General features: G+C 43.1%; 2 protein-coding genes across 3 annotated transcripts in view; one reads left to right on the top strand and one right to left on the bottom strand.

The window, feature by feature from the left end:
* Positions 1–4,409: 4,409 nt before the first annotated feature.
* Positions 4,410–33,564, top strand: BCL2L14 (BCL2 like 14). The gene is made up of 6 exons (XM_023226171.1): positions 4,410–4,606; positions 13,143–13,582; positions 20,663–20,881; positions 24,551–24,621; positions 28,762–29,028; positions 32,812–33,564. The coding sequence occupies exons 2-6, from the start codon at positions 13,150–13,152 to the stop codon at positions 32,848–32,850; spliced, it is 1,029 nt and encodes a 342-aa protein (XP_023081939.1). The 5' UTR covers positions 4,410–4,606; positions 13,143–13,149; the 3' UTR covers positions 32,851–33,564.
* A 20,607-nt stretch (positions 33,565–54,171) lies between these two features.
* Positions 54,172–72,089, bottom strand: part of LRP6 (LDL receptor related protein 6) — a 149,616-nt gene continuing 131,698 nt past the window's right edge. Inside the window, exons 17-23 of one of the 2 annotated variants that reach the window (XM_023226169.1) lie at positions 70,496–70,621; positions 67,144–67,380; positions 66,103–66,213; positions 60,555–60,785; positions 59,154–59,290; positions 58,426–58,523; positions 54,172–54,843 (exon numbers count right to left, since the gene is read on the bottom strand). In XM_023226169.1, coding sequence (XP_023081937.1) covers positions 54,549–54,843; positions 58,426–58,523; positions 59,154–59,290; positions 60,555–60,785; positions 66,103–66,213; positions 67,144–67,380; positions 70,496–70,621 — 1,235 coding nt within the window. In that variant the 3' untranslated portion in view covers positions 54,172–54,548. The remainder of the gene's footprint in view (positions 54,844–58,425; positions 58,524–59,153; positions 59,291–60,554; positions 60,786–66,102; positions 66,214–67,143; positions 67,381–70,495; positions 70,622–72,089) is intronic. The other variant, XM_023226170.1, reaches the window with a different exon arrangement.

Genomic DNA, 72,089 nt, shown 5'->3' on the forward strand with positions numbered 1-72,089 from the left:
AAGTGAATTGAAAGCATATATAACAGTTTCAAAAATATTCACACCAAATAATTCCACTCTTAGGCATCATTCCTCAGGAAACAATAGAAAATGTGAGCAAAGATGAAAAGCTATACCCTGCAGCATTATTTGTAACAGTAAGCACCTGAAGACAAACAAAGCATTAATATTATTATTATTATTATTTTGAGATAGAATCTCGCTCTGTTGCCCAGGCTGGAGTACAGTGGCACGATCTCGGCACTGTGAACCTGCCTCCCAGGTTCACACCATTCTCCTGCCTCAGCCTCCCAGGTAGCTGGGACTACAGGCGCCCACCACCACACCCAGTTAATTTTTTGTATTTTTAGTAGAGACAAGGTTTCGCTGTGTTAGCCGGGATGGTCTCAATCTCTTGACCTCGTGATCTGCCTGCCTTGGCCTCCCAAAGTGCTGGGATTACAGGCGTAAGCCACCGCGCCTGGCGACAAACAAAACATTTAAAAATAATTGCCTGGCTGAATTATTTTCTTTTATTTGATTTTGATTTTTATGTTTTGGAGACTGAGTCTCCCTCTGTCACCCAGGCTGGAGTGCAGTGGCACGATCTCAGCTCACTGCAACCTCCGCCTCCTGGGTTCAAGAGATTCTCCACTGGCTGAATATTTTTAATGCTATCATTCACTGGAATGATGCAGCCACTAAAGATTTTTATTTATGAAATAAGTATAATAGAAGTTATGATGGCTGGGCGTGGTGGCTCACACCTGTAATCCCAGCACTTTTGGGAGACCGAGGCCGATGAATATCTTGAGCTCAGGAGTTGGAGACCAGTCTGGCCAAAATAGTGAAACCCCGTCTTTATTAAGAATCCAAAAATGAGCCGGCCGTGGTGGCACATGCCTGTAATTCCAGCTACTCTGGAGGCTGAGGTGGGAGAATAGCTTGGACCTGGGAGGCAGAGGTTGCAGTGAGCTGAGATCGTGCCACTGCACTCCAGCCTGGGGAACAGAGCGAGACTCTGTCTGAAGGAAAAAAGAGCATCATCCTGTCTTTCCTCATAGAGAGGGGGAGGGCAGAGAGTTTGTCCTGTGTCTGCTTTTTCTCAAAGAAAAGAAAAGACATCCACCAAATTTTTAGCAGCAGTTCGCGCTGAATGACTGCATTATGGCAATCCTTATTATGTACCCTGTTTTACAAGTTTTCTACAACAGCATGTCTATGTTTAGAATCGGGAGAAAAGTGGTTTTTGTTTTTGCTGTTTAATATCTAACATGTGTTGTGACGTGTCCGTGGCCAGCTTGTCAGGTGTGGAGATAGCACAGTTGAATGAGATGTGGACAGTTGCTCTCCTCAGCTTCCATGTGGGGTTTGTCTCTTCCCTGTGTTAATCGTTGCCTTGCCAAAACCTTTCAGGATTTTTTTTTTTTTTTTTTTTTTTTTTGAGACAGGGTCTGGCTGTGTCACCCAGGCTGAGTGCAGTGGTGTGATCATGGCTCATTGCAGCCTCAACCCCCTGACCCCCTGCCGGGCTCAAGAAATCCTCCCACCTCAGTCTCCTGAGTAGCTGAGACTACAGGTGTGCTCCATCACGCCCAGCTAACTTTTTATTTTTTTGTAGTGATGGGGTCTCGCCATGTTACCCAGGCTGATTTCAAACTCCGGGACACAGTCAGTCCTCCTGCCTCAGCTTCCCAAAGTGCTGGGATTGCAGGTATGAGCCATTGTGCGTGACCAAGGCTCTTCAGGATTCTAAATGGTTTCTGCAACCAACATTGTTTAGTTGTGTAACTCAGAACTCCAGTAGTCCATACTATGTGATGTGATTTTATTATTGCTTATATGCATTTGTGGGTTTATTGTTTGTTTGTTTTGAGACAGGGTTTTTCTTCTTGTTTTGAGACAGGGTCTTACTCTGTTACCCAGGCTAAACTACAATAGCATGATCCTAGCTCACTGCCTCCTTGAACTCCTGGGCTCAAGCAATCTTCCTGCCTCAGACCACCAAGTAGCTAGGACTACAGGCATGTGCTACCATGCTATGTTGTCTAGCTGGTCTTGAACACCTGGTCTGCAGTGATCCTCCCACCTCAGCCCCCTGAATAGCTAGGACTACATGTATGAGTCATGCCTGGCTAATGAAATAATAATAATAATAATAATAATAAGAGATGGGGTCTCACTATCACAGGGTAAATCCCAAAATTGGGTTTTACCCTGAGGCCACATGGGTTTTTGGCTTCCCACAGGAATTCAAGAGTGAGCCAACAAAGCAAAATGAAAGCAAGTGTACTAAGCAAGTTAAGGAATAAAAGGGGGGTGCCGGGCACCGTGGCTCATGCCTGTAATCCCAGCACTTTGGGAAGCTGAGGCGGGCGGATCACCAGAGGTCGGGAGTTCCAGAACAGCCTGACCAACATGGAGAAACCCCATCTCGCCTAAAAATACAAAATTAGCCAGGCGTGGTGGCACATGCCTATAATCCAAGCTACTCAGGAGGCTGAGGCAGGAGAATTGCTTGAACCTGGAAGGCGGAGGTTGTGGTGAGCCACGATTGCGCCATTGCACTCCAGCCTGGGCAACAAGAGCGAAACTCCATCTCAAAAAGACAAAAAAAAAAAAAAAAAAGTGGGGGGGCTACTCCATAGGCAGAGCAGTGGCATGGGCTGCTTGATTGAGTGTACGGGTATTTCTTGATCATATGCTAAACCAAAAGTGAATTCTTCGTGAATTTTCTGGGAAAACGGTGGCGAGTTCCCAGAACTGAGGGTTTCTCCCATTTCAGACAATATAGGGTAACTTCCAGACATTGCCATAACATTTGTAAACTGCCGTGGGGCTGTAGGAGTGAGTGTCTTCTAGCACACCAGTGTAATGGTGTGTAATCATTGGCGTACAATGAGCAGTGGGGATGACTGGAGGTTGCTTTTCATCGCATCTTGGTTCTGGTAGGTTTGGGCTGCTGCTTTACTACACGTCATTTTATCAGTGGGGTCTTTGTGACCTGTACCTTGCAAACCAGTCCTGAAGAACTCTTATCTCATCACTATGTTGCCCAGGCTGGTCTCAAACTCCTGGCTTCAAGTGGTCCTCTCGCTTCAGCCTCCCAAAATGCTGAGCTTACAGGTTTGAGACACTGAGCCAGGCCCTGTTTATTCTTGAATTGTTTCCAGTGAATACATCTCATCATTCCCCCTCCCCCACAAAAAAAGATGGCAAGTTTTTATAAAAAGAGAAAAATCATTCTTAGTATTTCTTTAATACCCTCTACATTGACCACACTGGTGCCAAAAATATTAGTTAGTGAAAATTCACCTTGAGTTACTAAATCTCTAACTTTCCCATAACTACCATGTTTGTCTCTTGTGGATCTGTTTGCCTAATATTAAAATGACCCATTCTTCCCCACTTTTACGAAAATAGCATTAATTCCCCTTTCACTATTCACACTTCCTTCATCGTCACAGTTTGACCAGCGGTCCAGGGTTTGTGATCTCAAGTGTGGCCATACATATCTATTTCACTTAAGACTCTGGATAGAGCATAAAATCAGAAGTAACTGTTTCCCACTTCATATAATAGGGAATTCCATCTCTAAAATTATGACATTTGACCTTTCAGTGGGTTTTTGTGGTTTTTACTATGGCTGTGGTTAGATTCCATTTTGAACACTTTTCCAGTGGTTCCACTTGAATATAATCTTTGAGTCACGTAGGAGAGGTGACATGATATAGTGTAAAGCCAGAAAGACCACGATTTGGATCTCAGCTCAACTGATAGGGATGCCTAGCAAGATACTTCACCTCTCTGAGCCTCAGTTTCCTCATCTGTGCAATGGGAATCATAACACCTGCCTCTCAGTGTTGTTAAGATTAAATATGTGGGCCGGGCGCAGTGACTCAAGCCTGTAATCCCAGCACTTTGGGAGGCTGAGGAGGGTGGACCACCTGAGGCCAGGAGCTCGAGACCAACATGGCGAAACCCCTGTCTCTACTAAAAATACAAAAATTAGCCAGGCGTGCTTGTGCAAGCCTGTAATCCCAGAAACTCAGGAGGCTGAGACAGGAGAATCGCTTGAACCCAGGAGGCGGAGGGTGCAGTGAGCCAAGATCGCACCACTGCACTCTAGCCTGGGTAACAGAGTGAAACTCTGTCTCCAAAAAAAAAAAAAAAAAAAAAAAAGATTACATATGTGTACAGTACCTGTACCATGTTAGGTGGTCAGTAAACATTTGTTCAACTAACAACAACTGATAAGGAGAGTAAAGAAGTATCAGAACACCCAGGTAGTTATCCCAAAGGGCAGGAAGAGTGCTAGGTAATGGATACAGAATTGCTTTTAGAGTCAAATTACACGGGCAAAGATCAGCCCCTCCTTCAATTAAAGAGCCAGGGGCAGGGCTTAATAAGGAAGTGGTTCTCCTTTAAGCCTCTTTTCAGCCTGAGTCCTAACCCTGAAGAAGCTACAGCCTGGAGCGCTAAACTTCACGAATCTTTCCAAACGACAAGCCAAGAAGACCTGTTGAAAGTTTCCTCTTGAGTTTCGTGGAGAGAATCTCAGGTCTAGAAATATCCTTACTGCCACCTGACCTGAAGCCGAAGAAATCACTGACAGCTTCCAGACCAGGTAACACCAGGAGGCACCAGTCTTCATTCTCAGCCTTCGCAGGAGGACACAGCCCGGTCTTTAGCTGTTTGCCAAATGAGGCGGTCTAATTTGGGGAGCTCTTTACTGGGTTTATGACAAAGTTCTTATCATGTAAGTCTCCAGACACAAAATGACATTGAGAATCTAGTTTATCGGGGTTTCCAGGAAACAGAAAGAAAGGTTATTAGGTTTCTCTTTCATTTCTCCTTTATTACAAAGAGTTTGGGACGACATTCAGTTAAGACCACATTACTGCTTGAGGCATGTGACGTTACTCAGTCCTCTCTGCTTATGTATCTGGGGAGGTATGCAATGATATGACAGCCTTTCCGTGGCCAGGGACAGCATTGCCCAAGCTGGAGACCACGGGGATGCGGGGACTGGAGCCAGCGTGGGAATTCCTGGTTTGAGATCAGAGTCCTGAGTACCTTGTGGGAACTTGGGCACTCATCCGCAGGAGGTCTAGACCCCCAGAGAATTCCTTGAGTCTAAGGCACAGGTAAATGGAAGACTCCTCTCTCCCCTCCGGAAAGCTCCCTCCTCCCTGAGGTCCCTGTCCCGTTCTTTCCACAATCAGAGCCTTGGACCTTCTGTTTGGTGAATAGGACCTGAGGCTCTGTCTAGCGTTCAGCTTCTGTTGTGGGAAGTTAAGGCACTTTCTCTCACTCCTCATTTCACCTTTAGTATTAAAGAACAGTACGGGCCGGGCACGGTGGCTCACGCCTGTAATCCCAACACTTTGGGAGGCCGAGACGGGCGGATCACGAGGTCAGGAGATCGAGACCATCCTGGCCAACAAGGTGAAACCCCATCTCTACTAAAAATACAAAAAACTAGCCGGGCGAGGTAGCGGGCGCCTGTAGTCCCAGCTACTTGGGAGGCTGAGGCAGAAGAATGGCATGAACCCGGGAGGCTGAGGCAGGAGAATGGCGTGAACCCGGGAGGCGGAGCTTGCAGTGAGCTGAGATCCGACCACTGCACTCCAGCCTGGGCGACAGAGCGAGACTCCGTCTCAAAAAAAAAAAAAAAAAAAAGAACAGTCCAGGCAGAAGGACGAAGACCCTGAGAGGTCTGAAGTGAGGGGGAGAGGACAAGGACAGAAGGGGAGGCTCCAGACAACAGAACCCAAGCTGAGCTTAGGATGTGCTATGGGAGGCTCCAGGGGGATGAGTGTCAGCGCCCACGAGATCCACTCAGGGCTCAACGGTGTGTCCTGAGCACATGAAGTCAGCTCTTCTGCTGGGACAGCCGCCAAGGGGTTCTCCACACCCCTCACCACTGGGACAGGCAGAGGCACAGCGAACCAGGTGTGCAGCGTAACTGGGGCACTAGGTGGTGGCCGCCTCTGTGTGTGGAAACACGAGGTGCTTGCTATGGTTTCCTCTGTGTGCTCATCCATTAGCTGCCACCCACTGGGAGGGAAGTGAAATCTGACCTCAACAAGTGAGTCCACAGAGCGAGAACCCTGCGACAGTACATCTGCCAATACCTGGGATGTAGGTGCTTGTTGCAGCGTGGCCTTCTCAGCCGGCCTCTCAGCACATCCGGCCAGGCAGCCAGTGTTCCTAAAGGACATGCTGGTACCAGACGTGGAGGACCCTGGCCACCTCGGGGAGGGAAAGAGGCCAAGAAAAGAACCTCTGTAGCCTTGCTTCTGAGAGTGCAGGTTTGTTATAGATAAGGAGCAGGAAGGTAAACAGGGCAGTGAGGCAGGGTTGTGTGCTCTGCGGCCCTGAATTAGAATAAGCCTTACGGGTTTCACTCAGGAATAGAAATCTCCCCTCCAGGTTCTGACCCAGCACTCAGGGGCCCTACCCAGGGCTTCTACCACCATAAGCATAAAACTTATGGTTTACATTTCCATAAACCCCAAAGTTGGGCTTCTTGGAAAGTACAATTTCTGTAGGAACAGCTGAAACCAGAAGGGATTTAACCTGTGATAATACTGGATCGCTGCTGCTTGAAAGTAAGACTTAGCTGTAAACCGAACGATCAAGTAATTTATAACCAGAATTAGAAGAAACAAAAACTCCATGTTTGTGTGGGTGGGTTTTTTGTTTTTTCTTTATTTTATTTTTTTTTTGTTTTGTTTTTTTTTTTTTTTTGAGGCGGAGTCTCGCTCGGGCCCGAGCTGGAGTGCAGTGGCCGGACCTCAGCTCACTGCAAGCTCCGCCTCCCGGGTCCACGTCATTCTCCTGCCTCAGCCTCCCGAGTAGCTGGGACTACAGGCGCCCGCCACCTTGCCCGGCTAGTTTTTTGTATTTTTTAGTAGAGACGGGGTTTCACTGTGTTAGCCAGGATGGTCTCGATCTCCTGACCTCGTGATCCACCCGTCTCGGCCTCCCAAAGTGCTGGGATTACAGGCTTGAGCCACCGCGCCCGGCCCTATTTTTGTTTTTTAAGAGAGTGTCTTCCTCTGCCACCCAGGCTGGAGCACACTGGGTGTACAGTCCAGGCAGAAGGCACGAGGACCCTGAGAGGTCTGAAGTGAGGGGAGAGGAGAAGGGCAGAAGGGGAGGCTCCAGACAACAGATCATATGGCGCGATCATAGCTCACTGCAGCCTCCGGCTCCCAGGCTCAAGTGATTCTCTCTGCTCAGCCTCCCAAGTGGCGGGGACCATAGTTGCACACCACCACGCCCAGCTAATTGTTTTCATTTTTTGTAGAGACAGAGCCAAGGCTGGTCTTGAACTCCTGGGCTTAAGGGATCCTGCCCCTGGGCCTCCCAAAGTGCTGGGATTACAGGCGTGAGCCACTGGGTCCGGCATCTGCATTTGTTAAATACATTTAAACCCTCTTAACCCTTTTGTCTCCATTTGTTCTCTTTTGCTCCCTCCTCTCCAGGTTCTTATGGCAGTGGCCCCCGCCTTCCCTGCGCTGTAGGGTAGCCTCCTTCTGGGGCTGGCTCCTAAGCACTGTTCTTTCTGCCTCTCTCTCATCCTCTTTCATCCTTAGCTTTGCCTGTCGGCCGGGCCAAGTCACAGCCTTTCTAGCCTGTAAGACAACAAAAATCTCACATTTTACGAAATGGAAGGACTAAGTACTCCATCTTGACCTCAGTGGTTTCCCCCGATTTCTGATGTTGCTGCTGAAACAGCACTAGCAAACTTGTTTCTTAAAGAAGCCCTCTCTCCAATGACAACACTTCTCTCTCACACACACACATACAGGCACACACACACACACACACACACACACAATTTTAAAGCCCTCGCATTACATTCAAAAGGTCTGGATTGTTTCTAACGTACATGGAGATTTCTTCAGGAGCACAGTGATAGTGGCTTGACGAGGGGGCACAGCCTCCTACCCAAGGACACAGTTCCTGAAGGACCAGAGTGCACATCCTTCCTACAGTACCCTGAGCTGCTCAGTCCAAAAGGAAGCCTTGAATCAAAAGCCTCATGAATCCTCTCCTGAGAAATTCCATGTCCGGTCTCTTGCTAGACTCTGCCTTTTCCCCCACCAAGTCTGCCGTACCTAATTCTGACCACAGACCTTGCCAGAGCCTCACCCGGCTTGGTGACCCGCTTTGCCTGCTTGCACACACCTCAGGTGTCAGTGTATCTCAGCAACAGCTTCCATTCCTAGGCGCGCCAGAGTTAGCAAGCAAAAAGGCAAGACAGCCAGTTACGTTTAAATGTCAGATAAACAACAAATATGAGTGTTTTTTAGCATATAATATTTATTGGGGACATATACTAATATTTATGGTATATTAGTCTCATGATATTTGGGACATATACTAAAAAATTATTTGCTCTTTATCTGAACTTCAAATGTGACCGACGTGTCCTGTATTCTGAATGTGTCTGGCAGTCCTATAATCAATCATCCAGTCAGTCATCAGATATCTGAGCACCTACCATGTGTCAAGCACTACTCTAGAGAACCCGGATAGCCCAGTCAGTACAGCATCAAGCGCTACTCTGGGTGCTGGGGAAGCCAGCCAAAGTCCCGCCTTCATATCTTACAGTATGTCTACTTTGTTTTTATATACATATATACTATATATACTTGCAGATATGTACCTTTTTATTTATTTTCTTTATTATTATTATTATTTTTTTCTTTTGAGACGGAGTCTGACTCTGTTACTCAGTGCAGTGGCACCATCTCAGCTAACTGCAACCTCTACCTCCTGGGTTCAAGTGATTCTCCAGCCTCAGCCTCCCAAGTAGCTGGGATTACAGGCATGTGCCACCACACCTGGCTAATTTTTGTATTTTTAGTAGAGACAGGGTTTCACCATGTTGGCCAGGCTGGTCTTGAACTCCTGACCTCAAGTGATCTGCCCACCTTGGCCACCCAAAGTGCTAGGATTACAGGCGTGAGCCACTGCACCCAGCCCAGATATGTACTTTTTAATGGCAATGTTACCACATTCAATGAGATTATCTTTTTAAAAAATATTTATAATTTTAAATTTTTAAAAAGAGGGATGGGATCTTACTTTGTTGCCTAGGCTGGTCTCCAAATCCAGGCCTCAAGTGATCCTCCCTTGGATCCTACCTTGGCCTCCTAATGTAGTGGGATTACAGGTGTGAGCCACGGTGCCAGCCACGATGATCAATACTTCCTTAATATCATCTAAAATATACACCATGTTTAGTTCTCTATCATCTCAAAGATATCTACATCTTTATACAGTAAGTATGTTTGAATTAGGATTTAATAAAGATCCACTCATGACATCTAACTGACCTTTCCTTTTTATATATATATATATGTTTCTTTTTTCTTTTTATTTATTTATTTACTTTTGAGACGGAATCTCCCTCTGTCACCCAGGCTGGAGTGCAATGGCACGATCCCTGCTCACTGGAACCTTTGCCTCCCAGGTTCAAGTGATTCTCCTGCCCCAGCCTCCCAACTAGCTGGGATTACAGGCACCCGCCATCATGCCCAACTAATTTTTGTATTTTTTTAGAAACAGGGTTTCACCATGTTGGCCAAGCTGGTCTTGAACTCCTGCCTCCCAAAGTGCTGGGATTACAGGCATGAACCATCATGCCCTGCCTAATACGTTTCTTTTCTTTCTTTTTTCTTTTTCTTTTCTTTTTTTTTTTTTTTTTTTTTTGAGACAGAGTTTCACTCTTGTTGCCCAGGCTGGAGTTCAATGGCACAATCTCGGCTCACGGCAACCTCTGCCTCCCAGGTTCAAGTGATTCTCCTGCCTCAGCCTCCCGAGTAGCTGGGATTACAGGCATGCGCCACCATGCCTGGCTAATTTTGTATTTTTAGTAGAGACGGGGTTTCTCCATGTTGGTCAGTCTGCTCTCGAACTCTTGACCTCTGGTGATCCACCCGCCTTGGCCTCCCAAAGTGCTGGGATTACAGGCGTGAGCCATCGTGCCCTGTCGGGTATGTTTCTTATGTCTCTTTTAAGCTGTAGCAGTTCTCTGTCTTCACCTCTTTTTGGTGCTATTTATTTGTTGAAGAAACTGGCCATTTGTCTTGCAGAATTTACCACATACTGAATTTGGATAGCTGCCTTCTTGTGGTCGTTAGCTTATTTCTCTGTCCCCTGTATTTCCTGTAAACTGATCATTAGATCCAGAGGTTTGATCAGATTCGGATCCAATGTTTTTGGATCAGGAGACACATAACGGTTGTCTCATCTTTAGTGAGACCAAGATTGGTCATTGGGAACAGGGAAGTGGAGCTGGGGTGGGTCACCAGATGTCCCTTACAGGCAGAATGGACAGGGCTGCGCTGCGGGGATGGATGAGGGGAGGGTGGGATGACTGGAGAATGCGTGGGGGAGGGTGGGCTTGGATGGAACTGGGGAGCCGGAAGGGGTAAGTGGAAAAGCAGGAAGGAACGTGACCTTTGACGAGACGTCGACGTGACTCCCGACAGAGCAAATGGTTTGCATGTGAGTGAAATGCATGTAAGTGAATGTGAAATTGGAGCAGTGGCGGGAAGAAAGATTGTCCAAGCCCTGGAATAAGACAGCAATGTGAAGAAACAGCAGAGGGGGAGGAAGGATGGCGGTCATGACCCCCACTTCATGCCATACTCCTCAAGCATTTGCTTACATTCAGTTATGTGAGGCGGGTTCATGGGGCTTGGAGGTTGTGTGATTATGTCTGTGTAGTTGGTCTGGCGGGTTTTGCAACTTGCCCTTTGCTACACTGGGAGAGCCATTTCTGTCCCCTCCCTCGTCATCTGATGTGGTGGTGTAGCCCCCTGCCTCCCTCCCAGGCTCACTTCCATCAGTACGCACCTAGCCAGGGACCTTCCTTTCCTGGGGCCTGGCCAAGGAGCAGTTCCTCAGATAAACAGCTTCACTGTCAGCCAGTATGAGCCTCTTCTGAGTAAACGAGAGGATACAGTGATGGAAACAGGCAGCATCCAGCAGGCCCTTAGGGGAGGTATTTCAGCTCCTACACCTCCTTCTAACAGCAGAACCAGGGGGAAAAGTTAGAGAATATCCTCATTCTATCAATAAGGTGGACACCCGAGGGACAAAAAGATGCAGTGACTTACCCAAGGATGTTGCAGGTTAGAAGCTGAGCCAGTCCTGGCCATCTGTCCTTCAGACACCCAGGTCGATTTGTCTGTACCGCCTCACATTGCCTCAAACCCTGTCTCCAGTTACTGTCCCATTTCTTTATAATTTGGTCCTGGTATGACAGGGTTCCGTGGAAAGAAAAAGAGGAACATGCCAGCCAATCCCCTTAATATCGCTGCAGCTTCTTTACCATCACACCAGCTTACATGCCAAAAGACGGTCTTGAATTAGGACCAGGAACGGAAGGGAACATGATTAAGAGCCATATTAAGACAAAGCCTGAGGCCAGGCATGGTGGCTCATGGCTGTAATCCCAGCACTTTGGGAGGCTGGGGCAGGTGGATCACTTGAGCCCAGGAGTTTGACACCAGCCTGGGCAACAGAGTGAGACCTCCTCTCTAAAAAACAAACAAAAAAAATTAGCCAGGTGTGGTGGCGTGTGCCTGTGGTCCTAGCTGCTTGAGAGGCTGAGGTGAGAGAATCCCTTGAGCCGGGGAGGTTGAGGCTGTGGTGAGCTATGATCTGCACTCCAGCCTGGGCAACAGAGCAAAATCGAGTCTCAAAAAAAAGAGAGCCAGAGGGCCAAGGAAAACAGCTGAACTAGAAAAAAACATAACTACCACTTTTGAGCCAGGTTCTGTGCAGGGACTTCTCTTGTGTATCTTACACCCTCACAATGTCTGTGCAAGATGACTATTATTATTTGCAATTTGCCTATAGGAAGTTCATGTTTGGAGAGGTGGAGTAACCTGCCACAGGTCACAAAACTAGTCATTGGCATGGCCACAATCTGAATTTGGGACTATTAGACTGAGAAACCCACGCTAATTCTTGATACACTCACTGCCTGGGACATTTCACACGGTAGATCTGGGCTTTCTCGCATCCAAGACAAAAAGGAAAATGTAGTCCTTAACAGACAGCAGAAGGAAACAGATTATTAGCAAAAAGAGCTGCTTTCCTAGCAGGAAACCAGAGAAGGAGTTATTTCATGTAAGCTTAAGCCAAGGAAATTGAACAAAATCAGTTCTTTATCTATCCTGTTATTTGTATGGAAATAAAGACAAAATGCTTGCATCCTGTTGTTTTAGTGCTTGTACTGATCTTTTTAAAACATGCCTGTGATCACATCACTCTACTCAAAACTTTGAACAGCTCTCCATTGCCTCCATCAGTGTGTTTCAAATTCGTAAAAAGTAAATAAAATAACAGGATGCTTTTTTCAGATGAAATTTTACATGGCATACCAAATATAGCAAGAAAAAAGAAAGAGAGAGAGAGAGGAGAGAGAAGCCTGGACAAGCTAAAGCAGAGGGTAGAGAGAGAAGGAACTGAGGAAGGGAAGGGTCAGGTCCCAGGCATTTCTCTTCCCTGAGTTGGCCTCCCTCTTTTGCCACCTCCCCAGCAAGACCTTTAACTCCACAGTCCACAGCTCCTTTTGAAATATACTGATCAATGTGAGAAAAGGCGAAGCTTCAGCCTGATAGTCGAAGACCACCATGATCTGGACACAAGTGCTAGTTCACTTATTTTCCCTCCACTATTTTCAAGCCCTGGCAATCTCGGCTCACTACAACCCCCAACTCCTAGGTTCAAGCGATTCTTCTGCGTCAGCCTCCCAAGTAGCTGGGTCCATAGGCATGCCCCACCATGCCTGGCTAATTTTTGTATCTTTAGTAGAGACAGGGTTTCACTGTATAGGCCAGGCTGGTCTTGAAGTCCTGACCTTGTGGTCCACCCGCCTTGGCCTGCCAAAGTGTTGGGATTACAGGCATGAGCCACCGCACCCGGTAGTTCATTTTCTTTGTGTGGAGTTATCTGTGGCCTTGTCTCTCTTCCCACCCCAGTAAGACTGTGACTTTTCCCTCTCTACCCTCCAGCACAAACACAATAGATGTTCAATAAATGTTTACTGAGTTTTCACCCCTGTCACTCCTAACCTGCAAAGAGTAAATGGCCCTGCATAGAAGGGCACAGTGTGGACTTTGTTGTTACAGGCCCAACATGTGTAGCACCAGTGCGTGTGACCTGGAAGAAATCCCCCTAGATGATGATGACCTAAACACCATAGAATTCAAAATCCTCGCCTACTACGCCAGACACCATGTCTTCAAGAGCACCCCTGCTCTCTTCTCGCCAAAGCTGCTGAGAACAAGAAGTTTGTCCCAGAGGGGCCTGGGGAATTGGTCAGCAAATGAGTCATGGACACAGGTGTCACGGCCTTGCAGAAATTCCCAATCCAGTGAGAAGGCCATCAACCTCGGCAAGAAAAAGTCTTCTTGGAAAGCACTCTTTGGAGTAGTGGAGAAGGAAGATTCGCAGAGCTCGCCTGCCAAGTTCTCTGCTCAGGGTCTAAGGACATTGGGATACCAAGATTCGCACAGCCAGCAGTGGTCCAGGTCTCTTTCCAGCGTGGAGCAGTGCTTGGAGCATGAAGGTAGGCATCTGGGATTTATTTCTCTCCCACATCCTCATTTTTCCCTTCTTTGCATCCAGAGTGGTACATCTCTTCTCATCTTGTAAAGTGGCTTTAGAGAGGGCACGCATTATATCTCAGCTTTCCAACTTATTAGTGTTCAATCCTAATTGCCCTGCTTTTCTCAAGACTAAAAGGAGAATGATGGAACTTAAGGTTGATGGGAGTGGTTTTCTTTCTCCACGGTTTATAAATAAGCTTGTCTCTCAAATTCCTAGTCCTCTGTACTAGACACTCATATAAAAGAAGGAGGCCAGGCACAGTGACTCACGCCTGTAATCCCAGCACTTTGGGAGGTTGAGGTGGGCAGATCACGAGGTCAGGAATTCGAGACTAGCCTGGCCAACATGGTGAAAACCCGTCTCTGCTAAAGATACAAAAAATTAGCCGGGCATGGTGGTGCGTGCTTGTAGTCCCAGCTACTCAGGAGGCTGGGGCAAGAGAATCGCTTGAACCTAGGAGGCGGAGGTTGCAGTGAGCCGAGATCGCACCACTGCACTCCAGCCTGGGCTACAGGGTAAGACTCCGTCTCAAAAAAAAAAAAAAGGGAGGAGCCCTAACCAGGGGCTTGTTTGGGCTACCTGGGCCGCTGTTCTTCCTGTCAACTCATTCGCTCAGGGCCTCTGTGTTTCCATCTGTACATTGGGTATCCCACTCTCTCCACCTCGTATGGTTGATGGGAAGATCAGAGAGCACGAGTAAAAGGACTCCCGACAAAGTACACACCGTCCTACAAAAACAACTGAGAAGCATTTTGACAAAATCTTCCCTCAGTTGGACAAAATTAATTGTACTCAATGAAACATTTTCACCAGGCGCTGAGGCTCATACCTGTAATCCCAGCACTTTGGGAGGCCAAGGTGGGGGGATCACTTGAGCTCAGGAGTTCAAGACCAGCCTTAGCAACACAGCAAAACCCTGTCTCTACCAAAAAATATTAAAAAATTAGTCACACACGGTGGTGCACACCTGTGGTCCCAGCTACTCAGAAGGCTGAGGTGGGAGGATGGCTTGAGCCTGGGAAGCAGAGGTTGCAGTGAGCCAAGATGGTGCCACTGCACTCCTGCTTGGGTGACAGAGTGAGAGCCCATCATGTCTATAATCTCAGCACTGTGGGAAACCAAGGCAGGAGGATCACTGGACGTCGAGTTTGAGATCAGCCTGGCATCATAGCAAGACCCTGTCTCCATAAAAAAATTAGCCAGGCATGGTGGCACATGCCTGTTGTCCCAGATACTATGGAGGATGAGGTGGGAGGATCACTTGAGTTCAGAAGGTCAAGGCTGCAGTGAGCCAAGATCACATCACTGCACCCCAGCTCTGGGTGACGTAATGAGACTCTGTCTCAAAAAAAAAGACAGTTGCCCTTCACGTGCACACCTTGGCATAAGCATCTTCTCCTTCAACAAAGCCCAGTGCCCAAAGCCCAGATTTTTTTTTTTTTCCAGATGGAATCTTGCTCTGTTGCCCAGGCTGGAGTGCAGTGGTGCAATCTCAGCTCACCACAACCTCCGCCTCCCAGGTTCAAGCAATTCCCCTGCCTCAGCCTCCTGAGTAGCTGGGATTACAGGCGTGCACCACCACGCCCGGCTAATTTTTCTATTTTCAGTAGAGACAGTAGAGACAGGGCTTAACCATGTTGGTCAGGCTGGTCTCGAACTCCTGACCACGTGATCTGCCCGCCTTGGCCTCCCGAAATGCTGGAATTACAGGTGTGAGCCACTGGGCCCGATCATGAAACTCAGATTTTAAAAGAAAGGCCCCCTCCTGCTGGGTTTCATTGGCCTGGGTAACTTGTCAATACGTAGTCAAGAGGTGGCAGTAATGTCTCAGTTTTTAAATGTGACAGTCCTGGCTTGCTTGGAGAATCAGCCCACTCATAGACAGCTTTAGATCATCCGCTACGATCAAGGAAACTCCCATTTCCCATTAGAGTTTCAGATGTTGAAAAGGTGGGAGTTATGGTCAGGATCATCTGGGGGAACCTTATGGCACAGACAGAATGAGGAGACGAGAGTCCCACAAAAAGGGCTTACCAAGGAAACAGCCAGGAAGTAGCAGAGCCTGGACTCACTGGAAGTCCAGGCCTCTCCCTGGACTTGTTTAACTTCCACAGCAAGGCCTCTGCTCTCTGAACTCTGCCCAGCTAAGGCAGGTCTAGAGCAAGAGGGAGTGGTCCCCTGGGGTGCTCCCCTCCACACCTGCCTCCCCACCCCTCAGCCACCCTCGCCCAGCCACAGCTCCTTCTGCCAGGGGTGGCATCTGGGCTCTGGGGCAAAGAACAGTTTGGAGGCACCGAAATGGCCTTTTCTACTTGGCCTGTACTGTGGACTTTGCCAGCAGACAGAGAAAGCTTTTACAGACTTTTATCTTCCGGTTTTTCCTGAGATAAACTGCATTCTCTATTTCAATATTTACTGGAGTGTCATTTGACATTTTTTTATTTTCTAAAATTTCAAGAGAAGCTTTTCTTTCTTTTTTCAGTAGGGAAAGAAAACTTCTGTGTGAGATTGAGAATTAAAGATTAAATTCAAAAACACTCAGGTGATGTGTTAATGTGCTGAATAGTACCTATGGCTGAATAATATTCTCCATAAAAAATGAAAAATGATGACCTCCTAAGAAGGCTTTCAACACATCTGTAGAGCTTATCTTCCCGTCTCACTTTTCTCCTCGCTTTTGCATTCAGTTAATTACGTGTTTTTTACTTGTGATACTTGTGTTGGTTTTACACTGGGCATGATCCAAAAGAGCCTCACATTCTATTTCTGTTTTGCCATGTACAAATCAGGCCTTACAAATTGGATTTGTCCTGGGATCTTTTATGTTTGTTTTTGTTTGTTTATTGTTGAGACGGAGTCTCGCTCTGTCGCCCAGGCTGGAGTGCAGTGGCGCGACCTCGGCTCACTGCAAGCTCCGCCTCCTGGGTTCACGCCATTCTCCTGCCTCAGCCTCCCGAGTAGCTGGGACTACAGGCTCCCGACAACCACGCCCAGCTAATTTTTTGTATTTTTAGTAGAGATGGGGTTTCACCTGTTAGCCAGGATGGTCTCCATCTCCTGACCTCGTAATCCGCCTGCCTCAGCCTCCCAAAGTGCTGGGATTACAGGCGTGAGCCACCACGCCCGGCCTCACCTGGGTTATTTTAACTGAAGGTCACTATGTAGCCTTGTGCAGCCACTGCCAGGCCTCAGTACCAGGCTTACGTAGGAACTGTGAGATTATGTCCCAAGACCAAATTATGTTAGGAAGAGGCCTCAGGATGTAGAGAAATGGACATTAAAACTAGTTTTAAAGACTGCCAGCCGAGGCTCTTTTACTTGTGAACCTTTTGTTTCTCCATAGCTATGATTTGCTCATGTGGAATGTCATAGTTAAGGTGAGGTTCGGCAATATACAATGGCACACCCAAATACCCATGGCTTAAATAATATACAGGTTTGCTTTTCTCTCCCTTACAAGAGGACAAAAGTTTGGCAGCTCAGGCCTGATATGACAGCTTCACAAAGTTATTAAGAATTCCTGGGAATGGCCAGGCAAGGTGGCTCATGCCTGTAATCCCAGCACTTTGGTAGTCTGAGGTGGGTGGATTGCTTGAGCCAAACAGTTTGAGACCAGCCTGGGCAACATGACAAAACCCTGTCTCTCTAAAAAAAAATACAAAAATTGCGCCTGTAGTCTCAGCTACTCGAGAGGCTAAAGGAGGAGAATCACTTGAGCCTGGGAGGCAGAGGTTGCAGTGAGCTAAGATTGCACTATTGCACTCCAGCTTGGGTGACAGGGGTGAAAACAAGAATTCCTGGGAATTCTGCCATCTCTCAGCTCGTGGCTTCCACCTCAAAGTCACCTTATATTCTAAAGGTGGCTGTTGGGGCTTCACCCATCATGTCTACATCTCAGGCAGGAATAAAAAGGAAGCAAAGGAAGGGCAAAGAGTGCCTTCTTTCTAGGTAATTCAGCCCCCTTTTGTTTTATTATTATTATTATTTTATCTTTTGTAAAGATGGGGTCCGTGTTACCCAGGCTGGTCTCGAACTCCTGGCCTGAAATGATGACCTTGCCTTGGCCTCCCAAAAGCCTGGGATTACAGGCGTGAGCCATTGCACCCAGCCTCAGTTCCCTTTTAGAGAGCTTTCTTGAAACTGCTCCCAGCTTCTGATATCTCATTGGCCCTTCCCTACTGCAAGGGAGCCCAAGGAATATAGTTTGTTCAGCTGGGTTCACAGCTGCCCCTCACATTTTAGGGGTCTGTTACTAAGGAAGAAGAAGAAAGTGGATACTGAGTGGGAAAGAACAGTCCATGAGGAAGTCACACCCCAAACCCCTGCCCTTTCTCTTTAAAACAAATGCCTCAGACCACAGGCGAAATGGGACCTTCCGACCCCGTTGGCCTGTTCTTCCTGGCCCCACAATGACCCCCAAAACGGACTCCAAAGAACAGACAGCCTTTCTGTCTTCTCCCCACCCCATCCAGTGTTCCCTCGCCTATCAGACAGGACCAAGTCTGACAAGAATAGAATCTTTTCTTTTTCATGTTTTAAAATGAAAATATCCAAGATGGGAATTTTAGCTAGAGCTAGTGAATCTGTGGGAAGATGTTTGCTTATAGTTTCTCCTGGACATGTGTCACTCCATGTCCACAAATCCACAGAAAATCAATACCTGCTGTAACCCCAGCACTTTGGGAGGCTGAGGTGGGAGGATCACCTGAGGTCAAGAGTTCAAGACCAGCCTGGCCAACATGGCAAAACCCTGTCTCTACTGAAAAAATACAAAAATTAGCTGGGCGCGGTGGCGGGCGCCTGTAATCCCAGCTACTCAGGAGACTGAGGAAGAGAGAATGGCTTGAACCCAGAAGGCGGAGGTTGCAGTGAACCGAGATCACGCCACTGCACTCCAGCCTGGGCAACAGAGTGAGACTCTGTCTTGGAAGAAAAAAAAAATCAATACCCTGTACACAGTTAGCCAGATTGGGTAATTTTGTACCTGTTGGTGATCTTGTGGCTGCCCTACCTTATGAGGGGAGGAGGGGACAGAGCCTTTGAGACACTTCATGGACCTTCTTAATGTGCAAGATGGGCACAGGGTGCTTTCCGGTGGTAGAACCACATGCTGATCACCCTAGATGAGCTGCACAAGGTGGTAAAGGCAGCAGAGGCCTGCTTTCCTTTATCATCTCCTGAGGACACGGGCCAGGGAAGGTTCCCTCGGTTTTGGAAGCCAGCCTCTTGCCATTTCTTTCTTTGCCAGGGGCCATGGGTGGCCGGAGATCCAGCGGAGGCTGGTTGGGCTGCAATAAGGGGATTACAAAGTGGAAAGTCTATTTTGCTTGGTTCTTAAAATGAGGAGGAAAGACATTGGTCCTTTTCTTCTTGACCTTTCTTCTCTCCGTCATTTGCTTCTTATCGGTTTTTGAACCCTGTAGACTAACCATGAAAAAGATGGCTTTATGAGTCAGATGTCCACCAGAGGACGGCATCATGGACAGAGCATTATCTTCTGTGGCCTTTCCGTGAATGGCTGGAGGGCTGAAGAGAGGACACTGACGCCTTCAGCTGTGGAGGAATCCAGGGAGAGGGATCAGGAGCTACCTTGGCAGCTCCGTATGATGTCAAAACCTGTTGTGTCTCAGTCCCTCCCAGGCCCTCTACTTGCCTCTCTTACCTACTAGGCTGTACAAATCCCAGGAGTGCCCTAGGAGTTTGAGCACACCAACCTTCTGTCCAAAACGCCACTCCATTATTGACTTCAAGTCCTGTGAATTACCTAGTATTATTCTTCAAATGTTACATGGTAAAACCCAGCTGCTCCCCACGGCATCCAAGACAGATTGTACAAGTTTTTAAACGTTTAGAATTTAGATTGGGTGTGGTTGTGGCTCATCCTTGTAATCCTAGCACTTTGGGAGCTAGGACGTGGGAGGATTGCTTGAGCTAAGGAGTTCAAGACCAACCTGGGCAACATAGGGAGACCCCATCTCTAGAAAAAGAATTTCAATAAATTAGCCAGATGTGGTGATGCACACCTGTTATCCCACCTACTCAGGAGGCTGAGATGGGAGAATCGCTTGAGCCTGAGAAGTCCAAGCTGCAGTGAGCTGTGATCACACCACTGCACTCCAGCCTGGGTGACAGTGAGACTCTGTCTGGAAAAAAGTAAATAAACAAATAAAAGGTTAGAACTTAGTGACAAATCAACAGTGAAAATTTTACCACCCAGCAACTCAGCCATGCCATTTGCCCACCCCACCTCCCCTTGTCCCCATTCAGGGGCAAAGGCAACTGGTCTTTTATAGGCTACAACATTCAATGGGCCAATGCCATTTCACCGTCCCATCTCAAAGTGCTTTATTCTACAATCCTGTGTGCAAATACATGACGTAACTCTTTTCTCGGGTTGTAAATTATTAAAGGCCATAAGTTGTGCTGACTGCATCCTTGTTTACCTATAAGCATTAATTGAATGTTTTCCAGTAGACATGGAGGGGAGAGAAAAGGCAGGACTGTCCCAGCGATGGGAATTAGGTTCACTTGATAATGGACTTGGATGATGAATCTCATTGCCCTGAGAGCAGGGATATTTCTTTCCTCAGTGACCAACCCCCAGATGCTTGTCAAACTATTGAATGTCCTCCTATGCACATAGGGGCTGGCTCTTAGAGGTATAAAGCATGTCGAGAAAAAAGAATAAAAATAAAAGCATAATGAGCATTCCTTGAAGTAAAGAGCTAAGCACTCCTTTTTGTGTTTCTTCCCTTGCAAAGGGGAAAGGAGACCCTAATTTTGCAAGACTTCAAAAAGAGTGTGCAGAAGGCCAATTGTTTCAAGGTGACAATCATTCCTGCGTGCACCCCTCCCACATACCGGCCTCTGCCAGGCAACTTTCAGCCCTTTCTGAAGAACGACCCTCCCCCAGCACACATACTCCCAGGCAGTTTCCTTCTATTCTGGGCTGGTCTTTTCATTCCGGGCAACTTTGCATACCAATGAGCCAGATGAAGTTCTGGGAAGGGCCTCTCAGCACCATTTTATCTTGTTTCAGCTGTGGACCCCAAAGTCGTTTCCATTGCCAACCGAGTGGCTGAAATTGTTTATTTGTGGCCACCACCACAGGAGACCCAGGCAGGAGGCTTCAAGTCCAAAGAGACTTTAATACGTCAGGGTGCCTCCCAGCTCGAAGACCAGGGTGCCTCCCAGCTCAAACACCAGGGTGCCTCCCAGCTCGAAGACCGCCTGCCTATAGCTTCAAGTTCTAAGAAAGGTAAGCTTTACTTCCCCAGGTGGAGTGTTTGCCAGGCAGGGGCGCAGGAGCATTTGTGTATTTATCCATTGTGGGCCTGGCAACTTGACAGTCTCTGCTGCTTGGACTGAGGGCTTGACAGCCACAGGCTGTGGGCAATGAGCTCCAGCTTGAGACACCAGCCCAAGGCAAGGGGGCTGCCCCAGCAGGTTGAACCAACATGCCCAGCTCTTTGCTAAGTCAGAAAGGAAGTCTCTTACAGAGGGAGAGGAGTAAACACAAAGCCCGCATTCAGCCTTGTCTGTGGCGGGAGATGCAATGTTAGATCTGATCATGTTACCAGTGACCCTGGGCCAATTTGCACCAGGTACAGTTGGAGCGTCAAACCAGGGATTTATATTATGACATTGCTTTCGGGCTTTGTGAAAAAGCAGGGGGTTGTCAGGCACCAGCTATGGTGCAAGACATGGAGCGGAACTGAGAAGTAGTGACAAGGCTGGGTCAGTTGTCACCCAAACCATAGCAATAGGTGAGACTGTAGATCCCATCAGGCTGGTGGTAACTCAAGGCACTGAGGGGAGCGTGAAGGGGAACAAGGCCAAGTGCCACTGGAAGAGAAGCTCTGCCTGCCTGACATTCCCCCACCACAGTTCTTGCTCCTGGCTCTGTCCACAAACCACCGTGGAGGTTGTGATGATGCAGCCTCATTGTCTGGGATAAATACCTGAGGTTTGTTGTCTCATGCAGAGAATCGAGGACACGGACACACACAAGAAGTGGGTTTAGGGGCAGAGGTTTAATAGGCAAAACAAAGAGAAAGGAGAACAGCTCTCTCTCCTGTGACAGAGAGGGGAACCCAAACGTGACTTCCGGCCTGTGACAGAGTACACCGGATTTCATAGACAGGTTGGAGGAGGTGGTGTCTGATTTACACAGGGCCCAAAGGCCAGTTGAATCAGGTGTGACGTTTACATAGCATGGGGGAAGCTGGCCACCCCACCCTAATCTTATTATGCAAGTGGGCTTGCCACTTGGCCGGTGCCATGTTGTCTGCTCCCTACGGCACACGTGGTTGGAAAGGAAAAGGGAAAATGCGGCTGCCATGTTGGACGTGCCTAGTCCCAGGTGGCCTTTTCCTGTTGGCACAGCTGCCAACATTCACTGTGCAAGCTTCCAGCTTGCTTGTCTATGTCTGCAACTCAATTTTACAGGCTACTCTTTGTTAGAAAAGAAAATGATTTGGGGGCTGCTTTTCATTAAAAGGAAAACCTTACTGAGAACTTCCTTACTCTCACTATCTGCCTAAAAAATTCCTTTTTAACTCCTCTAACAGTGAGGCCAAGGTGGCTCTTGGGTTTGCAGCACCCTAAGGAACAAGGTAAAGGTTCTCCCTCCAAAGGTGTCGGTGTCTCCCAACCCCTGATGCAGAGCAGTAGCCACAGTAAAGGGGCCACAGCTGCCACAGAGACCCGGGGGACCGTGTGAGGAGCTGGAGGAGAGGAGGAGGCCTCTGAGTCAGCTAAAAAGACAGTGTCGACATTTTATTGCTATCCCACGTGGACCTGGGAGATGGAATGCTACCCCTAAACCAAGCTAAAGCTAAGATGACTTCATCCTCTGTGCACAGGAGAAATACAGGCAGCTGTGCCAGCAACTTTCCCTAAGAGGACTGTTAACCCAGTATGTCTGAGACAGGTCTCACTCAATTTAGAACTTTTATTTTGGCCAGGCGCCGTGGTTCGTGCCTGTGATCCCAGCACTTTGGGAGGCCAAGGCAGGTGGATCACCTGAGGTCAGAAGTTCAAGACCAGCCTGGCCAACATGGTGAAACCCTGTCTCTACTAAAAATACAAAAAAATTAGCTGGGCGTAGTGGCAGGTGCCTGTAATCCCAACTACTTGGGAGGCTGAGGCAAGAGAATCGCTTCAACTTGGGAGGTGGAGGTTGCAGTGAGCTGAGATTACACCACTGTACTCCAGCCTGAGTGACAAGAGTGAAACTCCGGCCGGGCGCGGTGGCTCACGCCTGTAATCCCAGCACTTCGGGAGGCCGAGGCGGGTGGATCACAAGGTCAGGAGATCGAGACCACGGTGAAACCCCGTCTCTACTAAAAATACAAAAAGAAGCCAGGCGCCGTGGCGGGCGCCTGTAGTCCCAGCTACTCGGGAGGCTGAGGCAGGAGAATGGCGGGAACCCGGGAGGCGGAGCTTGCAGTGAGCCGAGATAGTGCCACTGCACTCTAGCCTGGTGGACAGAGCGAGACTCCGTCTCAAAAAAAAGAAAAAAAAAAAAGAGTGAAACTCCGTCTCAAAAAAAAAAAAAGTAGAAAAAGAAGAACATTTATTTTGCCAAGCCTGGGTGCGGTGGCTTACATGGGTAATTCCAGCACTTCGGGAGGCCGAGGCAGTTGGATCTCTTGAGGCCAGAAATTCAAGACCAGCCTGGCCAACATAGCAAAACCCTATCTCTACTAAAAATACAAAAAATTAGCCAGGCATGGTGGTGCACACCTGTAGTCCCAGCTACTTGGGAGGCTGAGGCAGGAGAATCACTTGAACCCAGGAGGTGGAGGTTGCAGTGAGCCAAGATCGTGCCACTGCACTCCAGCCTGGGTGACAGAGCAAGACTCACATACTCTACTGCCCCGTCCCTCCAACACACACCATACACCAACTGTGGCCACGTTCCTATCCATCTGCCCTTTCAGCCTTGGCCATGGGGGAATTTATTAATTTTACTTACTTAGCCCACCTTATTGTCAAGACCCAGCATACAAAGAATAAATTTTAGTCAAATAAAATCCATCAATTTGAAAGATATCTTTGTAAAAAGAAAACAAACACAGGAAAATAAGACGGATTTGGGAATTAGGTTAATTTCCAAAATGTAGGCCAGCAAGACAATCCACTCTCTTAGATGCGGGCCACAAATGTGGCTCTATACTGTCTAGCAACTAACCCAAAGAGGGAAATATAATCAAATATGAGATTGATGGTGTCCATAAGATAAAAGCACCATCTGCTGAGGAAAAATCCAAAAACCAGAAGAATATTCCTCCTAAATATCTTCATAGACGGAATCCTGTGCGGTGAAACCGATGTCTTCAACAACAAGCTTAAGGTAACTATAGAGATGAATGTCACAGTGAGAGCTGGGGGATTGAGCAAAGGAAGAAGGGGAAAGAAGGAAAGGAAGGGGCTGTAGGAGAAATCCCTAGTGTGGTTTGTGTCTGGGCAGAAGAGGCGAGGTAAGATTTACTTGGTAAGAATTAGCATGCTTCTTGCCAGGCGCGGTGGCTCATGCCTGTAATTCCAGCACTTTGGGAGGCCGAAGTGGGAGGATCACCTGAGGTCAGGAGTTTGAGACCAGCCTGGCTAACATGGTGAAACCTGGTTTCTACTAAAAATAGAAGGCATGGTGGCACATGCCTGTAATCCCAGCTACTTGGGAGACTGAGGCATGAGAATCACTTGAACCTGGGAGGTGGAGGTTGCAGTGAGGCAAGATCGCACCATCACACTCCAGCTTAGGCAACAAGAGCAAAACTCCGTCTCAAAAACAAAAAAACAAAAAAAAGAGCATGCCTCTTCCTCTGGCCCTTACCAAGCCACAAGCATTCATGGTCCCTGGAAAAATGTAAGATTATTTTTTGCTTCTCTTAAAAGAAATAACTGGAATTTTCCCCGACAGATGAAGAAGAACAAATAATAGCCAAAATTGTTGAGCTGCTGAAATATTCAGGGGATCAGTTGGAAAGAAAGGTATGGAACACCTTGAACTAATGCAATTGATTTCTGTGCCCATGCACTAGTACATGAGGATGGAATTGTACTCCAGGTTGCAACCTTATTCCTTTTCTTTTTTTTTCTTTTTTTTTTTTGAGACGTAGTCTCGCTCTGTCACCCAGGCTGGAGTACAGTGGCAACAATCTTGGCTCACTGCAACCTCCACCTCCCAGTTTCAAGCGATTCTCCTGCCACAGCCTCCCGAGTAGCTGGGACTACAGATGCCCGCCACCACGCCCAGCTAATTTTTTGTATTTTTAGTAGAGACAGGGTTTCGCCATATTGGCCTGGCTGGTCTCGAACTCCTGACCTCAGGTGATCCACCAGCCTCGGCCTCCCAAAGTGCTGGGATTACAAGCGTGAGCCACTGCGCCTGGCCTAGCTTATTCCTTTTCCAAGTCCTGGTTTCTACTTAGTCTTAAATTTTATTTCCCTTGGAGTCAAAATTCTTCATGCTGGTAGAATCTCAAAAATGAGTCACTTTGGAAAACATAAGTAAACCTTCTGGAGCCTCCTTGGAATTTTTGGAAACTGAACAAGGAGCTTGTTATTGCAGGAAAAGACACCAGTAAATTAAAATTTGCTGCATGGAATTATTAATCTCATTCCCTATGTAACTGATCCTCACTGAAGTTTAGATTCGCGTTTGCTTTGCAGCCTGGATATCTGTGTCCCACGGTTGCTCCAAAGCTGGAATATGTTCTGGAGTCTTTTTCCCCTGTAGTTGCTGGACTGTTGTCTGTTTAAGGGCTCTCTTAGCAGTTCAGCCAGGGAGGCGTGCTAGTGTTACTGGGGGAATGTATGGATTTCCTGCCATTTGGAAGTTGAGACCCATCCTTCCACTCAGGAACGGGTGAGAGTTGCCTTCAGGTAAAGAGTTGGTGAGCAAACCTTCAACAGAGTCAGAAGAGCTTCTCTGTGCCTCCTGGGTCCATAACCCACAGATGACCGGGTAGTCTCTAGGATCTGTCAATCATCTGGCTTGCAGACATAGATCCTTGTTTTGCCAGAATCTGTGGGGAGGGAGTCAGACCCTGGGGGTGGGGATGGGAGGTTCTGCAGGAAGACGAAACAGCTCCTGTCTCTATAGCTTTGTCGGAAGTGTGCCCAGAGACTGGTGACCCAGAGGGCAAAGCACCTAGGAGATGGGACAGAATGAGAAACAGCAAGAAAACTAGGGATATTAGGTTAAAGAAAAGAGAACGGGGTGTGTGAACTTTGGGGCCACAAGTAGAAGGTAGAAAGGGGTGCAGAGGAAGCAAGAGATAGAACAGGATGCATGATTTAAGGGCACCCCTGCATTTCTCCAGAGCTAGTACCATGGATACAGAAAATATGCCTAGTATGGGGTGATTGATTTCTACTTATGGTAAGAACGAACCTCCATTCCTGGAGAATGGGCACTCCAGGCGGCCCATCAGAGTCAACGGGTGCCTTGTGGCGGAATGATCTTCCTATCACAGGAAGAACTGCAAGTAGGTGCCAATACCAGTCAGCAGTTCAGCATAGAACTCCGAGGGATCCTTTAGACATCCTCAAGGGCTTTGTACAACCTGGAGTTTCTGTGGCTGTCACCGCAGCCTCCTTCCCAGCTTCCCTAAGCAGTGACTTGCGGTCAGTGGTCAGGGAGGTGGGGAAGGTGGAGCGGGGGTGCTGGAGGTGGGACGAAGGCCATCTCTCAGGTTATGAAGAGTGATGGTTTCATTTTCACCCCCACAAATTACCACTTTCAAAAGCCTCCCTTTGCCTGCTGCTCTCTGTTGAGGAGTTCGGATATTTTACATTGTTTATGGCAAAGCCTTGGTTGTTATTTCCTTTACACGCTTCCCCACTAGGGAGCTCTGCTAGGGACACACGGTAGGTGTGACCTTGTGCTGTGGGTGCCAGGCTCCCACTGCAGAGTGCCGTGTGTGTGGCTGCAGGGGATCTGCGGAGCCGCTGGTCCCGAGAGCACACACAGCCCAAAGGCCCATCCTGCGCCTCCACGAAAGGCCAAAGAGCCAGGTGCACCCGAGAGGGACAGGCAGGGGAGGGGTGAGGAGGTGCCAGTGGAAGCCCTGTCTTTGTGGCATTTGATTCTTTTACTGTTCTGGCACAGTCCCGACTTGGCTGCCTGCTAGGGTTTTGAGCCTGGCCTCCTCCATTGGAAAACTGATGAAGAGGAGTCCATTCCCTGTTATGGAGGAGGCCGGCCGTGCCTGCTGCAGAGTCACAACCCAGACGGGGCCTGGATGGTGGGAGTGGGCTTGGTTCAGGGAAAAGACAGGTCTGCCAAAATCTTCCAGTCGCATCTGACTCATCCCCCAGATATCCCTTTTAGAAACAATATGTGTTGAAAACCCACTTGGCTTATCATTCCTCTAGGACAGAACTAGAGGAATTTCAAATAAATATTTTGTCCCTGCTCACTAAGACATTTCCATTTTCACATGACAACTGGCATATTAACAGACATTTCAAGAATGCTTTAAATGAAGATGATATATAGCTTTTTGATACAAGCCCTGATTTTTCAAAAGCAGAAGAGGCAGCATTGATTTTGTTTTAAAGGCACGGTAGCCCAAAGGAGGTAAAGCAGAGAGATACCAGGTTCAAGGGAGGGCCGGGAGGTAAAATCAATAGGGTAGAATAATGGGAAAAAAATCAATGAATTGGAGTTTTTTTAAGTGAACATATGCACGCAAAGGAGTCTTCCCTGCCCTCCATGCTCCCATAGCATCCTGAAAAATGACTCGCATTTCCAGAGCACCTCTTCTATGTCCAGCACTATAAAGTGTTCAGCTACCCTATAGTATAGGGCCAAGCACAGTGGCTCACACTTGTAATCCCAGCTCCTGGGGAGGCCAAGGTGGGAGGATCGCTTGAGGCCAGGAGTTTGAGGCCAGCCTGGACAATATAGTAAGACCTTGTCCCTAAAAAACAATAATAATAAAAGTCTCTTAAGAAAATGAAGGCTGGGGACGGACGCAGTGGCCCATGCCTGTAATCCCAGCACTTTGGGAGGCCGAGGCACGTGGATCACCTAAGGTTAGGAGTTCAAGACCAGCCTTACCAACATGGTGAAACCCTGTCTCTACTAAAAATACAAAAATTAGCTGGGTGTGGTGGTGTGTGCCTGTAGTCCCAGCAAGTTGGAGGCTGAGACAGAAGAATTGCTTGAACCTGGGAGGTGGAGGTTGCAGTGAGCCAAGATCGTGCCTCCGCACTCCAGCCTGGACGACAGAGTGAGACTCCATCTCAGAAAAAAAAAAGAAAGAAAGAAAGAAAAGAAAAGAAAATGAAGGCTGGGTGCAGGGACTCGTGCGCGTAATCCCAACACTTTGGGAGGCTGAGGTGGGTGAAACGCTTAAGCCCAGGAGTGGGCAACCTGGCAAAACTCCATCTCTACAGAAAAAAAATAGAAAAAACTTAGCCAGGTGTGGTGGCATACACCTGTAGTCCCATCTACTTGGGAGGCTGAGGCAGGAGAATTGCTTGAGCCCAGGAGGCAGAGGTTGCAGTGAGCCGAGACCACACCACTGCACTCCAGCCTGGGCAATGGGAGTGAAACCCCGTCTCAAAAAAAAAAAAAAAAAGAAAGAAAACAATTACCCTATAGTATTGATAGTATCACCATCCTAGTTTCGGGATGACAAACTGAATCTGAGAGGTTAATTTCCCCAAGATTGCATAGCTAAGTAAGAGGTGAACCCAGGGGTTTGAGCCAGACAGTGATTCCTAAGCTTCAGATCCTGTCCATTATACTACCTCCAGCAAAGCACATCACATTGTTCTGTAATTCCCACTAGACTGTGAGCCCTTTGAGTGAGGACCTGCATCTCAGTCATCCATACTAGCTGCCCATTATAAGTGCTCAGGAAATATCTGTTGAATGTCAAATGAACTGACTGTTCCATTTCATACACATATTTGTGCCAATGAAATGAATTCACCGAGCGGTACATGCCCATTCTGGTTCTGCAGGACACTGCCTTCATCCCCATTCCCTTGGTTGACACCAGCATCCAGGGTTTTCCAGGGGGTGGTTTGATGGCCTGCATTTGAGCTAAAGAAAGAACTTCCGTCTGCCTCCTGGAGCCAAGCTACTGTACTGAGTGCTTATTCTCTTGTACACAGCTGAAGAAAGATAAGGCTTTGATGGGCCACTTCCAGGATGGGCTGTCCTACTCTGTTTTCAAGACCATCACAGACCAGGTCCTAATGGGTGTGGACACTAGGGGAGAATCAGAGGTCAAAGCCCAGGGCTTTAAGGCTGCCCTTGCAATAGACGTCACGGGCAAGCTCACAGCTATTGACAACCATCCGATGAACAGGGTGCTGGGCTTTGGCACCAAGTACCTGAAAGAGAACTTCTCACCATGGATCCAGCAGCACGGTGGATGGGTAAGTGTACCGTATTTAAAAACAAATTTTCTCAGAACTCAGAAGAGATGGGATGGGATGGAATTTTTTTTTTTTTTTTTTTAATGAAGGGAACATATCTATGAAGCAGTTCTCATGAGTTTAGGACACTTGAGTGGCAAGAGACAGATCCCATTGATGGGAACATATTTTTAGTGATTATCTTCATCATCAATAAATATTTACTGAGCTCTCCAAGGGTATGTAGGGAATGTGTGGATGGAGAGGGACTGGTCAGATGGAACAGGAAATGAGGAGATGCCGAGATAAGAAATGTTTAGATAGATGTAATTTCTGTTTTCACAAATTTTGCAGGCAACGGAAGTCTGGCAGGGAGACAAGGGGAGGCAGACAGTTCTCCACACTTGCAGATACTTACAGGTCGCAGGGACTAAGCCTCATGCAGAGACTCAGGGTTCATGACATTTTGTCATTGCTGCTTTGACCCAGCCATTTTGAGGGTGACATTTTGATACCAAATAAAAAGCCAACAGTTAAACTTTCATTTTCAATTACCTGATATCAGTCAAAACAGACCTCTTTCCCCTATGCCTCAAACCCTCTCCCATCCCTCATCCCCAGTTCCTCAGGTCTCCTTAAAACTGCCATGTTCAAACGGCTACATAAGGTCCACCATGTCAAAATGTGCTACCCCAGAACTTTAACTCTCAACAGGCCTAGGCATTCCTAGGCGGACAGACCTTCACCCCACATTATCCTTAGTTCTCTTTCCACTAGAATGGTCCAGGGGCCAGCAGGAGGATTGAGTTGGCTCTAGGCATGGCTAGAGTGACCCTGGGACGTCCACACAGCCTTGGTCTCCTTGCTCACAGAAGGCAAGTGCAGCTGGTCTTGCCCAAGGGTCTTCAGCGGCTGCCATGGTCTTCAGCGGCTGCCATGGTCTTCAGTGCCTGCCATGGTCTTCAGCGGCCGCCATGGTCTTCAGCGGCCGCCATGGCCTTCAGTGCCTGCCATGGTCTTTAGTTTCTGTACATTGAGTTCCTTTCTATTTTCCACTTTTGCACCAAGTATGATAACCCTAAGTGGCTGATCTGAACAACCAAGGCCGTTCTTAAGTATTCTAAACTTAAGCTGCCTTAGTTTATTCTAAAAGGAGGACAGGTTCCTCAACATTATTTTAGTTCTACCTATTCTTCTTTCCAGGATTTCTACACCCCAACAACCCCCTTGAGCCCTCATCTGCCCGATTCTCCCCTGACCCTTCCAGCTCAAAGGCTGCACAGCCTCTAATCTCCAACACTTCATGTTTGCACCCTAATAATATACAAAAGATGATCAAATTCCCAATTGACTATGTTTCAAGCATTCATTTTAAAAATCATTGTTAGTCCTCTTAATATATTTTCTCAGAGAAATTATAATTATCAATTGGGTTCACAGGCCAGCTCTCAAAAATCTATTTAATCCACTAATGTAGCTAAAATACCATAAATATGCTATAAAAAGCAGTGGTTCTACACCAAAAGCACAAGCAACTAAAGAAAGAATAGATACATTGGATTTGTTTTGTGCTTCCAAGAACACCACCAAGAATGTGAAATAAAAAAAAAAAAAAAAAAAACCCCACAGAATGGGGAAAAATACTTGCAAATAATATCTCTAATAAAAGACATATCTAGAATATATAATGAACTATTATAATTGAACAATAAAATGTCAAATAACCCAATTTTCAAATGAGCAATGGATTTGAATAGACATTTCTCCGAAGAATATATATAAATGGCTAAAAGCACATGAAAAGAGGCTTGACATCTTCATTTCAACAGTAGGAAAATGCAAGTCAAAGCAACATTGAGCTCTAACCACTATGGTGGCTAAAATGAAAAGGAAAAGTATTGATGTTGGTGAGGATGTGGAGAAATTGGAACCGTTTATGTTGCTGGTTGGATTGTAAAATGGTGCAGTCCCTTTGGAAAACCACTTGGGAGTTCCCAGAAATGTTAAATATAAAGTACCAATTCCACTCCTGGATATATACCCAAGAAAGTTGAAAACATATTTTCATACAAAAATGTGCACATGAATGTTCATAGCTTCTATTAGCCAAAGAGTGGGAGCAACCCAAATGTCCATCAACTGATGAATCATGAACGGATAAAGAAAATGTAGTATAGCCACCCAATGGAATATTATTCCACTATAAAAATAAAGCAAGTATTGATACATGGATGAACCTTAAAAACATTGTGCTAAGTGAAAAAAAGTCAGGCAAAAAGGCCATATACTGTGTGATTCCATGTATAGGAAGTGTCCAAAATAGGCAAATGTATAGATACAGAAAGTAGACTTGTTGCCAGGAGCTGAGGGTAAGAGAATGGGAATAATTGCTAATGGATGTGAAGTTTATTTTTGGAGTGATGATAATGTCCTAAAATCAGAGGTGATGTTTGCATAACTGTGAATATACCAAAAGTGAATATATTAATTCACTAATTCATTCAGTGAATTTTATAGCACAATTATATTTCAATAAATCTTTTATAAAACTAGCAGTTCTAATTCTAGTAATCAAAAAGAGGAAAGAGAGATGAATACATTTTTTTTTTTTTAATTTGGCTGCTGGTACTGGAGGAAAAAAACAGTTCCAATTAGAAAAAAAAAAGAGATGAATTATTCCGTAGGAATACTAAAGCGGATTTCCAAAGGCTTCAGAACTTGATGGCACTAGTTCTTTAACATCTGTAGTTTCGATTCAAAATGTATTTCTTATCCAAGTTATCATAAACCTTAATCTTAACTCTTGGCCATAGTTAAGTTTAATTTGGAGCATGTTAGTGGAAATTAGGAGAGGGGAGAAAAAGAATGTGAGAGGGGATGACTAATTTTTCCAAAGGGTAAAAAAAAAATAAAGGATGTTGATAAAGAATATTTATGAACTGATACGAGTTATGGAAGTGTGAAGGACATGTGGATTGGGGCATGTGCTCAGAGTCCCTTAACAGGAAAAAAAGAAGACACTGGGAAATAAGCCTCCTGGGACTTCCATTGGCACCAAGTGTCTCAATGGCTGTCTGTGCTGTCCTTGTAGTAGTGTGGGAGGAGAGAAATCTAGTCCCATGCACAAGCTTTCCGGAAGCTCAGGGTTCCTAACTATCTCAGCATTCCACATTTCATACGAGTACATGTCATCTTCCCAACTAAACTGCAAATCTGTAAGGGTGAGATCAGGTATTTTATGATGGCTCCTTTAATCTCCCATAGCTCCCATTCCTCTACCTAACAACCATAGATGTTCAGCCAGAACTTGTAGAACAGGGAATGAATCGATCAAATGAATGAATAGCAACTCTATCTACAAGGCATGCCAAACAAGCTACCCCGAGATTCTGATTTACTCTTCGGTTCTTTGTTCTGTCTGTGGAGCACCATTCACATAGTTACCCTGCAATCTTGCAACCTCACCCATTCTGTAGCACTTTGAAAGGAGAGGGTTGTAACCTCCATAGTCATTGACCTTTCAGTATCCACTTTTTTTGAATTTTAAATACACCCTTGAAGCCCTCCCATCTTCAAGAAAAGATCCAGCCTGTTAACTCTGGGTGTGTAACATAAGACCTTAGCTGATGTTTTCCTTGCAGGCATACTAAGAATGCCAGTCACCTCTCCAAACCCTCCCCCAAACTAACATGGTCTCCTGAGCCTTGGGTCGTGCCTGGGATAGAGCAGAGTTAGCAGCCATATGTTTTCACTTCAACAGTAAATCTAACTTGGAATTTTAAGAATCTATTTTTCCCCCTCTAGGAAAAAATACTTGGGATATCACATGAAGAAGTAGACTGAAATAGCAGATTTGTCATCAGGAGTACTCATCGCCTACTGTGGCCCTGTGCGCACTGGCCTCAGATGGACTACAGGAGATTACAATGTACAAGGCAGAGGGAGCACTGACGTTTTCAAAACCATTATTCCCGTGACTGGAGAGGCATCAGGAGAGGCCTTGTTCATCTCCAGCTCACAGAATGTAGCAGCATAGTCCTTGACATTGATGTTTTTCAGGCCATCCATTGAGTGCCTGAGGAAATCTATAAAGATAAGTGGCGATGTTGTTCCAAACACTCAGAACAGATACCATCATCCTGCCTTTGTTAGCTGCTGTAGGGAAAGTGTGTTACAGATGTCTGCTGACCTCACAGGGGTGAAATGATAAACTGTGCATGTGTTTACACTTCCGTTTCTAGTACTATTTACTTTTAAACTACACTTGGGGTGGCCTAATACCCAGGAAGATGTTGCTGTTCACGTTAGTAAACACAGCCTAAAGAAACTCTTAGGTTTACTGCTACATCCATTTGTTTGGAGACATAACTGTTGTCTGTGCCTTTTTGAAAAACTTCCATTTGGTACGAAATTTTTACTTCAACACCCCCTCAACCCTTTTCTCAGGGACCACACCTCTTCTTCCCAAGGTCCCTGGGACTTCATCATTCTTTGTGGTAGTGCAATGATTGGTAGCAGGTAAAATAAATACATAGAAAGACTACTGTCAAAAGAGTGTCTTCTGATTACTAAGTAATAAGTCTTCTGATTGAGCATCAAATGAGTTAATTTACATAAAGTGCTTAGAACACTTCTTAGTACTTAATGTTATGTCTTCACTTATGGTCTCTAATATGTGCTGCTCTCAGCTAAGCTGCCAATTTCCTCTTCTGTCAACGCAGTCCCTGATTGCTTTCCTGAGATTGAGGCTGTCCAGTGTAAGGTTTTTTAGAAATATGCTCAATAGTAAGTGTTTAAGACACAAAACAATTTAAAAAATACTATCAAAATATAAGGTCTTATAAATTTCTGGATATCTAGTACCCAGCATATGGCCTGATATAAAATTGGCGCTTAATAAACCTTTGAAGAACAAATACATCGATAAGTCAGACATACTCTCAGGTTCAAGGGGAAACTGGATCTATCTATTATCAAATGCTTCACTAGCCTACCCATCTCAATAAAATGAGTTATTCTCTTTTGTTTTCTTCTCCCACATGAAAGTCATCAGTGTTAGGGATAGAGGAATCCCCATTTTTTTGTTTGTTTGTTTTCTTTTGTTTTGAGACAGAGTCTTGCTCTGCCGCCCAGGCTGGAGTTCAGTGGTGTGATCTCGGCTCACTGCAACCTCCGCCTCCCGGGTTCAAGTGATTCTCCTGCCTCAGCCTCCCAAGTAGCTGAGACTACAGGCACTGCCAGCATGCCTGGCTAATTTTTTTTTCTTTTTTTTTTTGTATTTTTAGTAGGGACGGGGTTTCACCGTGTTAGCCAGGATGGTCTCAATCTCTTGACCTCGTGATCTGCCCGCCTCGGTCTCCCAAAGTGCTGGGATTCCAGGCGTGAGCCACCGCGCCCGGCCAGGAGTCTCCTTTTAGACATGGAGACACTGAAGACCACCTCTTCCTCCACTCTGATCCCACCATTCCAAACTCTTTGCAGTTCCCCAGAGGTATTATACAACCTGGTACCTCTGAGCCTTCATAACAATATCCTCTCTACTTGGCGTGCTCTTGCCTGCTGGCTTCCTTTCCCCCTATTTCCACTAAACCAACTAACTCTAGCTCATCTTTCCAAATTTCCTTCATTTCCTCCAGGACTCACTTGCTAACCCTCCCTTGGCCATCACGTGACTGTATTTGGATGCCTTTTCCCATAAGATGCTCCACATCACCCTGCATGTAGACATTATTGTTAATACATTGCACCGTAAGATTTGGTTTACCCAGTCTTTCTCAGTGAATTGTAAAGTCTTTTGCAAACAGGTGCTATGCCAAATTTAACTTTATATAACTAATGCCTGGCATGGTTTTGGCACACAGTTGCAGAACCATACCCTCGTCTGACTGATACAGCTTGTAAATGAGTATGACTGGAATATGCCCTAAGATATATGTACTTACAACAAACTCGCCACGTGTTTCCAATATCATCTACAGCTTGTGGTCAAGATGAAGTAATTAACCAGATTTAATTTCCTGCTTGAAACACCTAAAAAAAAAGACAAAATATATGAGAATGATTTTCAAGGCATTGGACATCAGGTAATGGGGGACTGGTCCCTGAGAGATGAAACTCTAAGTGAGCCTTATGTCTGCCCTAGAGTACTACATGTAAAGAGTTTCTAGGCCATGCTGGAGAGAGGGGAACCCACGCAAAGTTCACCAGCTCCCTGAGTAGAGGGGATAGAGCTAGGAATTCAGGAAGGTCAGAGCAGCTGAAGTTTGCAAGTCTGATAAAGGATGAAGGCCTGGCGCGGTGGCTCAAGCCTGTAATCCCAGCACTTTGGGAGGCCGAGACGGGCGGATCACGAGGTCAGGAGTTCGAGATCATCCTGGCGAACACGGTGAAACCCCATCTCTACTAAAAAATACAAAAAGCTAGCCGGGCGAGGTGGCTGGTGCCTGTAGTCCCAGCTACTCGGGAGGCTGAGGCAGGAGAATGGCGTAAACCCGGGAGGCGGAGCTTGCAGTGAGCTGAGATCCGGCCACTGCACTCCAGCCCGGGCAACAGAGCAAGACTCCGTCTCAAAAAAAAAAAAAAAAAAAAAGGATGAAACAGAGTGGCACACAAAGCTCCAGAGACCTGCAGATATTTCCTCTTAGGTGTTCAGATGAATACTGATCAAAACATGTGCATTAAGAAATTACCCAAGGCATGGGGAAGAACCACCTGAAAATATTAAAAGGAGCGCTCTCCAAAGCCTACACAACGCCAGGAATACTGCCTATTTGGGCAATAGGTAGAATACACAAAACAATTTTGTCTCAGAAGTGGCAAAAATTAGCCCTCGACTAAGAACTCTCTGGTTCTGCACAAGCTAAAGATTAAGAGCAAAAACTTAAAGGATTAAACCGTTACCGAGTAACTGAGCTGTGTTCTAGAACAAACACAAGGATATCTATTGAATAATCAAAATATCCAACATCCAACAAGATAATAGTCACAATGTCTAGCTTCCAATAAAAAATTATTAGGCATGCAAAAAAGCAGCAAAATGCAATCCATCATGAGAAGAAAAATCAGGAAATCTAGAATGTTACAGGTGATAGAACTGTTAGACATTAGAACTATTTTTTTTTTTTTTTTTTTTGAGACGGAGTCTCACTGTGTCGCCCAGGCTGGAGTGCAGTGGCGCGATCTCGGCTCACTGCAAGCTCCGCCTCCCGGGTTCATGCCATTCTCCCGCCTCAGCCTCAGAGTAGCTGGGACTACAGGCGCTGGCCACCTCGCCCGGCTAGTTTTTTGTATTTTTAGTAGAGACGGGGTTTCACCATGTTAGCCAGGATGGTCTCGATCTCCTGACCTCGTGATCCGCCTGCCTCGGCCTGCCAAAGTGCTGGGATTACACGTGTGAGCCACCGCGCCCGGCCGACATTACAACTATTATAACTGTATTCCACATGTTGAATAAGCCAGAAGAAAGACAATATGCAAAGGACACATAGAACTTCTAAGTGTGACTCAGACCAAAGTTCTAGAGATGAAATCTGTAACAACTGAGATGAAAAACATGCTGGACTGGATTAATAGCAGATTAGACATCACAGAAGAATGGATAAGTAAACTTGAAGACAGCAATAGATCCAAAATAAAAAACAGAAAAATAAGATTGAGGGAGAAAACAGCAATAGCGAATTGTGGAATGACTTCTAATGGCCTAATATAGGTATAATTGAAGTGAAGATTTTCCAAATTTGATGAAAACTATAAACCCACAGAACCAAGAAATTCTACAAATGCCAAGCACCAAAAACAGGGACAGGGAGAAAACTATGCCAAGGCACACCATAAATTGTTTAAACCAGTGATAAAGAAAAAAATGTCTTCCAAGCAAGCAGAGAAAAAGGCATATTATATGCAGAGAAAGAAAACTTAAAATGACAGCAAACTTCTTGGGGAATAACATAAAAGAAACAGTAACTTCTCTAAAGTATCAACACACACACGCACACACCACACACACACACACAAACTATAAATGCAGAATTCTATACCCAGCCAAAAGATAATTTTAAAATGTAGGGAAAATAAAGACTTTTTAGATGCATAAATCCTAAAAGAATTCCTTATCAGCAGACCTGAACTATAATAAATATTAAAGAAATTTCTTAGGTAGAAGCCAAATTATTCCAAATAGAAATTTGTATCTGAAAAAAAGCACTAGAAATGATAAAACGTGGGTAAATATAAAGAATTTTTAATTAAAAGAACGTACTATTTAAAAGAAAAAAATACTGTGTTAAAAGAAAAATATTTAATGTATATTAAAATATATAAGAATAATAGTACAGAGAGTGGGAGACAGAAATGGAAGTGTAATTGTACAGTTCCACACTATATGTCAAGTGCATAATTTCCCTTGAAAGTGGACTGGGCCAGGTGCAGCGGCTCATCCCTGTAATCCAGCACTTCCAGAGGCCAAGGCAGGAGGATCACCTGAGGTCAGGAGTTCAAGACCAGCCTGGCCAACCTGGTGAAACCCCATCTCCAGTAAAAATACAAAAATTAGCCAGGCATGGTGGTGCACACCTACAGTCCTAGCTACTCAGGAGGCTGAGGTGAGAAGATCGCTTGAACCTGGGAGGTGAAGTTTTCAGTGAGCCAAGATTGCACCACTGCACTCCAGCCTGGGTGACAGAGCAAGACTCTGTCTCAAAAACCAAACAAACAAAAAATAGACTGTGGTAAGTTAAAAATGTATACTATAAACCCCAAATCAACCCCTAAACACACAGACACAAACTAATACAAAATTTATAGCTAATAAGCCAACAACGGAAGTAAAATAGAATCATGAAAAATAATCCATAACAAGGCAGAAAAGGACAGATGAGACAGAAAGAAAACAGCAAGTGGTCTATTACACTCAACCATACCAATAATCACAATAAATGCAAATGATATAGATATTCCAATTAAACGGCAGAGATTATCAAATTGGATTAGAAAGTCAGACCAACTTTATACACATACACATCCTCCAAAAAAAAAAAAAAACTTTAAATCCAAAGACATGAACAGGCAGGATGGACGCTTTGGGAGGTCAAGGTGGGTGGACTGCTTATGTCCAGGAGTTCAAGACCAGCCTGGGCAACTTGACAAACCCTCTTCTCTACAAAAAACACACAAAAATTGTGAGGTGGCACATGCCTGTAGTCCCAGCTTCTTGGGAGGCTGAGGAGGGAGGCTTACTGGAGCCCAGTAGGTCAAGGCTGCAGTGAACCATGTTCATGTCACTGCACTCCAGCCTGGGTGACTGGGTGACAGAGAGAGACTCTGCCAAAAAAAGAAAAAAAAAAGTCAGAAGATGGGAAGATGTACCATAACACCAGTCAAAGGAAAATGGAGTGGCTATGTTAATATCAATCCAAGTAGATTCAAAGCAAATGACATTACCAGGTGATATAGTTTGGATGTTTGTCCCCTCCAAATCACATGTTGAAATACGATTCCCAATTTTGGAGATGGGCCTAGTGGGAGTTGTTTTGGTCATAGAGGCAGATCCCTCATGAATGGGAGGGATCCCTGAAGTAATAGGTTCACACAAGATCTGGTTGTTAAAGAGTCTGGAATTTTCCACGTCACTGTTGTTCCCTCTTTCATGTGACACGCCTACTCCCCCTTCCCCTTCTGCCATGATTGTAAGCTTCCTGAGACCCTCACTAGAAGCAGATGCCAGCACTATGCTTCTTGTACAGTCTGCAGAACTGTGAGTCAAAATAAACCTCTTTTCTTTATAAATCACCCAGCCCAGGTATTCCTTTATAGCAATGCAAAATGGACTAATACACCAGGGAAAAAGAATGTCATTTAATAATAATAAACGAGTCAATTCGTCGAAGGACATAACAATCCTAATGTTATACATCTAATAACAGCCTCAAAATACATAAAGCAAAAACTAATAGAATTGCAAGGAGCAATATACAAAAACGTTTCACAATTATAGTGGGAGATTTCAACATCTCTCAATGATTGATAAAACAAGTAGACAGAAAATCAGTAAGGATAGTACAGATTTGAAAACTTAGAGCATGAAAACCAACAACAGCAGAAAAAAAGCATTTTTTTCAGGTGCACATGGACATTTAAAACATTGAACTATCTTCTGGACCATAAATCTCAATAAATTTAAAAGGATTCAAGTAATTTAAAGAATGTCTGTTGACATTAAATTAAATTTAATGTCACACTGTAATTTAATGTCACACTGTAATAAATTAGAAATCAATAACAAAGATATCTGGAAAATCCCTCAAATGTTTGGAAATTAAATAAACCTGTCTACGTTACCCATGGGTCAAAGCACAAATCAAAAGGGAAATTAGAAATATTTTTAACTTAAAAATGAAAGCACAGCATACTAGAATTTCTGAGAGGCACTAAGGTAGTACTTAGTACTTCACTTTAGCAAAGGAAACTTTAAAACACTAAATAGCTACATTAGAAAAGAATAGTCACTAACTGACGACTACAGCTTGTACCTTAAACTAGAAAAGGCAAATCCAGAGTAGGCATGAGAAAGGGAATTCAAGAATTAGAAAACAAGAAATAGTGAAAAAAAAATTTACAAACCCAAAAGCTGGTTTGTTGAGCATATCAATAAAACCTCTAGCTTAACTGATCAGAAAAAAGGAGAAAATACGAAGATATTTTCAGAATGTTTTCAAAATTTTGAAAAGTAGAATGTGTCATAAGCAGACTAAGAGTAGAAGATATACCAAAGGACACTCAGCCTGAAAGAAAATTATAGCAGATGGAAACTCAGATCTCTACAAAGGAATAAGGAACATCAAACATAATAAATATGCAGATAAATAAAAGTATTTTTCTTTTTTCTTTTTTTTTTTTTTTTTTGAGACGGAGTCTTGCTCTGTGGCCCGGGCTGGAGTGCAGTGGCCGGATCTCAGCTCACTGCAAGCTCCGCCTCCCAGGTTTACGCCGTTCTCCTGCCTCAGCCTCCCATGTAGCTGGGACTACAGGTGCCCGCCACCACGCCCAGCTAGTTTTTTGTATTTTTTAGTAGAGACGGGGTTTCACCATGTTAGCCAGGATGGCCTCAATCTCCTGACCTCGTGATCCGCCCGTCTCGGCCTCCCAAAGTGCTGGGATTACAGGCTTGAGCCACCGCGCCCGGCCAAAAGTATTTTTCTTTACGTTTAAAAGACAATTGTTTAAAGCAAAATAATAATAGTATATTATGTCATTTACAACATGCAGAAGTAAAACTTATGGCAATAAAAATACAAATGAAGCCAGGTGCAGTGGCTTTCGCCTGTAATTCCTCAACTTTGGGATGCCAAAGTGGGTAGATCACCTGAGGTCAGGTGTTCGAGACCAGCCTGGCCAACATGGTGAAACCCCGTCACTACTAAAAATACAAAAATTAACTGGGCATGGTGGTGCATGCCTGTAATCCTAGCTGCTTAGGAGGCTGAGGCAAGAGAATGGCTTGAATCTGGGAGGCAGAAGTTGCAGTGAGCCAAGATTGTGCCACTGCACTCCAGCCCAGGCAACAGAGCAAGACTCCAGACCGGGTGACAGAGCGAGACTTCATCTCTCAATAAATAAATAAGTAAATACACAAATATAGGAAAGAATTCTGGGAAGATAGTGGAGTAGGAAACACCAGAAATCTGTCTCCCACCTAGACAACAATAACTCAGACAGAATCAATCTGAAATAATTATTGTGGAACTCTGAAGTCTATTAAAGGTTTGCAATTTCCAGGCAAAAGCTTCAACAGGTAAACTACAGTTAATTTAATCAATTTCGGCCGGGCGCGGTGGCTCAAGCCTGTAATCCCAGCACTTTGGGAGGCCGAGACGGGCGGATCACAAGGTCAGGAGATCGATACCATCCTGGCTAACACGGTGAAACCCTGTCTCTACTAAAATACAAAAAATTAGCCGGGCATGTTGGCGGGCGCCTGTAGTCCCAGCTACTCGGGAGGCTGAGGCAGGAGAATGGCGTGAACCCGGGAGGCGGAGCTTGCAGTGAGCTGAGATCCAGCCACTGCACTCCAGCCTGGGCGACAGAGCGAGACTCCGTCTCAAAAAAAAAAAAAAAAAAAAAAAAAAATTTAATCAATTTCAGCTCTTAGCACAATACCAGCTACCTATCCCCCAACTCCAGTCCCATGGCAAGCAATGGTGCACCTGTTCCTGGAGAAGTTTGCACACAGCTTGTGGTAAGCAGAGTAGAAAAAAAGTACCAGGGTTCTCCAAATGTCAGGGATCTGTGCACTGATTGCTGACTCCCGCTCTGATCAAAGAGGTGCACGTAAAGAGGTGGCAGCTATTGTTTGTCAGTCTGACCCATTACACCTCTCCCCATGACTACAAGCCTCTCCTCCTCCAGCTGAAGTGACATCCTGGAAATTTAAAGGGCCTCTGCCCTCTTTTTCTCCTTTTCATTGTTCCCTTTCTCCCCTTTGGGGAGCCAGACAATGAGACTAGGATATTCAAAAGCAACTGTATTTGGGGGGGAAATATGAAACTGACCTTGCATGTCCAAAGAGAGGCACAGACTCAGAAAAGACCTCAGAAGACTTAAGTTTATACCTCAGGGTGATCCTTAGTACAGAGACAGTGTACAACAATTAAAAATCAAAACCACGCAAACGCAAACCACAAAATAGCAAGCCCTGGGGAAGGGGATTAATCTGATTTCCACAGTTACCATATTATTAGATTCAAATGTCTATGTTTTCAACAACAACAAAAAATCAAAGCATACAAAGAAACAGGAAAGTATGACCCAAAGGAAAAAAATCAACAGAAACTGTCTCTGAAAAAGATCTAGTGGCAAATGTACTAGAAAAAGGCTTTCAAACAACTGTCTTAAAGATTCTCAAAAAAGAACAAAGGAACATGTGGAGAAAGTTAAAAAATAATGTAAATAGCATATGAACAAAATAGAAATATCAATAAAGAGACAAGCAACCTAAAAAGAAAACAAAAAGAAATTTTGAAAGCTGAAAGTACAATTATTGAAATATAAAATTCACTAAACAAATTTAAAGACAGATTTGAGCAAGCAGAAGAAAGAATCAGGAAACTTGAAGAAAATGACACAGGATTTTTCTTGGCCCCTTTGCTGGGCTTGCAGCAGGGGCAGCCATCCACTCAGCCAGCTGTGCTCAGCCCCTGGTAGGAGGGAGCACATGGGCAAGCGAGTGCACTTGTCGCTCCAAGTGCCAACACAGGAGGAGCAGGCTCTATGCAGGCCCCATGGCCAGACCAGGTGTGTTGCCCTAAGGGGAATGCAACAGTGCCCAAGCAGGGGTGCCCCATGACCCCAAATCCCCAGAAGGGGTGTTAGTGTGCTAATTAGCTCTTTTAGTTCTGCTGTCCACAGCCTGATGGATGGCAGCATGTTAACAGCTCAGTCAGATTCTTGCCCCTCCTTGGCCCAGGGCTCCAGAACCGGCGTGGCTTCAGGACAAGCTTGGCCCCGCCACTGCTTCTGTCATGTGGGGAAGCTGCCCTCCACCATCGAGGGCAGACGGCCAGTGTTACAGCCTTTCTGGCCACCCATATTCAGTGAGTCCCAAGCTCTTGTCCTGCTTCCAAGAAGAATGAGGTCACGCTGACAATTAAAAGGTGGTAAAGACAGATAATTTTATTGAGTGAAGAAACAGCTGTCAGTGTAGAGAGGGTGGGAAGGTCGGATTGTCTCTCCTGAAGTCAGGTTGGCTGAGTCTGGTATTTTTATAGGAACAGGATAAGGGAGTGTGTGCCTCCTGGTTTGTGAGTATGCAAGAAAGGTTAAAACCAAGGCACCAGTGAAAGGTGGGCACAGTGTAAAAACAATTAGGGAAGGGTAGGTATATGTAAAATAGGTGAAGGGTGGGGATCAATCAAAGGAAAGCACACCAAACAGGAAGACACTTCTCAATCCAGTCTGTGAATTTGACTTGTAGCTTGGTCTTCAGGCTTTAAACTCTCTTTGGCTTGAATGTGGAGTTTCACTGGGAAACTGCCCATCTGCCTAGGATTTCTCTGTCTCCTGCCTCTATCAATAGGACAATGGAAATTATCAAGTCTGAGGAACAGAAAGAAAAAGTCTGAAGAAGAGTGAACAGAGCCTAAGGGAGCTGTGAGACACCATCAAGCTGCCCAACACAAGCATTATGGGAGTTCCAGAGGAAAGGGGAGAGAGAGAGAAAGAGGCACAGAGAATACATGAAGAAATAATGGCTGCAAACATTATAAACTTGAGGAAAGATATGAATGTAAATATCCAAGAAGCTCAATGAATTCCAAGCACAATGAACTGAAAGAGACCCACCCTAAGGCACATTATAATCAAATGCCTGAAAGACAATGACAGATAATCCTGAAAGTAGGATGAGGGAATTGACTCATCACATACAAGGGACCCTTAGATCATCAGCAGATTTTTCATCAGAAACTTTGGATGCCAGAAGGCAATGAGCCAATATATTCAAAATGCTAAAAGGAAAAAAAAAAAAAAAAACAACAGTGTCAAACAAGAATCCTGTATTCAGCAAAACTGTTGTATTAACTTGTTCTCACTCTGCTATAAGGACATACCCACGACTGGGTAATTTATAAAGGAAAGAGGTTTAATTGACTCACAGTTCAGTGTGGCTGGGGAGGCCTCAGGAAACTTACAATCAATTCCTAAGGGGAAACAAACATGTCCTTCTTCACATGGCAGCAGGAGAAAAATGGGAACCAAGCAAAGTGGAAAGCCCCTTATAAAACCATCAGATCTTGTGAGAACTTACTCACTATCACGGGAACAGCATGGGGGAAACTGCTCCCATGAGTCAAATACCTCCCACCAGGTGCCTCTCATGACACATGGGGATTATGGGAACTACAATTCAAGATGAGATTTGGGTGGGGACACAGCCAAACCATATCAATTATCTTTCAAAATAAGGGGGAAATTAATTCCCAGATAAACAAAAGCTGATTGAGTTTGTTAGACTAGGTCACCTCTGCAGGGTGAAATTAAAGGACCCTTGCCAGTAACTAAAGCCATTTGAAGAAATAAAGATCTCTATGAAGGTAAATACACAGGCCACTACCAAAGCTATTATTATTATTATTATTATTATATTATTATTATTTTTGAGACAGATTCTTGCTCTGTTGTCCAGGCTGGAGTACAGTGGCACAATGTCAGCCCACTGCAACCTCCATCTCCTGGAGGAGTCAAGCAATTCTCATGCCTCAGCCTTCCAAGTAGCTGGGATTACAGGTGTGCGCCACCATGCCCAGCTAATTTTTGTGTTTTTAGTAGAGACAGGGTTTCACCGTGTTGGCCAGCCTGGTCGCAAACAGGTGATCTGCCTGCCTTGGCCTCTCAAAGTGCTGGGATTACAGGCATGAGCCACCATGCCCCACCCAAAGCTAGTATTATTTGGACAAGGGTTTGTAACTCTACTTTTTGTTTTCTACACTTTTTTTTTTTTTGAGACAGAGTCTTACTCTGTCATCCAGGCTGGAATGCAGTGGCGCAATCTCTGCTCACTGCAACCTCTGCCTCAGGTTCAGACGATTCTCCTGCCTCAGCCTCCTGAGTAGCTGGGACTACAGGCACATGCCACCGCACCTGTCTAATTTTTTGTATTTTTAGTAGAGATGGGTTTTCACAATGTTACCCAGGATGGTCTCAATCTCCTAACCTCATGATCTGTCTGCCTCGGCCTCCCAAAGTGCTGGAATTTCAGACGTGAGTCCCTGCGCCTGACACTTTTTTTTTTTTTAAGACAGAGTCTCACTCTGTCACCCAGACTGGAGTGTAGTGGCATGATCTCAACACACTGCAACCTCTACCTCCCAGGTTCAAGCTATTCTCCTGCCTCACATTCCCGAGTAGCTGGGATTACAGGCATGCACCACATGCATGGCTATTTTTGCTATTAGTAGAGACAGGATCTCACCATGTTGGCCAGGCTGGTCTCGAACTCCTGACTTCAAAGGATCCGTCCACCTCGGCCTCCCAAAGTGCTGGAATTACAGGTGTGAGCCACCATGCCCAACCAAGAGACTAATAATACATTTTAAAAAAATAATGTAAACACTAGTAGTGTTTTAACTTTGTTTTGTTACTCTACTTTTTTTTTTTTTTTTTTTTGAGATGGAGTCTTACCCTGTTGCCCAGGCTGGAGTGCAGTGATGTGATCTCAGCTCACTGTAACCTCCACCTCCTGGGTTCAAGCCATTCTCCTGCCTCAGCCTCCTGAGTAGCTGGGATTACAGGCATGCGCCACCATGCCCAGCTAATTTTTGTATTTTTCGTACAGATGAAGTTTCACCATGTTGGCCAGGCTGGTCTCAAACTCCTGACCTCAGGTTATCCGCCCACTTCAGCCTCCCAAAGTGCTGGAATCACAGGCATAAGCCACCATGCCCGGCCTCCACACTGTTTTCTACATAATTTAAAATTCTAATGTGTTTAAAATAATTATTAGTTTATGTTTGGGGGCACATGGATAAAGATATAACTTTGTGACAACCAACCAAATGGGGTGGGGATGGAGCTATAAATAAGTAGATTTTTTTGGCCAGGTATGGTAACTTATACCTGTAATCCCAGCACTTTGGGAAGCTGAGGTGGGCAGATTGCTTGAGCCTAGGCGTTCAAGACCAGCCTTGGACAACATGGTAAAACCTCATCTCTACAAAAACTACAAAAAAATTAGCTGGATGTGGTGGTGTGTGCTGTAGTCTCAGCTACTTGGGAGGCTGAGGTGGGAGGATCACCTGAGCCTGGAAGGTGGAGGTTGCAGTGAGCCAAGATCGTATCACCACACTCCAGCCTGCATGACAGAGCAAGAGTCTGTCTCCACAAAAAAAAAAAAAAAAAAAAAAAAAGAAAACTATCAAATTTAGTATGTTTTATGCGGTACAGGAGTCTTCATATTGAAATGAAGACCCGAAGAAACAGGTGTGTGTTTTGTAATAAGTCTGATGAAGAGTAGACAGTTGTGGAGAAATATGATAGGACATAAAGGGTATGATCTCATCATAACTGGGGGAAATTTAGCAAGACCTAAGTTTAGATTCTTCTTTGTGATCCTTTGTTTGTTTTTGTTTTCGAGACAGCATCTTGCTCTGTCACCCAGGCTGGAGCGCAGTGGCGCAATCTCGGCTCACTGCAACCTCCCCCTCCTGGGTTCATGCCATTCTCGTGCCTCAGCCTCTCGAGGAGCTAGGATTACAGGCAACCATCACCACAGCTGGCTAATTTTTGTATTTTTAGTACAGATGGTTTCGCCATGTTGGCCAGGCTGGTCTCAAACTCCTGACCTCAGGTGATCGACCCACCTCAGCCTCCCAAAGTGCTGGGATTACAGGCGTGAGCCACTGCGCCCGGCTGACCCTTTGTCTTTAGAGATAAGAATGTTCCTTTCCTCCAGGCATAGAGAGGGCACCTCTCACATGAGCGACCTGCTTAAGGGCAAGATCAGAAAACTTATCCCAGGTTTATAACCTGCCTCAGGTGAGACTGATGACGGAATCCTGCTTCTGTGATTTTTGTCAAATTCCTTCAGCTCAAAATAGTATTCCAAGGTGTCATATTTTAGGTACTATGTTCTGAGTCCCAGTAGAGAAGACACAAATTACTGATGTCAGAAACAAAAACAGACATTAAAAGGATAGAGAACGTATTTTATGTCAGTAAATCAACAACTTAGATGAAATGGACAAATTCCTTGAAAGACACAAGTAACTAAAGCAGACATAAGAAGAGAAAATATGAATAACCCAGAGAAACTGAGGTATAAAAATGTTTCCTGTTACATATGTATCTGCAGTTAAGAATCACAGCACTGCATACTTGAGGACCCTAACCCTTTCTTTCCCGCGGAATCCCCAAGAAGGAACTTCAATTCCTGGACAAAAGACGAGAATCTTCAAGGCTGTTCAATTGAGTAATGGTAGTTGGGGAGCTTTTGGTAGGATGACCAAAAGTCAAAAGACCTCAGGATAATCACTTCTGTCTGCCATGCAGCTCGTGATGTAAGATGGGCATTGGGCTGTCTCCTTTTTGACAGTTATTTTCTTTAGAAAGCAAAGCAAGTGCCTAGGGGAAATGAAGCATCTAATAGGAATCTCCATGGAATAGGATACCACATACGTGTTTGGGCTCCAATGGACTCTACCTTGTAATACAATTCATTGCCTCAAATGCATTATGTATAAGTACCTCTCTAGAACAGGTATTAGAATTGACTTATTAAAAGAGTCAACTGGTAGCCAGGTGCAGTGGCTCATGCCTGTAATCCCAGCACGTTGGGAGGCCAAGGTGGGCAGATCACGAGGTCAGGAGATCGAGACCATTTTGGCCAAAATGGTGAAACCCCGTCTCTACTAAAAATACAAAAAAAAAAAAGCTGGGTGTGGTGGTGCATGCCTGTAATCCCAGCTACTCGGGAGGCTGAGGCGGGAGAATCGCTTCAACCAGAGAGTCAGAGGTTGCAGTGCGCCGAGATTGCACCACTACACTCCAGCCTGGCGACAGAGCGAGACTCAGTCTCAAAAAAAAGAGTCAACTGGCTCATTAAAGAGTCAACGTTCTGAAAACTCTACATTAGACTAATGCCAAGAAATACTGAGAGATAAATGAGTCCAGACATGCCTTGACAATTAATTACTATGGAATAAAGATTAAAATCTAGACCTCAATCCATGTCCTTTTCCCTCTACCCAGAGACAACCCGTTTTTTTTTTTTTTTTTTTTTGAGAGTCTCGCTCTTGTTGCCCAGGCTGGTTGGAGTGCCAAGGCCCCGTCTCGGCTCACTGCAACCTCTGCCTCCTGGGTTCAAGCGATTCTCTTGCCTCAGCTCCCAGAGTAGCTGGGATTACAGGCGCCTGTCACAACGCCCGGCTAGTTTTTGCATTTTTAGTAGAGACGAAGTTTCTCCATGTCAGTTAGGCTGGTCTCGAACTCCTGACCTCAGACAATCCGCTCGCCTCAGCCTCCCAAAGTGCTGGGATTACAGGCGTGAGCCACTGTGCCCGGCGATAACCCGTTTCTAATCAAAATTTTGCAGTGGAGCTTTTCATACTCAAATTGGGCATTTCCTGTCAAGCCTGGTTATTAATCAGTTTATTATTCTTTTTATTCTAGAGGTAGGAGTTTCTATGTTGACCAGGCTAGTCTCAAACTCCTGACCTCAAAAGATCTTCCTGCCTCAGCTTCCCAAGTAGCTTACAGGCTCAAGTTACCACAGCTGGCAATCATTTGGTTATTTTAAATCGGAGGGTGGGAGGCGGGGAAAGGCAGCACAGTGCCTGGTACACAGTAAATGCAGGCTAGAATGTTAATCAAATTATCCTTCATTTTAACTTCTGCATTGGAGAAGACTGGTTTTGTATGTTGACGAAATACGAATTTGCAAATGCAAATCTTAAGCAGATTTTCTGTGGGAGGGAGGGGGGATTATGCAGATTACATGATATAAATGGATGGAACCAGAGATCTGAGGACAGTAATTCATCATTTGAATTAAATTTATAGAAGCAATGCAATCATATACAAGGCAAAGAATTAATATGAAAACTACTTAATGATTTACTTAGCTGAAAACCTATCTGGGGAAAGAAGGACCTGAAACAGTTTGCGGTGTTTTCTTCATTCGTGAGACTGCCTTTCTATCAGGCAAACCCATCTTCTGCCTAACTTTCTTTCATTTAACTGGGAATGGCACAACTTGGGAGTTTTTGTTTTCCTTCCAGGGGAAAGAATGGGAGGAGCCAGCAAAGACCAAGGTAAGTTCACTTATTTGAGAGCACTGACTAAGGAAAAGCATTATATTAAAACTTGGTTTCCCTTTAATTGGTATTTGGGCTCAAATACTGCAAAATACAAAAGCAGCTTTTCTCCCTTCCTATCAAACTAGTAAGCTTAGTATCAAGCAGAGACCTGATACTTGACTGGTTTTCACTATGTCCTACCCTCATAGAAAAAGAATCATTGCATCGCACTGGGCTCTTCACCAGGAAAGCAATGTGCATTTTATAAGCTAATTTAAGATCTTGGAAGAGAGGGAAGTGCTCAGAGTCCATACTAGAACTCCTTCCAGTTTACTGAAAACAAGAGCAGTTCTGAAGCACAGGCTATTTCTTATTCTTGTTCCCAAACACAAATGCTGCCAGCACTGAACGAAGCAACAGTCCTTCACAAATCTCTCGCAGAGACCGACTGGCTGATTTAGAGACAGGGTTTCACTCTGTAGACCAAGGCTGCAGTGCAGGTAGCGCAATCACGAGTCTTACTGCAGCCTCAACCTCCCTGGCTTAAGTGATCGTCCCCCTTCAGTCTTCCAACTAGCTGGGACTACAGTGTGCTGGCAGAGTATTATTTAAAATGCAAACAATAAAGCTGGGTTTTGTTGTGTCTGAAACAGTCTTATTTATATCACAGCAAAGCACAACCAGCTAATGTCTAAATTTCTTACTGAAAAGAAAGGACAGACACTTTTACTTTTCCACTGTTTTATTATAAAAATCAACATTTCATTTGTTACAATTCAGCTTATTTATCGTAATAATCAAAAAAGGGGTTTTATACAAGGTATTTTTATACAGTTTATAATTAAAGCACTTATTTTACAAAAGGAGGGAAGTGAAGAAGTGGACAAGGGCTGACCAAATGTTGGCCATTATAATATAAATACATCCTTGCAAAGCACCATCGTACCAAAGTCGATGAACAAGAAACACCAGGTGACTTTCAGACAATGACGAAGATTAAAGCTTAAGGGAAAAAAAATAAAGGAAAAACATCTGAAAGCAGCACCAGATCCTTCACTTGCAAATAAGGCTAGTCCAGTTTCATCTTCTTGGTATTCTCTCTACTTTTTAACATTTTTCCTTACTAACCCATATATTTAATTTCATGTAATATTGGATTTAATCAGACTTAAAAATTTTTCCCTTTAATACGCATATTTAGGCATTAGATATACAGAATATATATCTCTATATAAATATCTCTATCGCCCATCCTGCTTATATTTGATTAAAAAACAAAACAACCAAAATGGACAGTTAAGCAAAAGCATGTTGTCTATAATTCTTTGGTGTTGCTTCCGGGCAAACTCTAAGTGATGGTGGGAAATCTAACAGTTTGTTAGGTCTGTACTACGCTTCTAAGTACAAAAAATCATTTAGTTTGAAATTCTATCTGTAAAGTCATGAAGATTTTTTTCAGCAATAAACTCGAATGCTTTATGAAAAAGAAAAACAGCAAAGTTTACCTCAATTGAAGGAGGGTGAGGGTAGAGTCAGTAACTGATTAACGTAAGACTCCACCTTCCACTCCACTCAGGTACAGGCTTTATGAGACGTAGATCAAGTCAGACAATAGCTTGAGAGTATGAATTTACAATACTTATAATTTAATTTTTTTAAAATTATAAATGTATAATTTTATACTTGAGGTCCAAAGTCTTCTACTGTAAAATGTTGAGAATTTCAAAAGCTAAATTTTGAGACTATTATAAAATGGTGCCTTCCCAAAAGTTAGAAGCCACACATGCATGACAAGTACTTTATAAAATCATCTTTCTCTTGGCTCATTTTAGGCTTAAGAAATACCAAATACAATTAAATTCCTTGCGTTTAAGAATTCTGATACTGTTTTAAACAACACTTGACTATAAGCTTCTTTAGGACTCAGTCTACACTTAGTGTATGGTCTCATCTGTAGGTGCCCAAATATTTGTCCACCAACTGATAACTGGTCAACACACTCATATCCTTACTCTAGATAAACTATGGGTGCCATATGTAGACTGAAGCACCACACATTTATTAAGAGCTGACATATTTCGGAAGTGAAAAGTCCAAGATTTTTGTTTCTGAATCTTGTTAGATACGTAATGATAACCAACATGTAATTCCTACGGCATGCAAATCAATGAAGTGGGACAAAGTTTCCCCTACAAGAAAGAAAACAATTCAAAATATGACATTTCTAAGAATCTAATCTAGGCAGTGGTAGCCTGTTTACTGCATAGAAGTAGGCTTGCTTAAAGCATACCTCTTCAGTCTCTGTTATGACTACTGATATCAAGTCACATAAATGAACACATTTCATGAACACACTAGGTAAGCCACAGCTATTAACTCTGCCAGAAGTATTCTTCATGAATAGGGCTTTATAGCAAAAGAAAAAGATGATCCTCCAAAACTGTACCTAATACAGATGGTGGCTAGTTTTATACCTTCAATAATGAATGAGTTTCCTTCATATAAATTACTGACTTCAGGGTATTTTTAAATGATAAAGAAATACAACCCTCAAAATCATCTTAAAATTGTACTGCCCAAAGCCCCTTCCCCCAATTACTGGCCTATATTAGATTAAAATGTACTTTAAAGTCTTCATTTCTAAATACCTATCATCTCTGTAGAATAGCTGTTCTCAAACTTACTAAAGAATCAGAGATCTCTTGGTAATATATCACAAGGTATTTTTATATTAAAATTAAAGTACATAATCTTCGGCTAAACAGACATCTCGTGATATGCTGTAAGAGTGGCAGAAAGTGCCAAAGGCATAATAAAATTTCATGGAAGAAAAATTAATAGTGAGGAAATTCTATCCACCAACTCTGTTTTTTTCCTGTGAATGTGCCATTATCTGACTTAAGCAAACAGAACTCCTTAAGTCACTATTCAGAAGATCATGACTTGTTGGAGCCAAGTCCACGCCTTAGTTAAAAAAGACCACTTCAATGAAGAATAGCTTACTGTGGTGCACACAAAGTATGTTATGCTCAAGTTTATTTCTTGGATAATTTTAATCACATCAGTTAGTGCACATATTTTAGGACACATGTTCAAAATAAATACTTTTGCATATAAGGAATCTAATGAAACATTATTCATTTTCCCCCTTGCACAATGAATTTAATATGTCAAATTTAAAAATCCCTTTTCTTTTTCCCCCCTAAGTTGTGGTCTCATGTATTTCCTCTTGACTTTTCCAATTACAGTTCGTGTTTAATAATCAATATACAGTTTACTTAAGCTTAACTGTCCATGTAACCAAAGGGTGAATAAATCTTTCCAAATTTGACAATTCTCTCATTAAAAAGTACTCCCAGAAATATTAAGAATCCATCTCATCTACCCCAGAAAGAGAACACTGAGATTACGCTGAACTGCCTTCAAATAATTTTAAACAAATTGGCACACAAATTAGTATTTTGAAGAAGAGGCCATTGCCATCGCAGTGCAGGCGTGTGGACTGAGATCCAACAAGGCAATATTCTTCTTAGTTTATTAGAGTGCAAGTCCCCACACGGGAAGTCCACCAGATTAAGATGCACATTTAAAAATGTAAACATAGAGAACTGTCAAATTCTAACTGACACGCAGGTATTGCTAACCTTTCCATCTTCATTTAAGCACCAAGTGCCCTCGTGAATCACAGAACCCAAGTTCAATGTCCATTTTGTCTGACACTGTAGGCACTTAGTTCCAGCAACAGCAAGAGTTCATGCTTGTCTGACTGAAAAGCAGGACTCTGACAGATTTACCATTTGCTTCCATGCAAAATCAAGTGCACCTGATTCTTACAGTCTCCAACAGTCAGCATTATTCTGAAACCACAATTTTATCTTCAAAAACTTTACTTAGGTATTTCATGAACAGTTACTTCACCCTTGCCAAAATTCTGAATCCTTTCTTCCACTGTTTTCTCTTGGGCCCTGAAACCCAGAGAAGCCTTGGCAAGACAGAATTAAAAAAGAAAAAGAAAAAAAAAATTCAATAATTAACTGACCAACACCTCTTAAGCTAAAAATACATTAGTTTAAAACCATTCAATTTTAGCAGAGAAGTGCTAGACATGTGTAAAAAGCAGGAAACTGACTTCTGGCAAGGTGGCAGAGCAAGTGCTAGAATCATTCCACAGGTCAGCCCTGATAGCTGAAGATATAGCAGCCCCAGTACCATACATGACAGAAGGTCAGCCAGATCACAAAAGAGGCTTCCATTATTCCCTTCCACCCAAATTCTGACAGCTGAAAAGTTAAAAGTTTGCCTTCTCATTTAATTCTCATTGTTAAATTTGTTAAATTATCTTAATCCATAATGAGTAAGAGAGGATCCACATAAAAATATGAGGTGATTACAAGAATAATTTGTGGATAATTTGAAAACAGCCTAACATTCACAGTGGGTAACAGAAAGATATTAAATTCATGTCACACATTAGAAGAGGTATGTATGCAGACATCATTCTGAGAAAAACCGGCCTAAAGAACACGAAAACATCACAAACTGTTTAATACAGGGCAAATCCTAATAAGAAAAAATTCTTTTTAAATAGATTGTCTCTAACCAGAACATATTTAAATGTTTTACTCAGAAAAAAAAAAAAAAAAAAAAAAAAATATATATATATATATATATATATATATAAATGATTTCATACTGTGATATATGCTGAAAGTAGTGCAAGGATATATGATTTACAACAAAAACATAATGGTTAAATTTTTAATTCTTAAACATTGTCTATATGTGTTGTACAAAGACATTTTAATGAGCATTAAAACAATCTTGGAAGAAGAGAAATAATGTGTCTAACTTTTGATCATTATGCAAAAACAGCTGTCAAATTGAAGAGCTAAGCCTACTGGGGAATGGAGCTAGAAGAAATATTAAAATCAACTTTAATTTAGAAAATTCCATTTAGTGAATGCCTCAGCTTAAAAAAATCATGGTATCTTAGCCAAATGACCTACCAAGTTGCTGGGGGAGGCAGCAAGGTAAACATAGAGAAAAAATTCATTTTGACAGAGGTATGGATTCTAAAGGTAGGGACAGAGACTTGCACACACACACAGCTTCATGGCAACTTACCAGAGGGCTCATCTCTCCTACAACAGCAACACCCAGAATGGGTTTTTAGAAATATCTATCTTCCTCACTAACACTGTTGGATTCCTAGAGAAAACAAAGCCCTTCGTCCAAGGTTAGTATTAACTCCTTTTGTTTCCTTTCATGATTTCTTACTTGCTGGCCCTCAAATGTTAGTTAACTGAAGGCTAGCTGGCTACATCCAAGTATCTATGGTTTGCTGCTCTAAGATGGACTTAATTTTTCTTCTTCCTCTTTTTTGTTTTTGGTATCAATAAAGCCCAGATATTCCTGGTCAGTGATGCCTTTATAATTCCTGTTTCTTTTGTACTCAGTTGCTTCACTGGGTTTAAGGCATGCTTTGTGTATTTAGTTTGCAAAAATAAAACTTTTAGTACAAATTTATTTTTTTATACAAACTTTTATGGCACAAGCAGCAAATCTGCTGTTTTAAGAAAATATATAAATATCCTTTTCTTCTGTACAAATATCTCCAGTATTCCCTACCCCGTTTTATAATTTTAACTGTACATGGTCTGCCTCATCCTTCTCTAATAGCTCCCTCCCCCCCTCCAGATCTCAACCAAATTTATATTTACATTTTTATGTCGGAGGCAGTCAGAGGAGGAGGGCCCCTCCTCAGGAGGAGTCTGTACAGGGAGAGGGTGGCGGTGGGTAGAGGTGATGAGAATAGCTCCTCTCTGTGTATGGAGAAGGTGGGCAGCTTTCATAGTTCTCCTCTGCCGACAAGTATTGGCTTCGGGGTGTGGGGGGTGGGGGCACAGGTTCTGAATCATAGTTCAAGTCACTGGTGTAGCCCTTGGCTGTTGCCACTGAGGTCATTCTCCGACTAGGAGCATAGTCACTGTCACAAACATCTGTGCTGCAGGGTGTGGTGGGGGGTGCAAAGTGCCGGTAGCTATATGGCCTGTAGCTGGTATAGGGAGAAAATAAAGAGAAGCAGTTAGTTTTACAAAAAAATGATTTTCCCTCTCAGAATACAGGTATTAGATGTAAACTACACTATGAAAACAATAAGCTACTGCAATTTAAATTTACACAGACCAAGAGGCAATTTTCAATGGCAGATTCGCTGAGGAAGACAGCATGTACTTTCTTATTTGCAAATAAGAAAGTGGCAAGTGAATACACCATGGAATACTATGCAGCCATAAAAAAGGATGAGTTTGCGTCCTTTGTAGGGACATGGATGCAGCTGGAAACCATCATTCTTAGCAAACTATCACAAGAAGAGAAAACCAAACACCGCATGTTCTCACTCATAGGTGGGAACTGAACAATGAGCTCACTTGGACTCGGGAAGGGGAACATCACACACTGGGGCTATCATGGGGAGGGGGGAGGGGGGAGGGATTGCATTGGGGAGTTATACCTGATATAAATGATGAATTGATGGGTGCTGACGAGTTGATGGGTGCAGCACACCAACATGGCACATGTATACATATGTAACAAACCTGCACGTTATGCACATGTACCCTAGAACTTAAAGTATAATAATAAAAAAAAAAAAGAAAGTGGCAAGTGAAAATGAACAGGATGGAAACGCAGAGGTGAATTCAATCTAGCCTCTGGGTGTGCTCTTATATCTTCAAGTTAAACTGTATCACAGAACAAAAAATGACCATTCAAATTTGTTCTGCAGTTTCATAGCCTATGGGAAGAATGGGTTTCTACATATTTTATACTGTTCAAACACATCAGTATTTCCTCAACATTTTTTACTCCAAAATTAACCTGATGAATAATTAATTTAATGACATCTGAAGACTTCATTTCTTTCCTCTGTACAATTCTGTACAATCCAGGCTGGATTTTGGTAGACAGCCTCAGGGGCATAACTATTCCATTACTGTTACCTTAGCAAAGGGAAATTGCTGTGGTTGGGGAAAACAGTTTTCATTCCCTGTGTATAGATAAGTACCTGTCATAAGAGCAGCTTTAAACATCAAAATGATAACATTTAAAAGCCCATAAAGGGTCAGTGAATTTTCTAATGTATATTTCAGAGGCCTAGCTTATTTCTTACACTTATTTATCTTTATAAGGGATGTACAGTTGTTAGGTTTGTAGCATTGCTAACTAAAGAAAAAGGCATTGCAAAGAGAGAAACATACTAGTGAAAATAAGATTTGACCTAAGTTCTGGCTTTTCTGTCATTTCTACTTCTATTTGTAACTTCTTATACCTGTTTACTCTAAATATGGTAAAGCTGATCTTAAACTTATCCCAAAGATTTTTTCATAAGCTTTCTCATCAAAGGATCAAGAGGATAGGATTGACTACAAGAGAAGGGGCAAAAGCAAGTTAAAAACTGATACAACCATTCATAAAACACCTTGTGATATACAGCACCACAAGATAATATATCCCAGGAACCCAGGATACAAACCATTTGCTATCACTTGGACTGACTTCAAAAGAAATGGCTGCCATGATTGTTCACAGTTACAGATCAAACTCCTTGTTCTACTCTGTCTCCCCTTCTTACTACTGTATTTGATTAGTCTTTAACAAAGAAAGAAAGAAAGAAACCAGCCTGGGCATCATAGCAAGACTCCGTCTCTACAAAAAATTAAAACAAGTGGGCCAGGCATGGTGACACACACCTATAGTCCCAGCTACTTGGGTGGCTGAGGCAGAAGGACTGCGTGAGCCCGGGAGGTGGAGATTGCAGTAAGCTGTGATTGTGCCCCTGCATTCCAGCCTGGGCAACAGAGCAAGACCCTGTCTCAAAATAAATAAATAAATAAATAAAAATAAAAATAAAAAGGCTGCAAGGCTGCCAGAGACCAAAAGTTATGTGACACACTGAGCGAGTTCTCAAAGGCTTTTACTATCAATACTGACATGATGTCACAGTTACTGTTTTTTTTTTTTTCTTCTTTTTTGGTCTTAACTTTTTGTCCAATCAGGTGTCAATCCTTGGTGAAATTTCTAAGGTTAACATTTAAAAGTCCAAATACTTCTATTTTCATGAAAAAAATAAAACAAACTGAATTAATAAAATTCTTTCATGTCCCAGTTTAGACCAAAATCTCAACAAATGATGAAAATTTTGACGCAGAGGAACAGAAATTGGGCTTATATGGAAAATAGTTAAGCAAGAACAGTTTTTTATGCAATCGTGTTTATTCTGATGAGTGCCTCATTCAATTTGAATTAAAGACATTACTTTTTAAAAATAAAATTTTATATCTTTTCTCATTTCTCAATTTTCAGGATTCTGCTTTTTCTGTTTTGGCTTCCTAGAAGAAACTTGTGTCAGGGAAAGCAGCATTACAACAAATCATTAAAACAGTTTAAGCCAAGGCTATTCAAACAGTCTTATCTAAACTGAAATGAGAATTCTGAGTGAGATACTTTAAGTGGTTGCCACTTTATTTCTACACATGAGTGAGGTCATATCAGGCCAATCTGACTGCAATGCTAGGGAAGATAATAGAAGATTATCTAGAGAGGACAGCATATAGAAAAGATTATCTCGAAGGTAAACAGGCACTTGAGGGATGCCCATAAACCCTGGGCACTTCAGTGTTTAGACAGAAACTCGCATGCTGCTGATGATCTGTTGGCTGTTCAAGGAACATAGAATTGGAAGCTGACACAACAGTACCTGACCTGCTCAACACACCTTACAGACTCATAAATTAGCAAAAAGCAATAATTTCCTCTTTATTGGCTTACAAATACACTTTATTTATTTCAATCTTTCTTTATTCCATGCAACTACATGAGAAATCTTTCACTCCAGATTGCAATAGCATATGCAAGCAACGGCTGAACTTACATTTCTCTCAACTTTTCTAAAATTCTGTGCTCTTAGTATGCTGCTGTTTTAAACTCTCAATTCTATGAACCAATCTTATCCCAGTATTTCATTCTTAGAATATCAAACTATTTTGAAACCAGTCATTTTGGTGGGTAATTCCTCCTTAGAACACTGCCAAAGCCTGAGGCTGTATTTTATTATTCTAAAAGCCAGCATTTGTGATTCTCTTTAAAAAAAAAAAAAAAGTTTAGGCTGGGTGTGGTGGCTCACGCCTGTAATCCCAGCACTTTGGGAGGCCAAGGCGGGGGGATCACCTGAGATCAAGAGTTCGAGACCAGCCTGGCCAACATGGTGAAACGTTTCTACTAAAAATACAAAAATTAGCTGGGTGTGGTAACGCAGGCCTGTAATCCCAGCTACTAGGGAGGCTGAGGCAGGAGAATCACTTGAACCCAGGAGGCAGAGGTTGCAGTGAGCTGAGATCATGCCATTACACTCCAGCCTGGGTGACAAGAGCGAAACTCCATCTCAAAAAATTTTTAAAAAAGTATAACGTCCCGAAAGGAAAGGATTTGTGGTAGAGGCAATGTCAGTACTACCAAGACAAGATGACTAGTCTCTCTCTGGTGACCACCATCTACTCATTTGGAGATACACCAGGTCCAAAACTAAAACACTCTCTAATAAATACTGCCACGTATTTTAGAGGAGGATGTGTATTACCTGTATGACCTATGAGTGGAAGGACTGTTTGAAGAATATCCAAATTCCATAGTGTAATGTGATCGCTCTGTTGCTGGGGATGGTGGAGGGTTCAAAATCTAAAAGAAAAAATAATTAAAACATTAAAGTAACAACACAGAAACTATTAGATTTTCTTTCAACTTTTCTTCCTTTATTAGTGTTTCTTAACAATACATTATTAGCACAATTCTTCTCTTCCAAAGAATTGACCTCAAACAGTACTTTGGGACTATGGCTTCCTCATTCCCTAAGACCTCATCATGGCTAAAAAGTGCAAAGTGACAAAAACAAAAATCTGTAACCTAAAAATCATTGGTCAGCACAGCTAGGTCCTGGTTATTTAAAATTATAAGTATTTAGAGAAAAATTATTGATTTAGGAGAAATTTCAGGTGTGCTTCCTCTTTTGGGAAGTCATAAAATGAAGGCGCTAATCCCTCAAGAGGTACCATTCAGTAGTTCTACTTCTACTTGAAATGTGAAAGTAATGCCCAATGCTTTCAAGTATTCTGGTTATTACACAGTAACTTAAAAGACTTATAAGCATTGGGGGGCGGGATGTGGTAAATTCTTCTTTGAGCCCTTTATGCCTAAATTTCACATTCAAAAACGACTGTTACATTACTATCACTGATCACCCACCTTTAAATGAGTTAAAATATCTAAGATCCTATGTATGTTGCCTTCAAAGGAAAACAGACTACTTACTGCAGGGAAGTAAGTGCCTTTGGTGCTTGAAGAACTACTTGATGATGCTCCTGTAACATGGGCTCGGTCGTAGGGGGGTCCACTGCTTCCCCCCATGATACTGAGGGAGCTGATCATTGATTTACCTCGAGACATTCCTAAAACAAAAGGAGGATAAAAGCTGAAGATGAGTAAGAGCTATAAAAACGTATCAAGCAATTTTATTCAACAGTAGGATGACAAATATTAATAGTCAAGTAGTCTGATTTTAAAATAACTTACACTCTATTCCTATAATTGAAAACATTTAATGGAGAAAGGAAATGAATGTTCTCTAGAAGTGAATGCTTCTACTGAAAAAGCTGGCCTAGAACAAAGCCAAGAACAGCTCCCACCTTCTCCCTCCCCTGGTAGAAGCAGAGCTATTTAAAATAAGGGCTTTTCAACCTCTTGGAGGATTTGAAAGGACTGTAAAGGGTAGAGGTTGTGAGGCAGAGTATATTAAATAACAGACTTGCTCAAAAGAAAACAAAAAACATTTTTTAGGGCACAAACAACATATGAAAGAGTATTTTTTCATCTAATGAATATAAATGTTGCTAGAATCAAAACTACCAGCGCTAAAGAAGAAATTCTATTTTTTCCAAGAAGCTTCCCAAATTCCACTAACTGAAAATAGGTATGGCAACAAAGAAACATTACCATTAACAGTTTAAAAACCAGGTTTGTCTACTTAAGAGTTACACCCATAGTAAGTTCCTATTTTTAGAGGGTTTTTGCAAGGCACCTCCTTCTCCATATTCATTAAAGGGCAGGCTTCTTTTAACTAAGGGCACCAGAAAACATTAAAAAAAATGCCACTTCCCTAGAGCAACATGGCCTACCCAAGTGTAAAACTTCTGGCCACTCAGCTATGCCTAAACTAGCCCTTTGTCCCCTGTTAGCACATGAAGTCAGGAGAAAACATAAGACATATTCCTCTCTTCTATCATCCAGCTATTTACAGATCTTTGTTGGCTGAAGGGAGTCTTACATAATTTTTGGCCTCCTTTTATTCATGGGCTCCATAGTACTAGAGTTCCCTGGTGGTGAACTTAAAGAACCTGTGGTTTATAACTCTTTCACTAAACGACTGGCTGATTCACCTTCTGTAGCATACATCCAGAATTGTAGTCAGAGAGGCTTAGAGCTTGCATTTGTATTTGGTTTATATGCTCTGACAATTTCTACCAAACCATATCTAAGGCCTTCTGTGTAAAGAGAAGGTGCTAATAGTAAAAAAGAACATTTGTTCTTCTAATTGTTTAAACTCAGAGTAATATGGTTTCAAACAGACTCTAGGTAGTATTCTCTTCCACAATGGAAACCTGGCAGTCTTGCAGGACCAAAGACTTGATTCTCAGTGGATCCAACCTGACTCACCTGGAAGAGATCCTGACAAAGAACTTGGGTGTGGCACATAACCAAGAGGCACAGAAGCTGGTCCATGAACTACATAGTCATTAGTCATGGTTTCCCCATCTCCCTTCATACGTGGACACAACATCCTCTGGCAGATAAAGTATATAGTTCCAGACACAAAAATGGTGACAATTACTCCAATAACAGAACCAACTGTATTGGTGGCCTGTGGTGCTGGTTCTTCAGTTGGATCTACAATGAAGAATGCAGTATGGTTATTTAATAGAAAAAACAACTGTATATTCAAAATAGTAATCAAAAAGAGGGCTAGCTAATAGGAATGCGAAGCTATAAGCCTAATGAAGATAATTCATAAGCACTTTTCTTTTTTATGAATACATACACACTATGCCCCAAGGACATATGGAATAAATGTCATCATTAGGAATCAAAATGAACTACCCTTAAGTGAAGACAGAAATAAAACAATAGGTTGGAAAGTGTAATTGTAAACTGACAGAAACAAAGATGGTAAATGAAGTACAGATTTAAACACCATTAAGAAGCTATAAATAAATAAACAGATAAAATCCATTCTTCTTCATTCTATATACCATACAAATGAACAAGGTTATTCCAAGATTTCAGGAAAAAATTTATGGCCAGAAGGGATAAACCTAGGCAAGTCATCAAATGTTTTACCCGGAATGGTGAAGAAGCCAAAATCAGCTCTGAGCACATGTTAGATTTTAGATTTGAATAGTGACATGTAGGCCTGATGAATGAAAACTGGAAACTAAAGATGAGCCTTAGCTCTCAAATCCCCTATGCTGCTGGTCTTCAGGCTGTCTAGTTGCCTGAGACCAAGGAACATAAGGTCTTTAATACCTGATTACTGGAGGACTCACAAAGAAAGGCCAGATTGCCAGAAGAGGACACTCGCAGGGATTCACCTTCCCTGGATCCCTGAGCTACCTGAGGCTTTAAGAAGCAGAGGGCATCAATACCAGAGGTAGAGGGAAAGTGAGCTTATCAACATTAGAGCATTACTCTTTCTATTCAGAGGGAAAATTCTTCCATTCTGAACAGTTAAATTATATCTCACAGTTGCAGATCCTTTAAAAAACTTCCTCCTGCTTCATCTTACCTCAAATCTCCCATCCATATAGCTAAACTCATCCTCTGACAGATTATATGAAAGAAATGCGTGAAAATGACATCTCTAAGTTACATAATATGTAGGGATTATCATTTACAAATTTAGTCTGTGGAATCTGAGGCACAGACTCTTTTTAGTTCTTAAGAACAACCATCTCATCTTTTCATTCCTTTTTAGTGCCTTAACATTCCTTTGCAATGCCGAGCTTCAAGAAAGAAGTTTACATTCACTACCCTCAATTCCTAGTCTCTGGTCACACTGTAACTCCCTGATATCAGACTTCCACCCTTACCACTGCACTGAAACTGTTCTGGCAACAAAGTTCTACTATTTGCCATATTCAATATATTCTTCATTTCACTGACCTCTTTACACAATACTGCTGGTTCCTGTTTTCTCTTTAAAAAATGTCTGATCAATATCCTTCCAAGATACCACTCTTAGTTTTACTATTTCTGATTATTCCTTCTCTGCTTCCTTTGTTGGCTTCATTCTCTTCTGCCGGCATCTTAAGCGCAGGTCCTTCCCAGAGAGATTTCTATCTATCACCTACTATCTTCCTCCTCGGCTTACTGTCCTGGGAGATTCTATCTACTGCCACAGCTTTAATTATCATCAATAAACTAAAAAGCACCACATCGGCCAGGCGCGGTGGCTCAAGCCTTTGGGAGGCCGAGACGGGCGCCCAAACTCCCAAAGCCCAGCACTTTGGGAGGCCGAGATGGGCGGATCACGAGGTCAGGAGATAACCCCATCTCTACTAAAAAATACAAAAAACTAGCCAGGCGAGGTGGCGGGCGCCTGTAGTCCCAGCTACTCGGGAGGCTGAGGCAGGAGAATGCCGTGAACCTGGGAGGCGGAGCTTGCAGTGAGCTGAGATCCGGCCACTGCACTCCAGCCTGGGCGACAGAGTGAGACTCCGTCTCAAAAAATAAAATAAAAAAGCACCACATCTCTCTTCTGAGCCACAGTTCCTTATAGTCAACTTCCTGAAGACCTTCAGTGGGATATTCCACGCGTACCTCTGAGGCAACATCATCAGTCACCATCATCAGTCATTTCTCCTAGATTCCAGGGGTAAAGAGACCATAAATGAAGTCATCTAGTATAAGATAATAAAAAGTGATGGGGCTTGTGGCAAAGTACATGCCTGCCTAAAGGCATTTCATATAAATTGAACATCACATCAATCAAACATTACATCTGCAGCCAAGATGGGCTATGGTACTTTGGTTTTTAGTTCCTGCTATATATCCCATTTAATGCCTCCAGTCACTCAGTGAGGTCTGTGGGTCAACTTAAACTTACCAACTATATCTAAGTGGTTACCAATTCCTCTTTATTCTACTTCTGAAATAACTCCGAAATCTGTTCTCTCCTTGCCACCCCTACTCCTCCTCCTCCTCATGATTGAGATCTTTATCATCTTCTGCCTAAACTCTAATAGCTTTCTTTTTAAATTACAGGCTGCATATCATTCATAAATGGTGAGAATGATTTAGTGGGTTACAACCAGCTTTGAAAAAATGAAACAGAAAATGTCAGAATGCATTCTATATAATATGGGTAAATATGGAAGTGTTGTGTGACACCTTTTTAAATGCATGAGCTCACATCTCTGTATTCCTCTTGATGTGATCAAAAGTTTGAAAGCAACCAACCTCACAGATTTCCCTGCCTATCAGCTTATCACCTCCAACCCACTGGCTTTATAGCTTCTGTATTGCTTGACCATGCTAGTCTTTCTCTTGAAATTTTCAGTGACTCTCCACTCTCCATTGTTAATATTGTCTATTTTCTTTAGAAGAAAAGCATAGTCTTCCATGATTGTACCTTTACCTATGTTATCTCTTGCTGACACTCCCCAACACAGCCTGTATTTTGGCAGTCCCATTACATGGAGTTTCCCAAAGGTGCCTGTTTCACTCTTTTCTGCTTTTGAACAGTATATTCCCTCTGCCAAAAATGCAATTTCTCCACTTATCTACATAATGAACACTATTCATTGATCAACACCCAATCTTTTTTTTTTTTTTTTGAGATGGAGTCTTGCCCTGTTGCCCAGGCTGGAATACAATGGTGCAATCTCAGCTCACTGCAACCTCCACCTCCTGGGTTCAAAGGATTCTCTTGCGTTGGCCTCCTGAGTAGCTGGGATTACAGGTGCCCGCCACCAAGCCCAGCTAATTTTTGTATTTTTAGTTGAGATGGGGTTTCACAAGGTTGGCCAGGCTGGTCTCAAATCCCTGACCTCGTGATTCACCCACCTTTGCCTCCCAAAGTGCTGGGGTAACAGGTGTGAGCCAGCACACCTGGCACAACACCCAATCTTAAATACCATTTTCCTAAGATGCCTTCCTTGATCAAGTCCATCTTTGTCCCCGAAAAGCTGACTTCTCTCTCATTTCTACTGCTACCTGTGTAGATTTCTATTACAGCATTTATACTCCATAATCAATGTATCTACTATGAGTCAGGCTATGTGTTTTTTAGGCTAAATGATATATATGTGAAATCATTTAATTTTCTTGCAGGCATCAGGCTAAGCATCATTCTCTTCATTTTGAAGATGAAGACCTGTAATTCCAGCACTTTGCGAGGTCGAAGTGGGTGGATTGCTTAAGCTCAGGAGTTTGCGACCAGCCTGGGCAACATGGCAAAATACTGTCTCACTAAAAATACAAAAAATTAGCTGGGTGTGGCAGTGCATACCTGTAGTCCCAGCTACTTGGGAGGCTGATGTGGGAGAATCACCTGAGCCCTGGAGGTTGAGGCTGCAGTGAGCTATGACTGTGCCACTGCACTCCAGCCTGGGTGATGGGAGTGAGACCCTGTCTCAAAAAATAAATAAAATAAAAAATAAAGGTGAGGAAACTAAAGTTTAAAAAGAACAAATCATCTGTTGGAGGAAGGAGGTAGGATTCAAATCCAGTTCTGCTTAGTTCCAGAATTCCTATTCTTACTACTATTTCAATGATAGGGGGACTGTGAGAAACTTGGTGCAGGTAGCATGTATCCTCAGCATACGTAGCAGTGTCTACAACAGGGCAGTAAATGCTTGTTGAATAAATGAATGAAGTCTAAGTCTTACTGAGTAGTTCCACTTGAACTTTGTAAAAATACTAGCTTAAAGTTCTCGTTACAGGTGAAAGAACTTTTAAATTAATCCTATCTAAATTCTATCAAATATATTTGACAGGGTAGACCTGGCTTAGGCTGAATTCCATTCAGAATTAAGTTTATCAATTTGGGATACATTATACGTTAGGGCAGGGATCCCCAAGCCCCTGGCCACGGACTGGTACTGGTCCATGGCCTGTTAGGAACTGGGCCACAAAGCAGGAGGTGAGCGGCAGGCCAGAAAGCATTACTGCTTGAGCTCCATCGCCTGTCAGATCAGTGGCAGCATTTGATTCTCATAGGAGTGCAAACCCTGTTGTGAACTGTGCGTGTGAGGGATCTAGGCTGCAAGCTCCTTATGAGAATCTAACTAATACCTGGTGATGTGAGGTAGAACATTTTCATCCTGACACCATTATCCATCCCCACTTGGAAAAACTGTCTTCCACAAAACCAGTCTCTGGTACTAAAAAAGTTGGGACTACTGTTTTAGGGCACTTGTCAACAGTTATGAACCTTTTATGAACCTTTAAGAAACTATAGGTATTTAGCCAAGGGTCCCAAAGTCCAGGGGTATACGTTGGCCTGTCTTCAGGATGCATTTTAAGAAAGCTCTTAAAATCTTCTAGCCATCGAGAAACTGGTGGAAACACTTCAAGAAAACAATGGAATACAGTTAAACATGGACTAACATTCAGAAACTAAGTTCAGACCAATTGATTTCTTTTTTTTTTTTTTGAGACTGAGTCTTGCTCTGTGGCCCAGGCTGGAGTACAATGGTGTGATCTCGGCTCACTGCAACCTCCGCCTCCCGGGTTCAAATGGTTCTCCTGCTTCAGCCTCCCAGTAGCTGGGATTACAGGCATGCACCACCACGCCCAGCTAATTTTTGTATTTTTAGTACAGATAGAGTCTGGTCTCAAACTCCTGACTTCAAGTGATCCACCCACCTCGGCCTCCCAAAATGCTGGGATTACAGGTGTGAGCCACCATGCCCAGCCAATTTCTATGTATCTAAATGATTTGAGAATTTTGTAACTTTGGTTATAGTAAAATAATATTTATTCTTTTCTAGTACTTTATTAAATGTTTCTGTGATGATTTCTGTGCATAAGAGAACTGCTATGTTTAAAGAATTATTGAAAGCAAAACATAAAAAAACCTTCACACAAATAATTAGCTTAATATTATTACTTAGAAAGGAAATCTTGGTAAGTAAACCTCACACATAAGAAAAAAATTGTTTAAATTCTCTGTTAAGAGTAATTTATAGATCTCAGTCCTACTTACAACAATCCAGTTCATCTGACTTGTCACTGCAATCCACATTATGATCACACTTCTTGTGTTTTCCAATGCACTGACCATTGGCACAGCGGAATTGATCAATTAAACAAAGCACTGGAAAAAAAATGTAAATAGTTTTCTTATTTTTAATATCATGTAAAGTCAAACTCTGGCAAGAGTCAAAAGGTGTTTTCTGAATACAAATGAAAAACAAATTAGACTTTTAGCTGTAATTTAAATATTATTCTCTGGAGTTCCACTGGTTGAGAGGGAGAAAAAAAGAGTGGGGGAAAAAAATCCAGCAGGAAATTTCTTATTTATTATTATTATTATTATTATTATTATTATTTTAAGACAGAGTCTTGCTCTGTTGCCCAGGCTGGAGTACAGTGGCCCGATCTTGGTTCACTGCGAGCTCCGCCTCCCAGGTTCACGTCATTCTCCTGCCTCAGACTCCCAAGCAGCTGGGACTATAGGTGCCTGCCACCATGCCTGGCTAATTTTTTGTATTTTTAGTAGAGACGGGGTTTCACCACGTTAGCCAGGATGGTCTCGATCTCCTGACCTCGTGATCCGCTCGCCTCGGTCTCCCAAAGTGCTGGGATTACAGGCGTGAGCCACTGTCACTGGCCTGTTCTTTACATTAAATTCCCTCTTTCACTGAAGAATTCTAGAGAACTTGGCTGGGTTGATTTTACCATGGGAAAGATTAGTAAAGGAAAGTAAAGAATATAAAACATGTTAGAGTGTAATTAATAAACCCACTAATTCAGAGCTCATTGGAAACAGGGACTATTTTTATATCCTGAAGGCCTGGTATCTTTTAATTTAATTTCTCAATTTTCAAAGCTTATTAATTTGTATAAATCTTATGCATATGAAGTGAATTGAAACAGTAATATGAAACATGGTATTATGATCAGAAGTGATACAGTCATATGTACTGGAAAAACCCCACTGACACTAAGCCAAGTAATAATGAAGTTTAAACAACTGAATGGGAAAAAAGGATTGCATGCTGAGGCACTGAGGAATTCTGGATACCTTCACAGTTCTTCTCATCTGATTTGTCCTGGCAGTTTGCATCTCCATTGCATCGGAGGGCACCATCAATACACTGCCCACTGGCACACTGGAACTGGGACTCTGAGCATACAGGACAATTGAGTTCATCACTGTGGTCTTCACATTCAGTAAACCCATCGCATCGCCAAGCCACAGGGATACAGTCAATTTCCCCCGTGAAACAAGTAAACTGCTGAGGAGAACATGTTGGAGGTTCTTCAAATGAACAAGGAGAAGGGGAGTGACAAAAACACAATCATGGTCACACAGAAGTACAAACACATACCTGAGTGAAGCTCATTTAATAATTAACATACACAAAATACTTTATGATAAATACGATTTATAACTATCTCATCTATTCAAAGAAGAAATAAAAGTTTTCACATTACTTCCTTTATATTCACTATAAACTTTTGCCTGCAAAACTATAAGGCAAAAGTTTTTTCATATATTGTAATCCAAACAGGATTATAATATTTGCAATCCATTACAATCTCACACATAACCTAGGAATAATCACTATAATTACCAAATATTTTAAAGTTAGCCTAGCACTCAAAAGTTTTCTAGCTCTAAGGTTCTGAAAGGATAGTCCATGAACCCTTAGGGGTTCCTGAGACCTCTTTCAGGGGACCCACTAGGTAAAAACAATTTTTATAATAACATTAAGATGTCACTGCTTTTTTTTGGCTATGTTTGCACTGATGCTACAAAAGGAATAGTGAATAAAACTTGGTACCTTAGCAGACTCAGGGAAATGACAACAAACTTTATTAGTAATCACTGTACTATACACAGCCACACATGCACAGTTTAAACAAACACACAAAAAGACCAACTTCACTTAAGAATGTTATTGATGAATCAATAGAAAATTAATTATATTAAAATCAACCCAAGTGTATGCCTCTTTAATGTTCTGATCAATCAAATGGCAATTATGCATAAAGCTCATATTGCAAACCTAAGCATGACAGTTTCTAATGGGAAAGCATTTGTTTTGAGTTGTAAATGCAACTCAAAATGGAATGCCATTTTTACCTGAAAGAATGATTGACAGGTAAATTATACAGTAGTTATTTACACTTGTCTGTTAGTGAATTATCTAAGAGAACCCATAAACTTAGGATATGACCATGGGTCAGAAAACCCTGTAACTTTCCAACAGAGAATATTGCAGATTACAGGTGAACATTTTACATGGGGAATTTTAGGGATTATTTAATAAGAGTCTATTATGTATTCAGCCCTACACTATCTATATTGTGTGGGGAATTAAAGTAGATAAAATATATCCATGTCCTTAAAGAGCTTTGAATTTGACTGGGGATAGAAAGAAATTAATAAACATAAAACAAAGGACACTACTTTGAACTGCATGTCATGCAAACTGTGTGATATAGTTTGGATATTTGTCCCCCACAAATCTCATGTTGAAATGTAATCGCCAGTATTGGACGTGAGGCCTGGTGGGCGGTGTTTGGATCATGGGGGTAGATCGCTCATGCCTTGGTGTTATCCTCCTGATAGTAAATGAATTCTTGGGAGAACCTGGTTGTTTAAAAGTGTGTGGCACTCCCTCTAGCCTACTCTCTCTCTTGCTCCCTCTTTTGCCATGTGACCTGCCTGCTCACTCTTCACCCCAGCCATCAAAGTTTCCTGAGGCCTATTCAGAAACTGAGCAATACAGCCAGGAGAACCCTGAGCCAATTAAACTTTTTCTTTATAAATTACCCAGACTCAGGTATTTCTTATAGCAATGCAAGAATGGCCTAATACACAGTTGTATACATCTGCCAAAACTCATTTTAATACGTACATTAAAAATAATTGCTAAATGTGCAAACAAGAAAAAAGGCCCTTTAAAAGATATTTTCAAATGGAAGATGAGATCCTTGACTCAGTTTTATCCATGTTATCATTAACATAAAGAGAAATTTTTCTAGGATTTGCCTCACTTAAAGTAACAGTCTAGCGCCCTGATAGGGAAACACATGCTTTTTTTTTGGGTGGAGGGGTGGTAAAGTAAACATAAGATTTACCAATTTAACCACTTTAAAGTGCATAGCTCAAAGACATTAAGTACATTCATATTATTGTGCAATCCCTATTTTTAAAAATTTCAAGTACCAGAGCTTAACTTCGTGTACACATCGGATTTCCCTGACTGTGCTGTATGCCATCTCAAAGCTCTTCAAATACCCTACAGTCCAGGCACAGTGCCCATAGCTGCTACTGAATACATGCATTATTTATTTTTTTAAAAACTTATAGTTTGAAGAATAAATTTACTTGTAATCCCACCCTGATCAATAATTTTTATATGTTGAATGCATATTCTTTCAATATTTGTTTATTACAGAAATATATATTTTATGTAGTTGTCATTTTAGCAACATTTTTACATCAACTTCATGATTATAACATTTAACAGCTGTATAACTCAATTATTTTACTTAATACTTTTCATACCATTAGAAATTAGTTAAAAATTTCTGCCACTGTAGATAATAGTATGATGTAGTCTTTTTCTTTCAGTTGAATTAACTTAGAATTATCCCCAAAAGGAGGATATCTGAATTAAGGGTATGAATACTATTATGGCGCCTGATACCGTCATACTATAATTGAACAAAGGAATGTATCTATTTGTTATACCCGCTGAGTGATGAAACCAATTTTACTACAACAGTATCACTATACTCAGTGATATCTTTTTAAAAGTCATTTTTTACTAGATGAAGAAGCAATGGGAATTTGCTGATGGATTTGAACAAAAGAATATTCTTTCCATCAGACACATTCCCAACAATGACACATAAACTTAGAGAATCTAGAATTTAGTGAAAAGAGATTACAGGAGGTAGAATTAATTCATTTTGTTACCTTTTGGGAGAGGGGAGAGGCTACTTTAGTATTAGGAAGCATACTCATTCACAGGCTGAAAAGTGTGGTAATATATATGCAATGAAATACTATTCAGTCAAAAAAAGTAGGAAATCCTGTCATTTGCAACAACACAGATGAACCTGGAAGACATCCTGTTAAGTGAAATAAGCTAGGCACAGAAACACAAATAGTACATGATCTCACTTATATGTGGAGTGTAAAAGAGTCAAAAAAAAACAGAGTAAAATGATGATTATGAGGCTGGGCAGGATGGCAGAGAAGAATAACAGAAAAGCCTAATATAGTACAAATGAATGGAATACAAGTAACCTCAAGTTAGTAGACAGAGCAACTTCAATGCCTAGTCATAGAAGTCTAGGCTTAAGATATGGAATATGTTTGCATTTGGGGTTGCACAAGAAAATTACAACATATTTACCTCCACATGATAGCTCATCTTGAAGCAGAACCAGGTGCATGGGGCAAGAACACCTTGTAGTACCATCTCCCTTTACAAGACAAATATGTGAACAGCCACCATTATCCTGAGCACAAGGATGCTGTCCTGCAAAGAGAAGAGGTGAGGATGGGGAGAGGAGGAGTGGAGGGGGAGACAAGTGGGAGAGGAGAAGAGAAAAAGGGACAACCGTGTCAAAACTATTTATGAAAATCAAACGTATAATCAGCTTGGACTTTTTTTTTAACTTATTATTATTATTATTTTGAGACAGTCTTGCTCTGTAGCTCAGGCTGGAGTACAGTGATGTGATCATGGATCACTGCAAACTCTGCTTCCCAGGTTCAAGTGATTCTCCTGCTTCAGCCTCCCAAGTAGCTGGCACTGCAGGCGAGCGCCACCACGCCTGGCCAATTTTTGTATTTTTAGTAAAGATGGAATTTCCCCATGCTGGCCAGGCTGGTCCAGCTTGCACTCTTATTTCCACACAATATGATTCTTCACTCAATCTCTACACAACCTACAAGAAACTACTTCTATCTAACCACTGTCTTTATAATTTATATATAAAATATTTTACGGTAATGGTAAAGCTCATGTTAATTTTTGTGAACATGAAAAAATGTTTACTGAAACTGAAAAATTGCTAGGGAGAGGCCAGGTGCGGTGGCTCAAGTCTGTAATCCTAGCACTTTGGGAGGCTGAGGCGGGCAGATTGTCTGAGCTCAGGAGTTTGAGACCAGCCTGGGCACAACAGTGAAACCCCGTCTCTACTAAAACACAAAAGAAATTAGCTGGGTGTGGTGGCATCCACCTGTAATCCCAGCTACTCGGGAGGCTGAGGCAGAAGAATTGCTTGAATCCAGGAGGCGGAGGTTGCAGTGAGCCAAGATAGTGCCACCGCACTCCAGCCTGGGCAGCAGAGCAAGACTCCATCTCTATAAAAAACAACAACAACAAAAAATTGCTAGGGAGAATGCTGAAACTTGAGTACTATTCTATTTAAAATATAAGAATTCTCCTATATTAAGATTTTCTTTTCTTTTCTTTTTTTTTTTTTTTTTGAGACGGAGTCTTGCTCTGTCGCCCGGGCTGGAGCGCAGTGGCCGGATCTCAGCTCACTGCAAGCTTCACCTCCCGGGTTTATGCCATTCTCCTGCCTCAGCCTCCGGGTAGCTGGGACTACAGGCACGCGCCACCGCGCCCGGCTAGTGTTTTGTATTTTTTTAGTAGAGACGGGGTTTCACCGCGTTAGCCAGGATGGTCTCGATCTCCTGACCTCGTGATCCACCCGTCTCAGCCTCCCAAAGTGCTGGGATTACAGGCTTGAGCCACTGCGCCCGGCCCTATATTAAGATTTTTAACTCAGAAAATCCACATTTCTAAAAGACTATTTCAGTCAAAAAGTGTATCTTAATGAGGAATCCACTGAGAATTAAAGAGTTATTAGAAGAAAAAAACTTAAAAGGCACATGTAACGGAACAATTCAGAAACAAAATTATCTGGTCAACTGCAAAAGGTAACTTGTAATACTATAAATGTCTAACTTCCTCACACATGGGCTAAGTAAAGAAA

The sequence above is a fragment of the Piliocolobus tephrosceles genome, chromosome 10 (assembly GCF_002776525.5).
Source record: "Piliocolobus tephrosceles isolate RC106 chromosome 10, ASM277652v3, whole genome shotgun sequence".
In the NCBI taxonomy this organism is placed as follows: domain Eukaryota; kingdom Metazoa; phylum Chordata; class Mammalia; order Primates; family Cercopithecidae; genus Piliocolobus; species Piliocolobus tephrosceles.

Bases quoted from the DNA above. Each gene is read 5' to 3' on its own strand.
- BCL2L14 (XM_023226171.1), top strand. From the start codon at position 13,150: ATGTGTAGCACCAGTGCGTGTGACCTGGAAGAAATCCCCCTAGATGAT. The intron at 20,882-24,550 runs GTAAGCTTTACT...TTTCCCCGACAG, and splicing joins AGCTTCAAGTTCTAAGAAAG to ATGAAGAAGAACAAATAATA. The intron at 29,029-32,811 runs GTAAGTGTACCG...TTCCCCCTCTAG, and splicing joins TCCAGCAGCACGGTGGATGG to GAAAAAATACTTGGGATATC.